General features: G+C 45.1%; 3 protein-coding genes and 1 pseudogene across 3 annotated transcripts; 2 read left to right on the top strand and 2 right to left on the bottom strand.

Moving 5' to 3' along the window:
* The first annotated feature begins 6451 nt into the window (after positions 1 to 6451).
* On the top strand, positions 6452 to 11157 carry LOC115323693 (putative nuclease HARBI1). Its single transcript, XM_040215486.3, has 5 exons — positions 6452 to 6919; positions 7435 to 7704; positions 8321 to 8468; positions 9226 to 9350; positions 10202 to 11157. Exons 1-5 carry the CDS (start codon positions 6505 to 6507, stop codon positions 10324 to 10326), a joined length of 1083 nt encoding a protein of 360 aa, XP_040071420.1. The 5' UTR covers positions 6452 to 6504; the 3' UTR covers positions 10327 to 11157.
* Positions 11158 to 11217: 60 nt separating this feature from the next.
* Positions 11218 to 14037, bottom strand: LOC115320330 (nuclear apoptosis-inducing factor 1-like). Its single transcript, XM_029980426.4, has 6 exons — positions 13541 to 14037; positions 12843 to 13034; positions 12645 to 12689; positions 12444 to 12488; positions 11844 to 11930; positions 11218 to 11378 (listed from the first exon to the last, which is right to left on the bottom strand). The coding sequence occupies exons 1-6, from the start codon at positions 13794 to 13796 to the stop codon at positions 11218 to 11220; spliced, it is 786 nt and encodes a 261-aa protein (XP_029836286.2). The 5' UTR covers positions 13797 to 14037.
* Positions 14038 to 27774: 13737 nt separating this feature from the next.
* LOC120843953 lies at positions 27775 to 33989 on the top strand (annotated as a pseudogene).
* Positions 33990 to 38933: 4944 nt separating this feature from the next.
* On the bottom strand, positions 38934 to 52608 carry LOC120843964. Its single transcript, XM_040215485.3, has 9 exons — positions 52476 to 52608; positions 52088 to 52208; positions 50191 to 50330; positions 47528 to 47651; positions 46248 to 46372; positions 44890 to 45007; positions 42596 to 42735; positions 41228 to 41306; positions 38934 to 39168 (listed from the first exon to the last, which is right to left on the bottom strand). Exons 1-9 carry the CDS (start codon positions 52540 to 52542, stop codon positions 38952 to 38954), a joined length of 1131 nt encoding a protein of 376 aa, XP_040071419.1. The 5' UTR covers positions 52543 to 52608; the 3' UTR covers positions 38934 to 38951.
* Between the last annotated feature and the right edge of the window lie 18827 nt (positions 52609 to 71435).

Raw genomic sequence — 71435 nt, 5'->3', positions numbered from 1 at the left:
TGACCTCGTCCAATTCAGTTGCCCCGCTAAATTTAGCGGAGAAAATGACGTCACTTGAATTGATGTAACATGACCTACACACAAATTGAATTGGCCCTCTAAATTTACCAGGGAAATTGACACGTGGCAGGTATGCCTTTTTTATTAATGTCTCTAGGATGTTTTCAGATAATATCCAACAGCCATGTCCGGTGACCATTTTTAATTTTGATGAAACAAATATTCTTCTGGCTCCATGAACAGAAAAATAAAAATAAACCTTGCTCTAGAAAAAAGAAATCTTTGCGAAACAAATTTGTGATCACCCTCTCAGTCACGCGTGCGCGTTTTGCGTATCGCCCGATGTTGGCATTTTGGGAGGCTTCCCCCAAACAACTTGTCTGGCTACAGGTCTAGACATATTTACTGACAGATTAGGCAGAGTAAGGGTTGACAAAAAGTACTTATCACCGAGTATTCGGGTTGTTATTTTAAGAACCAAAATCGCAAACACGGCACATTGCGCAATATCTCTCTGGATTAAAGAATTATTTTCTCCGTATAATTAAAAGCTATCGTCTTCAAACTTTGCCAGTGTGTTGCTCTGTATCGGAATTAACGTTTATGATATGTACTAACAGACTCTGCAGAAACATAATGCAATATTTGTGTGGTTTTAAAGTTATAAATTGAGAAATATGGCCAAATTGACGCTAACGCGGTTGCCATAAAAGGGGCGTGCGCATTCCCGTTCTTCACAATTTAATAATTATTAAAGAACGTATAAATGAAACGGGGTGGTCAGGAAGAGGCTAGTGGAAAGCACAGAGGTGGACGGTAGTTTTGAAGGGAAAATTCCGTGTACATTTTGGCACAACCGACCCAAACATGGCAATGGGCCGGAGCGAAAGAGTGCTGCTATCCTGTAACTAGCTTTGCGGTGCCTGGCATCGCAAAGCATGTTACAGGTTGGCACCTCAAACAGGCGCCGCGAAGAACGTTACGTTTATAAATTTATGTTTTTCTTTTAGGGGCGAAGCTCCTTAGGGTCTAGCCTTGTCCGTCCGGTGTCCGTGCTCACATCGATCTTGCTGGTGCTCGTGCTCGTGCTCGTGAGCTCACGTGCTCACGAGCTTGTGAGCACGTGCTCACGTGCTTGTGTAGGGCAAAAAAAAAAGTGATGAAAAAAACATGTTTGCGCAGTCGACATGATTCGAACCGGTGCGGGGAGACCCCAATGGTTTCTAGTCCATCGCCTTAACCACTCGGCTACGACTGCGGGATGAGTAGGGGGCTCTGAGACGTGGTAGTAACTCAAGAGCTGGGGATGTCATGGATGAAACTTTGCATGTAGCCGCTCAACGTCTGTACAGGAGCGGGCGCTACGGTCAAATGCGTATATAATCGCGTTCGACTTTGCATGCATTGACTCAATGTTTATAGACGAGAGGGCGCTGCGGTCAAATGCTGAAATGCGTATATAACCACGTTTTATACCACACAATCTCTTTCTGACATGGACGAAAACGAACGAAAGGCTCGGCATGCTGCGGCTCAGCGTCTACGCAGACAAGCATCACCAGAGCTTTGCCCCAATCAACATCATTCACCACGTGGAGATGCGGTCATTTGTTTTTTACTTTTTAAGTTTATTTTTTTAGGTTTTGGTTTATTCTTGTTCACCGCGTATTTCTTACAGCTTACCTATTGATAAAAAAAAATCAGTTGCGCTTTAATGCTACAGTTTGTGTCGTTCGCTGTTGTTATTTCGATTTCACTTCTCGTGGGGTTTGAACAATGGTTACAGTTGGAATTTTCCGTCAAGCCCTTGGAGATTCCGAATGTTGCAATTGCCTACGTAATTCTTCCGAATTCTTTCGCATTAAAGGGTTTATGACAGGTCAAAAATGAAATATGAGATGACTATACTGCTAGGACCCAATGTATTTTCCTATAGCCTCGCTAAATTCGTTCTGAAAATGGCGCAATAGTTTCGTGAATAAATAGATTTATATCCGGGTCCGTCGGATCAGAAATGTACAAGTTCCTTTGCAAAGTAATTAAGTAAAGTTACTGAGTATTGGCCTCAAATGTAACTTGAGTAGTGTAGAAATTACTCAAATGGAAAGTAATTCAGTAAATTACTAACTACCGTAAAAAGTAGCGAATGACTTTTGACGTTCCTGTAAGATATATATATATATATATATATATATATATATATATATATATATATATATATATATATATATAAACAGGGTGTTTCACGAAAGGTGGACAAATTCGATATTGCAAAAACTACGCGTCGCAAAAAAAAAAAAAAAAAGCTTGTGTCGTTTTGGTTTTGGGCCAGGGGCCTATTTAGAAATATTATTAAAGTCCGGCATAATTAGATTGATTATTCTTGCGTAAATAGCTTTTTAAATATTGATTTTAGGGGCGGGGTTTTCATTAGAAAATTAATTAGTACATCAAAAATACCTAAATCAACAAATTGCAGAACGATAGAACGCACGTGAAGCATTTCACGGCTTTCTGAAAAACCGCACAAATTCGCCGGGTTTTAAAGTTTCTGTTTTCTATCGGAGCGCATCTCGGCCCCGACGGCACCGCGCCCCGTGGAGAAATAGTGCAACCAGCCTCTGCTGCGTCACGCGATGACAGCGCAGCAGAGGCTGGTTGCACTATTTCTCTTTTTGCTTCAAAACTTCTAGCATTTTTTTTTTATTTTTTTTATGTTTTAATGTTTTAACCAAACTTTGTTTTTTTGCGCTTTTTTGTTGTGCGAGCGTGGATAACCTCTCCGCCAACCGTCTTTTTTTGTTCGTTTTAGCATTTGCAAGTTTTGGCTTTCTTTCCCCTCTGTGTGAACTCCTATCTGATTTGACAACGCCATTTCCATTTCCTGTTGTACTTTACCCCCTCTGATTTCTTCTTAGGGGTAGATAAACATTCACGGGCTGTACACTCGTTACCTGATAAAAAGCGGTCCCCTCTCGAAACGTCGTAATAAACTTCGTATTATTAACTCCGTCAGTACGCCTCGTTGACATATATATATATATATATATATTTATATATATATATATATATATATATATATATATATATATATATATATATATATATATATATATATATATATATATATATATATATATATATATATATATATATATATATATATACGCCAGAAAACGCACTTGAGATGGTTGTTGGAGTTTTGAAACATATTCGTTCGTCGACGTTTCGGCCCGAGCCAGACCTTTTTCGAGACTGGTTACATTTGATGATGACACACCTTGGTTCATCCCGGCATTATGTCTTCAATTCAGACGGTGAACATACACAATCCCCCTGTATTAGCGTCAGCGTACACATTCCACAGGCTATAGGCCATCCACGATTTATTTTATATGGAGGTCAATCTAATAATATTTTTAACGGAAAAGGCAGCTGAGATCGTGTTTTCCCCAATGCTGTTTTTTGGTTGTTTTTTTTCGGAATTGGCGCTTGCAGTTTTGTGGCTGCCTCTCCGTTTTCGTTCAATCAAACATTCCAATGTCGTATTTTTTATTTTTGGCGGGGGGAGGAGGTTTACGTTGAGGTCTTATCCTTCGGGCTAGGCTCCAAATAATCGACTTTTGTGGCGAAAGCTGTGGCGAATCTATCCTGGGGCTCTGAAGGAGCCAGGTGTTTAGAATTAGAATAATCCCTTGACGGTCATGGGCCACATGATGTAACCAAGGTGTGTCAATATTTCTTCAGATGTAACCAGTCTCGAAAAAGGTCTGGCTCAGGCCGAAACGTCGACGAACGAATAATATATTTCAAAAACTCCAACAACCGTCTCAAGTGCATTTTTCGCCGTATACTTTTCGTCATCCTGCGCTACGTTTTTTTTCTCTCTCACTTTCCATATATATATATATATATTTATGGTAACAAGAAAATGTATAGCTTTTGATAAGTTAGCGAAATCCTGCTAGCCAAATATCATGTGGCTTGTTTTGTACTTTTTTTTTTTCGTCAATGATGTATTATTTATAGTTTGAAGTTACCATTGCTTGAGTTTGATTTTGCAGGCAGTGTTTGCCCGTTTACTGTGTTGTGTTAAGTTCATCTAAAAAGGTCTTGAAGTACAAAGTAAATTAAAGGTTATATACTTCAAATAAAGTAGTAAGCACACCGAGTGCAATGTAACGTCAAATACTATAAATAGAGTGTATTTTCAAAGTAAAGTACACGTACTTTTTAACACAATCTTTCGTGATGCCCTTTCATCACCTATACAGTGTTTCCTTAACTGGTATGCATTGCTCGAGGAATTATCGGAGGTGCATCAGTATTTTCGAAATGGCTGCAAATATTGGGCAAAGCCAAATCGCCACAGAGCAGTTGTTTTACTCTCGCTCTCAAACTATTTAACATAATTATATTATAAGGCACTTATTTGTATCGGTCTTATAGGCTCCATTACTTCACTCAGAGAAATTACCAGATTAACTTTCGAAAGACGATAGCGCGTTTTCACAGGACGGTACGCCATTTTGTGTTTTCAAATTTGGGGAATGTACTGTGAAGTCCAAAAAGTATAAAACAAAAATAATTTAGCACACGCTCAGAGAATGTACTTCAAGTAAAGTGCAAGTTTTCTAAACCTACATAAAGTAGTTGTCACTGACCACACGAACAAAAACTGAGGGTGAGGAAGAAACAAGAGTTCGCGGCGACGTCGAAGGGCCGAACTCTGACGGTACAACGTAGAAGACAAGGCCCGCTCATGACGTCGAGGGTACATCAAGGCTATCTGTTATACTCCAACGTCGAACGTAACGAGATTGATCGCAGATATCCAGTCCCTGATCACCGGCCAATCAAAGGCCCATATTATGCGCAACGCTTCGTTCTCTGAGTTAAAATTTCGAAGTATAACGTAGTATTCAGATATGTACACGTTCGGGCAACAAATATTTTGAAACCGGAAGTAAAACGTAGCCTTGGTAGTATCTAATTTATTTGGTGAGCTCTTTTACCGTTCACAAGTTGACCGAACAAACGCAGCTGCACTTTGCAATTGTGTATTGTCGTTTTTTTTTTGTTTCTTTTTTTACTTCTATTTTATTTCTTGAGAGGTTTTAACAATGATCACAGTTGACAGTTTTCGTCATGACGGCGGAAATGAAGAAAGTTACAATTGCCCACGTGATTCTTACGCTATGTGTCGAAGGTATAAAATCACCAATTCGCTCAAATGCGAAGCAGTTTGCGCAGAAACTTCATTCCATAAAGAACGTCAAGAGAAGCAATGAAGCTCCTGTTAATTGCCGTAGTTATTTCTATTCACACAACAGGTACGTAGTACATCTTGTATCATTTCGTAGATGCTTCGGTTGTACTGGGCCTTAATTCTGAACTGGAATGGGTGACAAATAATCGGTACAACCTTGCAATTTTTTTGTGAGCCATTACTCTTGTAACATTTGATATAGAATCAAAGTAGCGAGCTGGATGAGTAGGCTCTTGGAACTTGATTTGTTTACTTTCCGTCTTCCTCTTGTTTTCTATTTTTTATATTTAATTTGTCACCCTAATACTAAAGCGTATGAACATTTCTAGTTCATAAACATAATTTTTTGTCATTAATTTATTCGGTGGGTTTATTTGAAATCAAATACCTGTGTTGGTATGGGTATGATGATTTCCGTGGCTATTTTCATCCCCGTGTTTCGGTTGTGCTGGGCATTATTTTGAATGTACAATGGCTGTCAAATGAAAGGCAGAACTTTGCAATTTTTTGTCAACCATTACCCTTGTAATATTTGATTTTCAATCAAAGCAGCGATGAGGATTCGTTGGTTCTTGTAACTGGTTTTGTTTTTTGATATCCAGTTTTTCCTCGGCGTGTTTTCTTTTCTATGTACTTCACCAGTATGATATTAATGCGTGTGGTCATTTCTAGTTCAGGACATAATATCCTGTGACTTAATTAACATATGTTATAACTGAAACATTTATGTTGTCAAACATTCTAACTAAATGTGGTAGCATTACAGTGACATACACATATCTCTGTCAGAACAAATGTCGTTTCTTGCTTAGTTTCTGCACTTTTACGTTGACAGACAGACACAATCACATTTACAACTTTATAATTTATGGAAAATCACCCTGCCACTAAACGAACAATTTGACTTTGCATAAAAGTTGTTTAATTCATTTTTATTGCCATGCAGATGAATAGAGTTTGTTAAAACATTAAAATTGGAGTGCGGATCTACCCCAGAATTGCAAAGAAAAATGGCACCTCTATACTCTCCTCGGCACAAATCGTCATAAGATTCAGAGGCCAGATTCCCGAAACTTTCTTACGACAAAAAAGTTCGTAAATTTATCTTACGACAAAGTTACGAACTTTTGAGTATTCCCGAAGCAAAATGTTCGCAAGTTTTGCGTAAGTTAAGACGAAATCCTACGACAGGGGTCCGATCGATCTTACGAACATTTTGGCGACTTTCAACCAAAATGGCTGCCGCGTACGTCGTCTACCTACTTCAGCAGCAGCGCGACGCGGAGCGGAATCTACGGCAGCAACGTGTGTTCCGCACTCCTCGGACACTCGACACCATCGCCGATAACCATCTGGCGAGGTACTACCGTCTCCCGAGGCCTGCCATGGAGAGACTCTGCGAGGCGCTCGCACCTGCGCTCCGCCGTCCGACGGCTCGGAACTGTGCGCTCCCCGTGGACGCCCAAGTACTACTGGCGCTTCGCTTCTATGCGAGCGGCAGTTTTCAGTCGGTCGTGGGCGACGTGGGGAATATGAGCCAGACGAGTGCTTCGCGCATTATAAACTCGGTGAGCAGCGCGCTCTGCAACTTTGCTGAAAAAGGGATCAAGTTCCCCGTGACCCCGCAGGCAGCAATGCGTACTGCACGCGGTAAGTGTTTTCCCAATGTCGTGCTCGTTAGTTACCCCTGTTATTTTATTTCAGTGCGAATTGTTAGCGCGTTTACTCAGCCTGATCAGCTTTAATCGGGGGGAACGTGAGCGTTCGCTAAAACGTCATTCGATCAAGTGAGTGCATCCCGCATGACCCTAATGAGTGTAACTTTCATTGACGCGAACGAAGTTGTATAGATTGACGTGAGCAACGGCATTGTGTGGAATGGTCGCCGAGACTCTCAGTCAGCAATGCATTGTTCATGCAATGCCCATGACAACTAACAAAAGCACTCTTTGCCCCCCCCCCCCCCCCCCCCAAAACCCTTCTTTTTTTTTTTGGTAATAGTGTTTAAATGGGTGCGATAGTGCTTTAATTGAGGTATGAATGAGTATTTAGAGGTCATCTCTTTGATAGACCAATTTTTGTATATATTGTAATGTGGTAAATAAAATATCCAAGATGTCCACTGCTTCACAGAATGTTGAACACTTCGTTGTTTTAATCTGTAGGCTTTGCGGAAATCAATGGATTCCCCAAGGTGCTGGGGTGCATCGACGGCACGCACATCGCCCTCAAGATTGCGAAGAAGGACCAAAACATCTACCGAAACAGGAAAGGATACGACTCCCTGAATGTGCAAGCAGTCTGCAATGCGTCGAACGAAATCACACAGCTCACAGTGAAGTGGCCGGGGAGCACGCATGACAGTTTTATGTGGCGCAACTGCGACTTGTCGGAGAAGTTCGAGGCTGGGGTCATGCCCGATGGCTGGTTGCTGGGTAGGTATATTTTAATTTGGATTTCATATATTTAATAGTTGACAGGCTGAACGACCATATGCTTCGTAGCCTCTTGGTATCCAGCCTTTTTTGCATTTGGATCTTGGCAAAGGTTTGAGCCAGCTTGCACATTTTAGTGTAACTCCTAGATAATTATTAGTTAAATATATAATAAGTTAAACCAGGACAAAGGGAGCCAGTCATTTCCTTTGTGCTACTTGCGTGTCCACTAACAAGTTAGGAAGGAATTAAGCTTAAACCGATGCAGCTTTCTTCCATGAATCTCTTCTCGTTATCTACTGTAGTGAGCTTCCATGTGTTCAAGTCTGGAAATGTACTACAGCTGTAGTGGGGAATTTCGGGCGAGCGCTGCAGGTCTGCCGTCCTGGAAGTTGTAGGGTGCCCCTCGTAGTAGTGATCTACAAATCCACGCAAACAGAATGCCCGTTCATGTCGAAACCGGCAGAGCTTGGGAGACGAACTTGCAACCCTTTGGTTACCAATTCAGGTATTGCTGGAGCGCTTTGTTTGCAAGCCCAAACCCCAAGCAGTCATATCTATTGTATTACTTATGCATGGTTTTACGTGATATCTCATATTATTTTTAATATTTTAGGGGATGCAGGCTACCCCCTGCAGCCATGGCTGATGACGCCATTTCGCAAGCCGAAGGAGGAAGAGGGCGAAGAAGCCTACAACATGTGCCTCACCAAGACGCGTCAAGTTATAGAGAGGACATTCGGGATATTGAAGTCCCGCTTCCGGTCATTAGCGTCAGCAGAGTCTTAGTTTGGGAGTTAAAACTTGTTCTGAAATTTCCTCAGAACTACCTTCTCTCCTTTCTGCATGTGCGGCGTAAAACAAAAACAGTTCTTTTTTTTTTTCTCCCTATTTTATTTCTCTACCCTCATGCTAAAAGGGTGCAGTTAACACTGTTCCCACTTGGAGACCAAAAAACTAGTTGGAGCTAGGCACATATCCAGGGAGAAGGCCCAGGTAGCCTGATCTGGGTCCTCTTCAAAGTCCTCCAGTTTTGCTGGCACCTCCCCTTTCCCCTCCTTTACCCGCCTGGCTATGTGCCTGGCTGTAGCAGACTCCCCATAAAGGCTATCTTGGAAGAGAAGTTTGGTTTCCAGCATCGTGCAGTACTAGCTGGAATCCGAGAACATATAGTGTTGCTTCAGCATGTTAGACAGCCATACTTATGATTGCTCCTCTTCGTCTGATAGTTCAGTGAAAGTTGCATAATGACTGAGCCTGACCTGTTCTTTACTTTGGTGCCTTTGGATTGCACCTCAGCACAACATATACGCTGAAAGTGGGATCACACAAAGTATGAACTACGGTATAGTCAAATCGGAAATGCAGGCAATGGGGGGAACGCATATAAAAGCAGGGACTTCGAGGAGCAGTAAATAGACAGGAGTGCAAAAGGGTTCTGGGGGCTGCATAAACTTCATATAGTCATCACTAACAGTAAATACTGAATTAACAAAATTCCTTACTACGCCGCTGCTTCAGGTGTCTCGACAGGTCCGGAGGGGTCCTACAGTACACCCCAAGCGTGTGCTGCCGTATTATCGTGGCGTGTGTGGTCCTCCACAATTACTGCATCCGGCACCATGTCTCCCTCACAGATCCACCAGGTAAGAAAGACATGTTCTCTGAAGAGTTTATGCATTAATCACCTGGTCATATCACATGAATGAGGCTGGTGAAAGCATTGTTTGCTGTAACTCTGGACTTGGGTTCTGCAGAAGGTTCGCCCACTTTTCTTGTCACAGGATTGCAGAGGGGCAGCTAAGCTGAGCCGACTACAGCTTTGACTATAATCTCTTTTAGAAGCTCTCCACTGGCAGAATAGTTTTAGGTTTAGTAACCCATTAAGTGCCACGTTATAAGATTTGTTACGTGACGCTTAACAGGTTACCAAAGAAACGGCCGTAGCTGCGGAGTAGTGCGTACGCTGTGCTTTTTTGCAAAACTGACACTGCTGGATAAGGCTCATTTAACCCATATGAGTGATGTTTTCCAGGACAAAATTGTCAGTCATCTGGAGACTCGCCGAACTCGGATAGCAATGTATTTTCTAGACTTTGGGGGCAGTTCCAGTGGGATGAAAATGATTCTCAATGCCTCTGCAGAGGATGTCCGTGAATTACAATGTTGGAACACTTTCTGAACAGTAGCGGGTGGTGAATGATTGGGGGCCGATTGGGCTAAGTGCACACCAGCTCGTAGCATGTGGAGCGAAAGCTTGTGCAGCAGAACACAGAAATCTTGGCTCAAATACCCACCCCTTTCGTTGTGGTTGCGGCTCGTACTGGGGTGTGGTCATGTATCACTACTGCGTGGTGCACGCTGAAGATGCCATGCAAGCAGTTTTACTAAACTGACTAAATTGCTGGATCTATAGCGTAAGCCAGTGTTGCCCTTCAATGGCAGATCAAACTTACGCCGTATAAGCACCAACATCAAATTCACTTTTTTTTTACAGTTGTGGAATCCGATGAGGAGGAGGAGGAGGAGGAAGAAGACGAAGAAGACAGGCCGAGCACCGCCAGGGACACGCCTGCTGGCATTGTTGTAAGGAGAAACCTTGTTAACGAAGTATTCAAGTGAAAGCTTATGAAAGCACAAAAGCGATCACTGGGTGTAGATGACACCCACTGATCTCCGACGATTTTCTGGATCACGCATCACCACTTCGGGGGTGAAGCCACTGGAAGTTCTCAATAGACCCTTTTCAAAAAGCCCGCGCGTGCGAGAAATAATGGGAGTTTTTGGTATGCCACTCCTCCCGCTACCACGTGACCATGTGGCATACGCGAGCAGGCGCAGGTTACCACGGCAACAACTTTTGAGCAGTTGAGTCGGGTGAGCGACGAGCCAACGGCTTCCCCATTCTTATCCCTCCCCTTTGTGCTGGCTCTGTCGTCTGCTGCACCAACGCTTTGTCGAACCTGCCACGGTTGCGGTGCAAAATAATTGGATTCGGTGACACTGCAATACGTGAAGGTAAATTACGACGAATAGCATATTCAAATAAGTTTACCTGTCGCAATGCCTTTAGGCTGCCGCAGATACGGTACACTGCCAACAACGTTCAACTCGGCAGATGGGCGAGATGGCAGATGGCTGCTGCCGGGACATGCACGCAGTTGTGGAGGCTCATCGAGAAAGCATGTTTGTGCAGCCTATAATTTATTAGCAATTCTTGGAAACTAGCCACTGGAAATGCAGTGGCTAGTTTCCAAGAACATCATGAAACTTTTCAATCATGACGGTGATGAAGCTCAAAATGGGTTTTTCCATGGATGTACTAGTCTTCACGGCACTACGCTCGGCTGACTTTTGCATGGCATAAGACGGCCGATTGAGAACTTCCGGTGGATTCACCTGCGCTACAAGGAGGAAGAAGCGATCCAGAAAATCATTGTAGAGATCAGCGGTGACACCAGAAACTTTGTGTAATAAAGAAACAATGTATTGCTGTTCTATACAAGTGCCCTTTTATTCATATTTTGGAACAATTTTTCCATTTTGAAAACATACATTAAGTTTGTAAGCTTTTAGAGCCACCATCTGCTCGTGCAGCTCCACAAGCCTATCCAAGCGGGCTGTGATAGCCTGTTGACCCTCGATGATCTTTTGTGTGGGGTCTTCCTTGATCCCTGCAGACGACGGAAAAGATGTTTGCACGGTTCAAAGCGGTCACACCACTGCATTGTCACATTTCCATTATATAGCTATGAAACCAGCGCCACGCACAAATCACATAGCTGCTGTTGGAGATTTGTGTTTGTCCCTTGTCCCCTTCAGGGAATATTTATTGGTTCTCATTATCCAGCTTGCCTGCATTTATTGCATTAACTATGCAGGCCATATCTAACTACAGGAAGCATGCACGAATCATCATCACAAGTTGCTAATGAGAGAACTTGCACCTTAATAGTTATAAGCAGCACAAATTTCTACTCTGTTCCTTTTGACAGTGGAGATTTTTTTTTTTTTATGGACTTGAACGCTTGTTTTGATCAGATGCTGCAACATATCTATTTTGGTTCTGCATTAAGTGTTATGTTCGTATTGCTGCATGGTGTGGTCTGCATCTAGCAGCATTTAGGATTGCTACTCACTTTCTTGGCGTGACTTTGGATTTCCCGAAGAGTGGGCCAACATATCATCCACTTCTGGTTGGCCACTTGTGCTCGCTTCTTGGCTATCTAAATAGAAAAGCCAACAGCCTTGAGTACCGAAATATTTGCTGTTAGGAAATACAGGCTCTGCATGGAAAAAATGCTAACACAGGACTGAGAGATTGCAGGAAGTTGTACCAACTAAGCTTGATTGCTCAACCAGCAACACCTGCACCTGGCGGCCACCGTATTCGTTGACTACCAACCAGGTTGAATGACCGAAAAGGTTGTGATTAGGTAATGTAATTATAATCATTATAAGTAATGTTATGATTTCTATGGTAAAAACCGTGGACCTGCCTGCCGTTATGGTGGTGCCTTAAACAAGATCCAGAAATGCACTGTACGGATCCAGCAAACAGTGTTTGGGAAGACAGTAACATACTGCTTGTCCATACAATGTGGGTCCCAGTCCAAATCACTTGGATAATCAGCTACCCGATTGATAATTCAAAACTGGAGGTTACGGGGATTGTTTGAAGAGCAGTAATGAAGAGGAACATTAACCATGCAACTAATCAGCCCACATTATTAACTCACCAAGTGAGGGAACTGGCCTTGCTGAGCTCGGCCTGGCAGGAGTACCTTAAAAATTTTTTATTTAAAGATTAGTTTGACCAACAAAAGCAACAAACGTGACAGGTACATACTAGGCGGGTACATACAAATTAACTGGTAGTTTGCTTGGACGGCACTATTATTTTATATTTTGCAATGGAAGTAGAACCCTTGCTAACTCACCAGCTGAGGGAACTGGCCTTGCTGAGCTCGGCCTGGCAGGAGTACCTTGAAAATTTGTATTTAAAAATTAGTTTGACCAAGAAAAGCAACAAACGCGACACGCACATGGTAGGCTGCTAATAATGTTTTAACTACATAATTCTGGGCCAACCATTAATGAAGAAAGGTAGTGTTTAATCCAGGCTTGTGCAAACCTACCCGAGAGTGGCAGGGAGAAGGGCACACCCACAAACACCTCTTGAATTGGGGCAACGCCAATGTCAAAGGCGCCTGGAATGCCCTCCACCGACTCCACGTTGAGCAGCCCCACGATTCTCTCCTCCATCTCGTTGAGGGGCTCGTCGCCTACGCCGCCTCCAGTGGCACACTGACTTTTTTTCACGGCTGCACCTGCGTATTGTGTCAGTATTAAATAACGTAGCAGACAAAGGAGGCTGCTGTAAGCGCGACTGCTCGATCACCGGTTTTCATTGCCTAGCCAAGGCTTTTGGGCAACAGGTATGCCTTTCGAACGTGCATAAGGATGACCTCAAACTTCGCGACATTTTTCTGTGTCGGACACCAGCTAATATCTCGAGCAAAATTGAACTGGTTTAACACTGTTAGTTGTCACTACACGCTTGCTAAAACCTCCCTCGTAGCTAACAGAAGGCGGGAACCTTCCACAGTGTATGACAGCATAAAACAAATGTTCTCAAAAGAATGATGCATCTAGCTAAGTCATCTCCGCTAGCGCGTCTAATGTCAACAACATTATTAAAAGCACTATTGTGAAGGAGTAAAATGTGCTCGTGCGTTGACTCAGCGCTAGCGCCGAACATTTTGCCTCTTACATTAGTACAAAGCATATCGTATCATTTAAGTTCGCGAACTCCAAAACTTGAGGATTGACTTACCCCGCTTCTTGTTGATGCTCTTGACATCGGCCCATTTCTTTTTTATGTCGGCCACTTCCCTTCGGATGCCGGAAACTGCGAACACATCGCGAGTAATTTGTTCCCAAGCCCGCTGCTTGGCAATCGAGCCATGCGCGGTGTTCCCTTTTCCCTCAATCGCCACTTTGCGCTGCTCGTATCCGTCTACCAGAGCCGACAGCTCGTTGTCCGAAAAATTGGCCTTTCGGCTCTTTTTGACGGGTGGTGGAGACGCCATCAGATCTCAACTACACGTGGTACTATCAAACCAAAAGTGTTATTGTCGTCAGAATCGCCATAGCAACACACCCCTCTCGCTTGTTCTCGTCGGTTACGAGACACCGGAAGCTTCTCTTTCTCTCGCTCCTCTCGCGCCTTCTGTCGTTCCCTGGTCGTTCCCTAGTTCGCAGCTAAGAACACGCTAAGAAGCCTTTCGAGCATACCGATTTCGGCTGATCTTACGAACTTCTTAAGTTACGAACTTCTTGGCTAAGATTTCGTAAGATAAGATGTTTTTTGAGAATCCGGCCTCAGATGTAAAAAAACGCATGGTACGGCGCCAAACATGTTAAAATTCTTTATTGAGAATTTTTTTTATGTCTCTGTACTATCGATGTCTCATAATTTCACATAAGACACATATAAAACAATATAAATCAAGGTGTTGCTTAAATTACTTTACAATCTGGACGATTGCACACAGTTATCCTATACTATACACATACTATGCGCAACAGTCAAATAAATGTCGGCTGAAGTGCGCCAGATTTATAAACTTCAGATATGACTCTGCGGCAAAAGACATTCAAGGTATGGCAAACGAGCATGGCCAAAAATCAAATTGACTTGTACATTGTTAATTGAAAAAGAAAATTATAAATGATGCCGTACGATCCTTTCATATGGTGATCTAGAGATATGATGGGCACAAAATATAAAATTAAAATAAAGCTCAGATTTAAATGTGCACAAGACATTGAGTGGAGAGTACCTTTTTTGGGGTGGTGCCTCTTTCGCAGATCTTATCCTGCAACAGACTATCTGCAAAAGCAAAAGTTTTTAATGATGTAAGAAAGTAATTTTATGTTTGCACAAACTCCCGGTTCCTCGCTTTTCAACTATACGCGTAGCATGTTTCTTCTATAAAGGACAATGCATTTTTGATCCCCAAGTTTACCAAATATATCCCGATATTTACTTTATCTTGATAACTTTCTCCCTTCTTCTAATTTTAATTCCGTATAATTGTTGGTTTTCATTTTCTTCATTTGAGTTAGACTTTTAAATTGTGTGCCTGTCCGAAATGCGACACTTATTTTTGCATTAACTCTGTAAAGACTTAGTCATGTACACTTTATATACTGGGAGCATTCACTTCTTCGCTATAATTGCTAAAATATTAAACGTGAGGTCGCTGTTGATTTTATCAAGCTTGTTAAAGCCCAGGGGCCCTAAACTTGTCAAAGTCAAAGTCAGGGCCGAAGTTCACGGATGATTAGCATATCATGACGACGTGGTACATTTTCTCCGTCGTACGTATCAGTGCTCCAAAACGCGTCATGCGGAGGGCTATGCGTCGGATGCGTCGGAGAGTTATGCGTAGAGAAGTTGAGGGAGTAGGGGAGACGAGAGCACGTGAAGACGTCAGAACGCCGACGTCTGACTGGAAGGATTAGGGGGTAGACGTAACGCTAGCTTCCTTTGTGCATATATTTTTTTCGAACATGTTGGAACGCGAACGCGGAACGGAAGACGCCGGCGTTCGGCAATCCAACGCGTTCAGAGTATGAGTAGAAATGAAGGCAGCTAGTTTTGCGTCTACCCACTAATCATTCCAGCCAGAGCTCGGCGCTGTCACGTCCCCGCACGCTCTCGCCCTTTCCTCTCCATCAGCTTCTCGGCGCAGAATCAGACAGCTCAAGAAACGCCGAATGTGGCATATTATGTTATAAGTAACACAACCCTGAGAATGCAGAAATCAAAAAACCACACGCACACACAACACACAATCACACACATACACACGCATGCACGCACGCACGCACAGAAACACACACGCTCGCCCATGCAAACAAAGTCTCAGACTGGACTCGTGTTGTGTTTGGCTCGATGTCTAACCTTCATTAGCTTGTTTGCAGCCTGACTTTCTGCTCCATTATGTTCACGCTTTTTGCTTCGTGGTTTGTTCTTCGGTATATAATTCGCCGAATGCCGGAATCTCAATGGTTGCGGAGCGATAATCGGATGCTATAGGAATTTTCCACACCTTACTTTTCTGAACATGTCAGTTCCTATTACGTTAAGAACGACGGGGCTTATGACGGTTATTTGCAGTAATATGTTGTTCTATGTCTACGTGTATATAATTAAGGCTAGTTGATCTCATATATGGTTGATTTTACAGGGCTCTTGACAACAGCAGAAGCGAAATGTGAACCCCGGTACAATGGTGGTTATGGAAATGGCAGAGGAGGAAATGTTATACCAAAATGGACTTTTGATCCTCGATTCAAACTGTGCGAACAAGTTATGACGTCAGGGAGCTGTCGTTCTTCAGATAACTGCTTTGAATCTGCGGACGAGTGTGAAACGGAATGCGGTAAGCGTCCTCGCCGTTGCTTAAATGCTACAAGCAACTGGGGAACTGTGTCACAGAAGCTATATGAGCATCTTAAATAAACTCAATTTTTCAAAAGTGATAAAAAATGTGTGATACGTCGTAAATAGAAATATTATTCTAAAAATCAAACCGATGCTCTATAGTTCTTGCCCCGCTACAAAAAACCCTCAGACCCGTAGGGTTATGAAACCGTGTGGGTCCCACAGAAATTGTGTGGGTGTTCGGGACCCTATGGGTCACCGCACAGTTTGTTTGGCTGTGTGGGTCCCCACAGAGTTTGTGTGGGTGTATAGGTCCCCATGGGTCCCCATACAGTCTATGTGGTTCTACGGGAGCTGTGTGGGTCCTGCAGCGATCCTGCAGGAGCTGTGTAGGACCAGAGTCCTGGGGGAGCTGTGTGGGTAACCCATAGGGTTTCATAACCCCATGCTCTGTGGGCAATCTGTGTGGGAACCTGTGGGGGAATGCATGCTTGACACAGTATTTCACTGCAGACCATTGCCAAGAACCGGCTGGTTCTATATTTATTTACTGCTTGGCTCTTCATTTCTCTTGCTTTCGCCGGTCATTTATTTTCTGTCCCAGTATATGGTTCACTTTTGCTGTCGTCGACATTACAGCAATGACATCTGCGGTGTATTGTGTGCGTGCCGTGTATCGTGTGCGTGTTCGCCACGCACAACGAACACGACCTTTGGTCCATGCAACGGCGCGCGGGCTGGTGCAACCGGAGACGCCGGCGAGGGAGCGCGAGCCCCGGTGAAGAACGTGACGCCTGCGCGAAAGAACAGACTGGGCGCGGTCGCAGACCGAAGAAGACGTTGTCAACCGAATGTAATCTATCAGTTGAATAAATATATATCCTGACTTACCCTAAAATTACCGGTACACTACAATGGCGACGAGGATGGGATCTATGCAACAAAGACGGATATAAACAACTGAGCGACATCGGAACAAAGGAGACAGCGGTAACGTGAGTGACGCCCCATCTCAAACCTAAAGAATGCCTCGCATCGGGAAAATTGAAGAATTCGATCAGAAATCGGAACCATGCTCTTCGTACATCGAAAGGATCGAGGTGTTCTCTGCGAACGACATTCCGGAATCAAAGCGAGCCGATGTTCTTCTCTCTATCGTCGGACGAGAAATGTACGGACTGATACGGAACTTGGCAGCACCTGCTAAACCAAGCACCAAGACGTACGTACAGATCGTTCAACTAGTACAGAACCACATCGACCTGACGCCCAATGAAACGGTCGAACGCTACAAATTTCATCACCGGAAGCAGCTGGAATCCGAAACCATCGCAGAATACGTAGCTGCGCTCAAACAGCTTTCACTGCAATGCAACTTCGGTGTTTCCCTCAACGACCGCCTTCGAGACAAGCTCGTTGACGGCATTAAGATTCTCGAAAAGCTGCTGGCTGAACCGACGCTGACATTCAAGGCAGTGGTGGATCTTGCCACTTCGATGGAGGTAGCCATGAAGGATGCGAAGGAAATAAGGAGCGAGACCGAAATCCAACGAGATATCAGTCGCTTGGTGCAAGGGCGGACACACAAGACGTCACTTCCGAAAAAGGCCAGCGAAGAAAAAGGGAAATCTCGCACGAGCAGGACCCCATGTCATCGCTGCGGCAAAACCAATCACGACCCTGAAAACTGCTTTGCAAGGAACAAGACTTCTAAACAATGCGGAAGAACAGGACACTTCCAATTGGTCTGTCGCGACAGGAAACAAGATCCACAAGACTCAAGAAGAAAGGACAAGCCAAACTTCACCAACCATGTCACTACACAGAACTCAGGAGACGAAACTCCGTTTTATTTCATCGATTCAAGCTACCCGAAACCCATCACAGTAACTGTGGAGATTTGCAACAAACCTCTTCAGATGGAGATTGACACAGGCTCACCCGTGACTGTGATCAACCTGGAGACGTTTCAAGAAATTCTTCCAAACATCCAGTTGAGACCTTCATGAATAACGCTGAAGCCGTACACCGGCAAGCGCATCGTTCCAGAGGGAATGGTTCAAGTGGAGATGCGGTACAACGGGCAAGTCAAGCGTCATGAAATCCAAGTGGTGAAGAATGGGGGACCTCCCATACTGGAAAGAGAATGGCTTCAGGATTTTCAAGTGAACTGGAAGGAAGTGCGCAACGTGCGTGCAGAAACCTTAACTCTCGCAGGTGTGCTACAGAAGCACAGTTCCATCTTTGAAGGTCTGGGAGAACTGAAGGACTACGCCTTGAAACTCTGCGTGAATGATGATGCTCAGCCAAAGTTTCTCAGACCAAGGTCAGTTCCATATGCCCTCCGACAAAAGATCGAAGAGGAGCTGGATCGTCTTGAGAAAGAGCACATAATCACTCCTGTGATGAGGATTCAGTGGGCGACTCCAATCGTTCCAGTGATTAAGGCAAACTGACAAGTGCGCATATGCGGGGATTACAAGGTTACACTCAGCCCGGCCTTGAAGCCAGATAGGTACCCACTACCGAAGACTGAAGACCTCTTTGTGAAGATTGCTCATGGGGAGAAGTTCACCAAGCTGTATTGTAAACAAGCCTACTTCCAGATCCCCTTAGCGGAAGAATCCAGAGACCTCACTGTGATCAACACACACAAAGGGCTCTATCAGGTGAACAGAGTGCCATTTGGAATAACTCCAGCATCAGCTATCTTCCAACGCGTCATAGAAGAACTCGTTGGAAAGTTGCCGTACACAGGTGCATTTCAGGATGACATCGTGGTAACTGGCAAGAACGATCAACATCACCTGCGGAACCTGGACATCGTGCTGCAAAAACTCAAGGAAAGTGGCCTTCACTTGGGAAAAGAAAAATGCTGCTTCATGCAGAACTCCATCGAGTACCTAGGACATGTTGTAGACAAACAAGGAATCCACCCAAATCCCAAGAAGGTGGATGCGATCCTACAAGCGAAGACGCCCAAATACCAAAAAGAACTTGGAGCATTTCTAGGACTCCTGAATTACTACGGGAAGTTCATCGGCAACGCCGCCGACATCCTACATCCACTACACGAACTGCTGCGAAAAGATAAAAAGTGGGAGTGGTCGAGATCGTGCCAGAGAGCCTTCAACGAAGCGAAGAAGCAACTCACCAAGCAGAGTCTGCTAGTGCACTATGACCCTGCGCTTCCTCTGGAACTGCACTGTGACGCATCGAGCCATGGCATTGGTGCAGTACTTCAACACGTACTACCCAACAAGCAACGGAGGCCGATCGCCTTCATGTCAAGAACGCTTTCTAAAGGTGAGCGAAACTACTCTCAGATTGACAAAGAAGCGTTGAGTGTAGTTGAGGGCGTAAAGAAATTTCACCAGTATTTGTTTGGACAACACTTCACGCTGTGGACGGACCACAAACCCCTGGTATCGATTTTCAATCCCAGTAAGGGAATCCCAGGCACGGTTGCAGCAAGAATGCAGCGATGGGCAATCATCTTGTCAGGATATGACTTCGACATAAAGTACGTGTCGACTGATAAGAACGTAGTCGCAGACACGCTGTCGAGACTCCCAATGACTGGCAAGGGCACTATAAAATCAGAAACTACAAGAATGTACGAAATCAAGTGTCTCCATCTAGAAAAGTTTCAAGCACTACCACTGACACATAAGCAGATCAGCAGAGAGACACGAAAGGACACTGTGTTGTCTAAAGTTTTAAAACTCACCATGGATGGATGGCCGGAACAAGTGAATTCCGAAGACCTCAGACCTTACTTCCATCGCAGAACAGAACTAACTGTGGAGCTCGACTGCTTAATGTGGGGAACACGCGTCATCGTACCCTCGAGGTACCGAAAACACGTTTTGAACGACTTGCATCAAGGTCATGCGGGAATGACCAAGATGAAGGGACTGGCGCGACACTACGTGTGGTGGCCACTTTTGGATCATGACATCGAAACGATGGTCCGAAGTTGTCGGCCGTGCCAGGAAGTGAGCAACGAGGCACCCAAAGTTCCCATACACCCGTGGGAATACCCAAAAAAGAAATGGCAACGCCTGCATGCAGACTTCGCAGGACCCTTTCAAGAAAGGAATTTCTTGCTGATCATTGATGCATATTCAAAATGGCCCGAAGTAGTGCCCATGACGTCGACGACTTCGGCAGCCACCATAAGAGTGTTTCTAACTCTCTTTGCAAGATATGGACCGCCAGAAAGGATTGTGACAGACAACGGCCCGCAATTCCGATCAAGCGAATTCCGGGATTTCATGACAAGAAACGGAGTTCAGCAGTCATTCTCACCCCCGAACCATCCCGCAACAAACGGTGCGGCAGAAAACTTCGTGGGAACATTCAAGAAGTCTGTCAACGCAAGCCTGAAGTCGGGGCTGACCATGGAAGAGGCATGCCATAACTTCTTGGTGGCATACCGGACAACCCCGCACACGACAACTGGCTCAACTCCTGCCAAAATGATGACAGGAGACGAATTTCGCACAAGGTTCGATCTTCTTAGACCATCAATGACGGATGTCGTGCCATCAAAACAGGCGACGCAGCACGCCTCGCGCAACTCGAAAGAACGACACCTACATCTGAACGACCACGTGTGGGCAAGAGACTACAGGAATGGCAAGAAATGGTCGAAAGGAGTCGTCGTACGAGTTCTGGGAAATCGAACATATGAGATTTGCACGAACGACGGAAATACCTGGAAACGGCACATTGAACAGCTGCGACATGTACCCAAGGAGGAGGAGGGAATATCTCCGAATCAAGACGATATCTTCAAGGGCGCAAAAACATCGAAAAAGTTCGCCCCTCCCCGCGGCATCAGCCAGCGAAACGGTTCATCGTCTCCGAATCCCAGTGACGACTTCCCAACCACGCAGAACGATCCTGCAATGCCGGAGGCAGGCGCTCCAAGCTCGCCAGCCAGACCGCTTAATGGCACACGTGGCCAGAGCACGGAGGGCAGCTCTCCTCTTCTCAGAAGATCAACGCGGAGGCGCAAGCCACCAACGCGGCTGGGGCTGTGAAAAAGTGAACTTTTTTTAAGGGGGAGATATCGCCGTGTATTGTGTGTGTGCCGTGTGTTGTGTGCGTGTTCGCCACGCACAGCGAACACGACCTTTGGTCCAGGCAACGGCGCGCGGGCTGGTGCAACCGGAGACGCCGGCGAGGGAGAGCGAGCCCCAGTGAAGAACGTGACGCCTGCGCGAAAGAACAGACTGGGCGCGGTCGCAGACCGAAGAAGACGTTGTCAACCGAATGTAATCTATCAGTTGAATAAATATATATCCTACATTACCCTAAAATTACCGGTACACTACAACATCCGCATGATGTCTTTGGCCACAGAGCTTCATCATTAGACATTCTGAAAAATATGCGATTACTAAATATTTAAAGGAGCACAGTTTGTAGCCGTAAGGCTTAAATAAATGTTCATTTAGATGACATGCCACATCACTGTCATGAACAGTTTCATTTTTAGTAGCCTTTAATAATGACGCACTTGAAAATTGCATTTGTGACATGCCCTATAAAATCAATAATTAAAAAGTTAATTAACAAATCTTGGTTAATTAGTCAAAATATTGTGAGAGTTACCCCCTTATATATGTACGCCGAGCCCCACAAATACACAGTGAAAAAGGCATCCACGTAACTCTCGCCCCCTTTTCTAAAAAAAATATGTTCGAATTAAAATGGCACACCCTGTATAATGTTAAACCCGACTATATAGAACTATCCCTTCTATCAAACTCTTTGAGAACAGACTAGTAGCTGCAATATAAATGCATAGCAAAAAATGTGGTTACATTGAACGAACATTGCAGCGTCTCCCGATAGATCGAACTGCCAAGAGCGCCGTTATCTCTGGAAGCTGGCTTTCCCCCAATGCGGGCAACCCACTGATGGGAAGGCAGCTTGCAGAGAAAGCTGGCTTTTTTATTTTTTGGGGGCAACCGCGGTGACGGCCGGGAAGGGGGGGGGGGGGGGGGGAGGATGAGCCGGTGAGTCCTTGAAAAACGAAGAAGCGGCCACTGAATATCCACGTGGAGCGTCCCTCATAACGTACAGACGCTCCTTCGAGAGTAAACAACTTTTCTAAATATGTCGTGTTTCTTTGTTGTCAGATTCATTCAAACTTTCATGTAGAATTACCCTCTATATCGAACTGGTAGACGTTTTTTTGCGAGTTCGATATAAGCGGGTTTGACTGTATAGCAATTAACAATCATCGCCATTTGAAAGCTTTTTACGTCCAGTTCCTGCTTTCGACAAGTATCGGGCTCATGAAAAATACCGTCACCACGTCACCGTTTTCCACAACCAAAAAGAAGGTCCTTGGCCCTTTCCCTAGAAAAAAGTGCTAAATGCAATTTGTTTTTCACTTATGCCTGACTGCGCGGGCCGCTAGCAAACGCCAGGCGGGCTGCGTGCATCAGACCCGACATATTGTGCACCTCTCCTGTCTAGTGTTTGAGCAAGCCAAGATCAAACCATTAAAAAATAAGTACACTGCTGATGCTGAATTCAGTTTAGAGAAAGTGATTAAGAGTGTTCAATCATTCTACCAGTCATTGAGAGTAGTAATATGCATCACATAATATAACCCTTCTTTTGTTTGCCACAGCATGACAAGCACTTAGAGCTACCGTAAAATATCGGGCAAGCGCCCACTCAAACTTCAGAGATAATCCCAAAAAATGGGGGATGGGCGCTTGTCCGGTCATCAATTTTACATATAAATGTACTGTGCGTATTTTCTTAGATCTTACAAAATTGGGGATGGGCGCTTAATGTGGAATGGGCGAATGCGCGGTATTCTACGGTACAGTAATGTTTCACAGTACGTACTGGGAGTTCACATTGTTCCATGGGCACATCGAAGAGACCAGATAAATGGGCATATTGCGCTATGATTTATTTATTACAAGGGCATGCCTGAAAGCGGTGGCTTCAGCATATCAAAGATCAGGACATAAAGAAAAAGAAAAAAGAGAATTTGTTTTACAACAAAAAAAAATTTCGCAGAGCCTTTTTTTTTTTTTTGATGAAGACATCAGTTATCTTTTAGGGTCACTGTGGCATGTACTGCAACTGCAAATGACCGGAATAAAAAGGGTATGCCCTACGCATTTCTCATTTCATACAGCCAAAATAAAGGCCAGTGGCACAAAAAAATTGGTGTTTGCAAGTAAAGTATAAAAAATAAAGCTTTTGCGTTTTACTGAGGTTACCTAATCTTCCCATAATTTTACTGAAAACTTTCACCATTATGTAACACCTGTGTGCTTAATCCAGTCAGTTTTATGCGGTCCTTCCAAAGACCACCGAAACATTGCGAACTCCCAGTATCATACCAACTAGCCGCGAAGATAATGACTTGATTGAGAAGATTTTTCAAATAACTGCTTAGGTTACGATTACCTGAAGTAATTTTCACTCGCCTCTTAGGACACCTTCTTGGGACTCCTTCTTCAATAAACCCTTCTTGGGAGTCAAAGCCGGCCTGCTGTCCTTGTGGAGGCTGACATTCGACACCACTTCGGTCAAAGTTCTCTGCAGAAGGACACTGCACACCCACAGAGCAATGACCAGGTTATGTCCTGGTTCACTATGCTGTCACCCCAGGCTTTCCATGTCACCTTGACGTCAATGTCGTAGAAATGCATCTATAAAAAAATTAAAAGAGGAGGCAAAACTGATGTATTTATTGGTGAGATCCTCTTTTCGTGGAATGCTGCTTCGTGCATATTGATTAAAGTAAGCTTTCGTTAGTTTGACCCCTTTTTTAATCGGATCATTTTCAAACGTCCTGGGAATAACCCATACAACAGTACTACGCTGCTCGAGCTATCGGGCTCTTTTGTTAGTCTCCTGATTATGCCGCTGTCGAACTGCAAGGGGCACTGGGTGGCAAGCCCTCTTGTAGCGTCGGCTGCTGGCGAAGATTATTTGGCCAGCCCAGAAAACACTGGCTGACCGTACGCCTTGTGATTTCGCTCTTCCCTTTCCAGCCCTCTTTGCCTCCTAGCCCAGCTCCTTAGATGGTGTTCCATGATCCCCCTCCCGTCCCCACCCCCTGAACTTTTCGGTCGGTGCGATGGATTGAGAACATGAGGAAATGCGCCCACTGGTTTCGGTTGCCGGTTTGACGCGTGCCACTTTTTCACCTGTGCTTATGCAACCTCAAGCGTGGCTGAGACTATAAAACTAACTGCTGAAAAGAAAAAAAGGCTACTTTATGCTCCAAGATTACTGGAATTTCATTCCCATGTACCTGGTGAACATAGGAAGAACAGACCCTTTTCAAAACCTAAGCAAGCGACGTTGATGGCCGCCATTTCTTGGACACGAAAGCTGTGATTGGATCGAAGTCCACGTGGAACGCTGTCGTTGCACTCACGTCTATCCACACCAATCACTGACGCGGCGCTTGTTTGCAATGCGTGCTCGGGATCCGCGTTTAAGAAATGGCGGCCTTGGACATGCACACATTTATGAAAAGGGTTTATTGTATGGGCCATAGGTAATTAATGGGGAATGTGACGCTTCAAGTCTTTCTGCCCTATGCACTCAGAATGTTGAACAGAATGTTATAGATGCAGGTCTAAACCTTCTACAAAGGGATGTCGCCTTAGATATGTTTTTCAAGACATTATAAGCTTGGTTCTTACACCCCTGCTGGGGAAGTGATGCAACACCAAAAAACAATAATTTTTGGCGATGGTGCTGAGAGATCTTATTTGAGCAACATTTATCAAGATCTACATGGTCAATGGCAAATCGCCAAGGCCTTTTCATCATGAAGACATTGTGCAAGCATAGAAATGCTTTCTATCCAGAGGTATCTTCTATAAAGCCAACAATTAAAAATCAACTTACCATATCACAATGTAGGAAGTTTAGGAGCTGCAAAGGATCCATCTCAGCGGGTGCTTTGGCAGCTGCCTCGGCGGATGCATGTCCGACTGTACCAGCTGCTCCCTCCAAAGTTGCAGGTAATGCAGCTGCAGCACCCAAGGTTGCACCTGCGTGGCACACGCTCTGCATCACAGGAGCTGGTGCTGCTGCCACTTGTGCTGTGAAAGATATAAAAAAAACAATATATGACATGTGTCAAAACAGTGTGCAGCACTGTCACAAGATGTGCATGGTGCTACACAAATAGCTGAGAGTGGGGTGGCAAGTATATGCCTATTCAATCAACCTCCCCCCACCTTTGAGCAATGCGGCTGCACTCCTGCTCCTCTGTATACAGGGAGAGCAGTGCCACATAACACAATGCTGACTGCAGTTTGGTCCAGCCCATACACAGCTTCTATGACACCGTCAGCCAAAAACTTCACAGGTGTAGTAAGGGTCGTGGCCGTGACATTTATGATGCATGCTGCAGCTTGTCAAAGAGAGTATGTCGAATGCATACCATGCTCCTGCAGTCACGTATTCGTGGTTAAGAAATAGCACGGAATATTTTTCATGAAGAACTACCGCAAAGCTTCGGAACTCAGGAGTGTTCTGGAGAGTTTTACAGATCATAGCTTCTTGACTACACGGCTTGATAGACCATGGAATATGTTTTCGCACTTATGTGATGGGGAGATGCACTAGAATCTATGCAAAAAGTTCGCAGTTCGTGGAGATCAGAGTTCAGAACAGGTGTGACAGAATTCGGCACGACAAATATGCCAATGTCATTATTTATTTTTGCAACATTAAAATGACACTGAAAGTGTGACCAGTTACAGGGTGTATTCACGCAAGTTTTGCGAGTGTTAAATAAAGGTACAGAGCCTTGGTTGTGTCCATGTGCGATATATGACAAAATATCATAGAGACCAATACTGGAATCTTCTCTGAAAACCGGTGGGCACGGTGGCGATAGGACGAGAGTGGCACTGTTCACCACTCTCACCGTTTGTTCGTGTTTGTGTGTTCTACTGACAAGCGCACCAATGGGAAGGCTTTAGCCATTACTGGGAACATTAAATAAACAAATACAAAATACATATATAACACACACAACAACACTGCATGCAAAAAGTGATGCACTTCTGTTGTCAATTCTGCATTCCGCTTACGAATGAAATGCGCAATTTCCCTACAGGCCTTCATTCCAAGCGAGTGGCATCAGAATTGCTAAAGGCGAGCCTATAAACACAGTCTGTGTTAAAAACAATTTTAGCACCAATAAGTTGCTATTATATTGCCCAATATGCAGAGCACCTTACCATAAACAGCCTTGGTAGTCTTCCATGAAGCCTGGACTTCAGCAGAGGAGACTGTCATCCTGTGTCGTCTCAGGACACTCACATCAGAATGATGAAAGTGAATGCCAACTTCTGCTTGGGAAGGGCTGCAGTTAGTATAAAGGTGAAAACATAGATTAGAATATACAATAAAAATATCGTAGACCACCTTGAAAAAGTGCACAAAAAGACAAGGACAAAAGGACAGGAACACGTAGCATACAGACAGGTGCACACTAGCAACTCAATCTATTGAACACAAAAGAAAATAAGAGAGGATCAGAGAAATCAGAAAGGCTGTGCTCGGAGAACTGAGCACAGCCTGACGAATGTGCGGACACATTGGTTGCCCATACTATGAATAATAAAGGCCTCAAATAATCCTTTTGTACGTTTTTCATGGTATATGCCAATTATTCACGTTTTTTGTAAGGATGACATACACGAGGAGTTGGGCTGATTGCGAAAAGCCTCTGGGTCCAGAGGCCCAGAGGCTTTTTCGGCGAAAAGCAGCCCAAATTAATAGCCAACGCATCGACCGGTGTGGGTGGCCCAAACCTGAAGCTAACCGAACACAACCAAACTAAAAAAAAGCAGCTATCGAACCTTCCCATTCACTTGACTGCAACATTGGTGTTCCCTCCAGTGAAATGCCTCGTCTGTCGTCCTCAGTCCACTGTTGTACATCCTTATAAAGAAACCACTTATCCGTTACCAAGCAGTTGTCACTTTGAATGTGATTCGAGACAGAAAAGAAATCAAAACGTGTTTACGTGATTCCTCCCATCCAAGAAATCGAAAGCACGCCACCGTGTGTTGTGGAGTAAACGAGCTTTCAAGCACGTGATGGAGGGAAACAATCTACTGAGGGACTTCACCACACTAATGAACACTCGGGCAAACATAAGAAATTTTCCGACCTCCGTGAAATTACACTGTTCACCACCGCGCCTACAGCACGTGTCCGCGAAAGCCACCAGAGACGCGGATGGGCGCAGAGCGACCTGGTCCGGCAGGTTCCCGGTTTTCCCGCTTTGTGGCGTCCGTTTTGCTGGAGTCGCGAATAAAACAAAGTTGAAAAGACTCGTATCAACTATAAAAGCCGGAGTTCAGTAAAAATGCGCTTTTTCTCTTCACTTATTCTTCACCCCACTTATCTTGTGCTTTACGCACTAATGCCCTTAATCCACGTTTTGCGAAAATATGCAGTGCGCATGCGCGGTATCTCTGCGCGCCGGACGCCCGGGTTCGAGAGTATGTTGGGAGAGACGACAAACTAGCGAAGCGTGAGACCATAGTGAGACTACGCGACTACGCTACGATTTCGCTGTCGCGTTCCGCGGGATGCCGACGAGCTGCGTGGCCTTTGGCTGCCTGAGTTGGCACCGGCCAGGAGACAAGAAAAGCTATTTTCGATTCCCTTCGAAGAAACTGTTCCCTCATCGAAGAGCTGCCTGGATCCGAGCAGTGAAGCGAGTGCTCCCGTCAGACCCAAACAAGGCTTGGGAGCCAAATAAGGAGTCGCGAATATGCGAGGATCACTTCGTAACATGTAAGTCACCTTCATCGTACTTTCGAGAAGCACCGGAACTGTAACACGGCCACTTTATCAAACAGGGGAACAGTTAAGTATTTAGGAGTCATGCTTATTAATTAAGGTGATTTTCTTTTGGTTAGGAAAGTTTATCTTTCCAGAGCTGCGTTGGCATTGTGTTTTTTTAGCTTTCTACGTTTGGGTCGGCGGGGCCAGAGCGGCCGCGACGCGGGAGCGGTCCCCCCCGCCGGTCGTTAAGAAGCGTCTCGGGTTTCGGGGGTCTGCTCGGACCGGGACCGAAAGAGCCCGCGCTGGAAGATGCTTGTGGCTTATAGCCGAATGTTCGTGTATGCAGAGGGTTTTGCCGCTTTGTATAAAATTGTCGCTTTTTGCCCGATGCAATAACTTAGCGGTTGGCGCCAGTCAGGCTGGGAAAATTGCAGAGAACAACTCTACGAGGAATTTAGGTTTGACCGTTAGGGCGCCAGGATGACAGCTCGCCGACCATTGGAGAACAGTGTACCACGTGTGAGTGGCGGAATTTGAAGAGATTGGTCGGTTCCTGAGGGGAAAGGAGGCCCCTACGGACCTACAAAAAGAGCGCGGAGAGGATTTTGAGGGATTGGGACTTTGGATTTGATGGAGAGAAATTGGGGACGGGGGTCGAGACTTTAGACGAGGCAGGATGATTTCCCAAGTTGGGACTTGTAACTAGAGTGTAAATAAATGCACATAGTTCTTTCTGCAAGCAGTGAGTCGACCAGTCACTCAGCGACGTTCGTGCCACCACGCTCCAGACCATCGGAGCGGAACCTGCCTCCCACACCACCGGGAGGACTTTAACTGGCGCAGTCGACAGGATGGTGGCGCGATTTCCGGTGAGACGACGTGGCGGCGACCTGCGGGCAAGAACGTGAGCTTCGGCTCAACGACGGACGAGGCAGCATCCCCGTGAGAAGCCTCGTGGGCTCCGGCCCGAAGTGACCAAGACGGCATCTACGTGAGAGGTCTTGGGGGTTTCGACCCGACGTCAACGGTGGACGAGGCAACATCCACGTGAGAAGCCTCGTGGGCTCCGGCCCGAAGTAACCAGGACGACATCCACGTGAGAGGTCCTGGTGGGTTTCGACCCGAAGAGAAGAAGGCGACATCCCCGTGAGAGGCCTCGTGGGTTTCGACCCGATGTGAACAAGGCGACATCCTCGTGAGAGGCCTTGTGGGTTACGACCCGAAGAGAACGAGTGGACGGAGTAACATCCACGCGAGAAGCTTCGTGGGTTACGGCCCAAAATACAGCGACGACGCAGCATCGTCTACGTGAGAGGCTGCGTGGTGTTGCGACCCGAAGAGCGGATCAGCCGGGCCCGAACCCAAGACCGACTCCGGTGGGTGACGTCCAGCGACACCGGAGAGGCATCGCCTCAGGAGCGGCGCACTGACACAGGTGGGACTCGTTTCTGTTTCCTCCGGGTTTCGCATGTCAGTGGTGTCGCGGTCGATGACTAAAAGAGCTCGACGTACAATGAGTTAGAACGGTGATAAGAGCCCGGCAATGTTGGATGACGTATCAAAAGGGGGAGGGAGTGAAAGGGAGAACGCTCTCCAGCTAAAAATTGCATCTTTAAGACTCAAACTCGAGATATCCAAATTTTACGCTAATCAGGACGAGGAGGATTGGCGCCGCGGTGGGAAAGATAAGGGCCAGGTTGGAGCGAATGGGAAAGTCGAGGTGGTCGTCAAGACGGCCGAACAACTCCTAGTGGAGTGGGAAAGTATCCTGCTGCCGTGGACGACATGCCCGGAACAGGTGAACATCGAGGCCCGCTGCGAAAGCGTGAGCGATGGTGACAGCGGCGAAGGGAGTGAGGGCGATAACGCGTTTGAGCTAAAAATTGCAGCTCTGAAAGCCAGGCTCGAGATCGCCCAATTTAATCTGAAGCAGGCAGAAGAGAAGTCGCGCCGCGGTAGGAAAGATGAGGGCCGGGTCGGAGCGGGCGGCGCATCCGATGCGGTTGTCAAAACGGACAACGTACATTCCAAACCCACCGAGAAGATAGACGCGGACAGCGATGACTGCGGCGACATCGAGGTCGAGCCGGCGGTCCGGACGGGCAAAGGGCACCAGAAGCCCACCGGGAAAACGGACGACGACGACGGGTTACCCGAAATCTTGAACGAGCGGCAGAAGCTTGAAAATCCGGAAGAAGACCGCGAGGAGAACGCATACGGCGATGACTGCGGCGGCCGCGATGTGAAGCCCGTTAATAGGGGAGCTGACGCGGACGAGGCAGATGCACCCGCCGGTGATCCGGTGACGCAAGGAGGCGAGAACGAGAGCGGGAGCGATGGTGACGGCGGCGACGAGGGGACGAACCCGGTTGGCGACATCGAGCGCCGGGATCCAGGGAACCCCGGCGCACCGGTCACCGCAGCACTGGGCAGGCAAGGGCCGTCCCAGGCTGGGAGGAAACGGCTGCGCCAGAAGCGCATCGCCAGGTCGGAGTCGGCGGTCAACAAGGACTCCGGGTCCAACCCTACATCGGCTCCGGGCTACGACAAGGACGGTCATGCAGAGGATGTGAACGACGGCGAGAGGACGGCGAAGAGAGCCTTGATTCCTCCGATCCAGGCGTCGAGACGGAAGCTCCGACTGCGGAGAGGCGCCGACTTCGGGACCAGGGCCGTGTCGTCGCCGAAGGTCAGGCCGGTGGTGCATCGCAGGGCGACGCCCAGGGACAAGGTTGCGTCGCGCTACTCCAGAAGGGGGAGTCTGGACGCAAAGTGCTGCGGGGGCGGCAAACGCCAAATGAACACGGAGGAGACGAGGAAGCCACACCGGTCGATGCCCAGAGCTCGCACGCGTGAACAGCAGACTTCAGGTTTGCGCTCGGGATCGGCGGGTGTTGCGGAAGCGACTGACTGCGAGCCGCCTCAGGTAGTCCTCAGAACGTCTTTAACGGCGACGAGATGGATGACCAAACGGCCACGATTAGGGGGGTAGCTAGCCAGGGTACTAGGTTTTTATTTCACTTTTAGTATACATTTATGTCACGGCCCCCCTGATTCATTGTTCTTTTGGCCTTCGGTTGGCCCCTCGATATATTATATTCTACGAAATATATGTTTTTTGTGTTCGGTTTTTATTCTCTGCGGGGAAGTTTGAGTGTCCCTACGTAATTGAAACGTGTTTGGTAGCTTTAGCGTTGGTAAGCATGTTGCGGCTAGACCTGCAGGCGTGATTAGGGCGTGGTCATTATGCCACAGTTTTGAGAGCTCCCACCACTGATTTTGCGGGACCCTGGAATGTACAGGAGTGGGTCCAACTTGTGTGTGATCGTGAGTGGCAGTTTGACTTTGAACATTACAGCTATCACGGCAATTTTTCTTTTGTGTGCCCAGTCTGGTGTGTGTTGGACGTTTTGCCTGCGGCAGCCGTTTTAGTGTTTCTGGTTTTGAAATTGTAATCATTTTTTTTTTATTGGTGCCGTTTGATTGTGTTCACATTTACGGATGATCAGTTGGTGAACTTTTAGAGCGTGATGTTGAGGTTGTTGCTTTTGGTTAACTGTGGGCCAAGTAGTTGGTTCGAATATTTGCCAGTGCGATATTCGGGGAAGGAATTTATGTTGCGCTTACATCAAGTGTCAACGCAACAGTCTTGGTGGGGAGGAGTTAAGTATTTAGGAGTCATGCTTATTAATTAAGGTGATTTTCTTTTGGTTAGGAAAGTTTATCTTTCCAGAGTTGCGTTGGCATTGTGTTTTTTTAGCTTTCTACGTTTGGGTCGGCGGGGCCAGAGCGGCCGCGACGCGGGAGCGGTCCCCCCCGCCGGTCGTTAAGAAGCGTCTCGGGTTTCGGGGGTCTGCTCGGACCGGGACCGAAAGAGCCCGCGCTGGAAGATGCTTGTGGCTTATAGCCGAATGTTCGTGTATGCAGAGGGTTTTGCCGCTTTGTATAAAATTGTCGCTTTTTGCCCGATGCAATAACTTAGCGGTTGGCGCCAGTCAGGCTGGGAAAATTGCAGAGAACAACTCTACGAGGAATTTAGGTTTGACCGTTAGGGCGCCAGGATGACAGCTCGCCGACCATTGGAGAACAGTGTACCACGTGTGAGTGGCGGAATTCGAAGAGATTGGTCGGTTCCTGAGGGGAAAGGAGGCCCCTACGGACCTACAAAAAGAGCGCGGAGAGGATTTTGAGGGATTGGGACTTTGGATTTGATGGAGAGAAATTGGGGACGGGGGTCGAGACTTTAGACGAGGCAGGATGATTCCCCAAGTTGGGACTTGTAACTAGAGTGTAAATAAATGCACATAGTTCTTTCTGCAAGCAGTGAGTCGACCCGTCACTCAGCGACGTTCGTGCCAACACGCTCCAGACCATCGGAGCGGAACCTGCCTCCCACACCACCGGGAGGACTTTAACTGGAACCATCACTGGACAACAGCCACCCTGACTACGTGCCGACTGTATTCACTTACGTGAAGAACCGGCCGTCGGTCCTCGGCCGCTACGAACGGTGCATGGAAACATCGCTTGTCGACGGGGGGTACGTACTACGTCGTGTTTAGTAATCTCGTGCTGCCTCTTCAGCATGCTCGCACAATTTGACTTGTTAACCGGGCTACGGGTACTGGTTTCGTAGCATCCGCTGTTGATGGGGACGGCGTTGGTAGCTGCCAGCGTCCGCGCCGGCGGCAGTGCATACATCGTGAGCTCAGCTTATCACCACGCTGCGCGACGACCATGTCAGATCGCCGTCAAGTTTCGAGCGTAATGCAGTTGATGCGTGTGTATATGAGCCTGCTGGTGCTTCCCCAGGTTTCTTGTTTCCTATGCATTTTTTTCACTGCCCTAGAGATGTAGCTCATGCAGACCAGTTTGCCACTGCCTTCCCTCTTTCCATTGCATGATGTCTAAGCGTTATGATTAGAGAGGAAAAATCATGACACTGTGTAGAGTCGTCAGATTTATAAATGGTCATAGCTAGGTGGAGATGTTTAGTGCACGTCATAAGATTTTCAAGTAGTGGAAATTATTCTCGTCCACCGCTGAGACGTGCCAGATGCCCTACGTTTGTTTGGCATCTACAACCCCGAGATTTACATTTGCAGGTTTCAATAATAGTATGCATTGGTTATGCAGCACCAATATTGTGTGTTGTGATTGTAACCCTGCAGCTGCTGTCAAAAAAAGGATTGTGGCCCAAATAACCGATCCAGTTCCTGCAAGCGCTCAACATGGGGCACCTCAGCCAGCAGCCGGTTCTTCTCCAGCTGCAGCCCGACCTTCCGCAGCTGCAGCCAGACCTTCCACAGCTGCGGCCGGACCTTCCACAGCTGCAGCCAGACCTTCCGCAGCTGCAGCCAGACCTTCTGCGGCTGCAGCCAGACCCTCTGCGTCTGCAGCCGGACCTTCCGCGTCTGCAGCCGGACCTTCCGCAGCTGCAGCACGACCTTCTGCGGCTGCAGCCAGACCTTCCGCAGCTGCAGTCAGACCTTCTGCGGCTGCAGCCAAACCATCCGCAGCTGCAGCCAGACATTCCGCGTCTGCAGCCAGACATTCTGCGTCTGCAGCCATACATTCCACGTCTGCAGCCAGACCTTCCGCAGCTGCAGCTAGACCGTCCGCAGCTGCAGTCAGACCTTTTGCGGCTGCAGCCAGACCTTCCGCAGCTGCAGCTAGACCTTCTGCGGCTGCTGTCGGACCTTCCGCGGCTGCAGCCAGACCTTGCGTAGCTGCGGCTCGACCTTCCACAGCTACAGCCGGGCCTTCGACAGCAGCAGCAGCTGTGCCTTCCAGAGCAGCCATCCCACTTGTGGCACGAGCAAGAGCATCCCTGGTCGTTGGTCCCCTTACAGGAGAAAGCAGCATCCCGGAACATTGCCCGCCCCTCCTGGACAATGGCCATGGAGCCCAGACAAGCACTCCATGTGTCCAGCAAACCATCGAAGGTGCTCATGCTTGCTGTTACTTGTGCAGCAGGCAGCTGTCACAGTTCATGTCGCTAAATCATTCAGCATAACTGCTAATATACATACCTGCATGGTTTGTAGTTTTGAACGAAGGAACCTGCTTTATGGTGTCTAAACAGCATACAAATGGGCTGTTACGCAAGATAGACAACCTTTTCAGAACTTTCATCATAAGCAGTTAGAGTAAAGCTGAGCAAAATGGTACGCAAGTTCTATTTAATCTATGACTTCACTATTTTATTTATCTACATGCATTTATCGTTTCGACATTTGGATGAGTATAATATAATATTGCTGGCAAGCAGAAAATGGCCAGTAATTGGAGCCAAAATTCCTCTGTGCTTGAGTGCAAGGGGCTTATTTCAGAAATCTACAGGAATAGCACATATATAATTATTCAGCATAAGAAATAGAGACAAAAACTGTATAATTATGAATTCATTTATGCATATTTCTATTTTACAGAGATCGAGCACGAGGACAATCTTGGTCAGTCCGTGATGTCTGGGACGCATGACGGGTGCAGACTCAAGATTGCACAGATGCAGCAGCGGATCTTCATTTTGGAAGCTGACAACATGCGCCTCCAAGTGGAGCTACAGCACCACGAGACACGGCGGCTATCGGTTGACTTCATCAGACATGACCCCAAGCAGTGCATTTATTACACTGCTTGGGGTCATGGAAATGTTGTCAAGCTTTATGGAAATGTTGCAATTCTACCTGCAATCCATGATAATTACGTGGAAGGGGAATAGCTACAGGCAAAAGTCGGGGGTGTGTACTGGGTCATGTGTTGCCCCCGTTTTAAGTGACATTTATCTGGGTGAAGTGGACTGTGCTATCGCGAGTGAGTTAGGCGACACTTTTGTTAGTAAGGTGTTCCGCTACGTAGACGACTTTCTAGTGATTCTTAAAAAAGGAGTACTACTGGACACGGTAACGGAACAAGTGATGAGTGTCTTTAAAACGTGTGGGGGAGGCCTGAGCTTAACATTCGAGATCCCAAGAGAAAATGTGCTTCAGTACCTTGACATTTCACTGTGCCTAGAAGACGACCATGTATGCTGGACTTATAAGCCAAGGTCGAAGAAGGCCATTCTGGACTACAATTCGGCCCATTCAAAAATCATAAAAAGGGGCATTGCTCTGTCTAGTCTACAATCAGCATTGAACAAATCTTGCCTCCACACTATAGGAGAGAACTTCAAATTGCAAACAGCGAGACTGCAAAAAGCCGGCTATCCATCCGCCCTACTGTCAGGTATTGCGAGCACCATAATTAGGAAAGTAAAAGGGATCCAGAATACAAAACGTAGTGTGGAAAGAAAGAGACCAGTTGTCATCCCGTATGTGCACAAGATTTCCCATAAACTAAAAAATGTTGGAAACCGCTATGGAGTTCCTGTGGTCTTTTCAGCTCCCCAAAAGATGAGTCAGATTTGTCTAAGAGTCAACGCCAAGGTAGAGGGAAGTCTAAAAAACAGATGTTCCAAAAAGCACGCCAAGCCGTTTGTGCCTGGTGCCACGGGTATTGTTTACAACATACCACTATCCTGCGGCCGCTCCTACATTGGACAAACAGGACGCTGTCTAAATAACGGGCTCCGTGAGCACGACTACTCCCTCAGAGTCAAGGTGGGTGGGAGTTTTTCACTTCACTGTAAAGAATGCCTATGTGAACCGTCTTTTGATGCCACCACAGTTATGGGAAGACACCGGGACAAAACAACCCGAGAGGTTCTGGAGGCTTTTTACATCCACAGTGGAGGAGGAAGTTGCATCAGCACACCATCTGTCTCGTTGCCTAACAAAGAGTTAAAGTTCATGAAACTGACTATGAAGGCCCAGCGCGTGCCATAGCGACCACATATCATGGCAAAGGTTACACGTGCGAGTTATGTTTTTTTTTAATTTGATGTAGAGAAAGGAAATCAGAAATGTGACCAAAATATTCTTCTTTCTCTTTTTCTTCTATTAAAATATCTAGTTGCGAGTCAGCGCTCTGTTCTATCCGGTGTGTCGCTTCCCTTTTTGTCCTTTTGCGCTGTGTATTTGTCATTATGTATAAAGAATCTGGTACCTTGCAGTCTGACCACCTCTTTGAGTCACTCTGAGGAACAATAGGTTAAGGTACGTGCTTATTTATTCAAATCGCCCTGCTCTCGGAAACTAGCAATAAGAATGCCGTACTTTTGTAGGGAATCACATTTCCTCCTGCGGGAGGCATGAATCTAAGTGAAGTTTTGGCAGTGGGATCAGCTTACATGCTGCTTTTCTTGTTGAGCACTATATATGTGCACGGGAAGACGAGCCACGGATCTTCTAGCGCGCGAGGGGACGGAAGAGAAATGCACGCCACGTCAAACAGTCTCAACATGTTTGCATGGCCAGCAAAACGAACGGTGTGACCAGGTTGACTTCAAGAACTAAGAAACGTACCTATGATACGAGATCTCCAAGTCCTGGCTACCCCTGTTGGCACAACCAATATCGGCGCAGGTATTCGCATGGTCTTGATTTTAGGGTCATTTGATTATTTTTCTCGGTTAGCAAAGTGGCGGAGCAAGACGAGCTGTCGAAATCTGAACCGAAAAGACGCGCGCCAAAAGTCGTCTGCAACGTTTACGGACCGTAAATACAACGGTGATCAAATGGTTTCAAGAGTTCAGATTATTTGTAAAAATCCATTTTTACCGCAGAAAAAACACAATTCAAGGGTATTGGGGATTGTAAACGATATACAGAAGGCGCGGAAGCGACGTCGTTCAGCGTCCTCGCTGAGCGTGCTTCAGCGCTACAAAACATTTGAGCGCGCATAAAAATTGTCTGCTCTTTCTCCGTCCCTTTGGCGCCTTCTGAATTTCGTTTACAATCCCCAATTCCTTTGAATTGTGTTTTTTCTGCGGTAAAAATGAATTTTCATAAGTTATATGCATATTTGACGACACTACGGTAGTACGGCGGTGTTTTAACTACCTCTCACGTATTCCTTTGGATATATTTTCTTAGAAAACTCCCCCACGGGGCATAATTTAGACAAGTTTAGCTTAGTTCCGTTTTCGAAACGCCCAGCTAGTGCAGCATGTCGGCCAGTTAGCGCTCGGCCCATACACCTTTTCCGCTTACTCTCGTCCCCGACCGCCAAGTAGGCATATCCGGTATGGGCGACGAAAAAATATCAGAAGGTTTCAACCTGCAAATAGTAAAAAAAATAGATGTGAGGCAAAACGAGAATGTGTGACGGTTACGTTTTGTCTTAAATGCCTCCTATTGGCGTGGCGACGGCATTGCAATGTTTTCGCCCATACTGGAAGTGACGACAATTCAAGATGGCGGCGCCCTTGCGAAAAAGTTCTATATCGGACAATACCGGGAAGTTGACGGCGGAGCATGGCCAGTGGCGGCCTGGATCCGCCGGTCAGTTCTCGGTACTGTCCGACGTAGGCTCAGTGCTAGTAGAGATGCTGCGCTAGCTGGGCGGAAGCCATGTTTAAGACGGAGATTTGTGAAAAAGATTTGTCGGTAGTTGACGTATTTTTGGAAAGGGGTCCCTTTTTCTCCAGATAGAACCCCTGTCTTCTACAATAAAAATCTAACAAAGTTAAAAAAAAAAAGATTTGCACACATATAAAGAGACGTTCCTGTAACTATGTTTGGTACAAATGTTTATGATACATTTTCAATGCCTCGTGCAATGAATTTCCTCTTTCATGGCGGTCTAAATGTTTTTCTTTGTACTGTACATATAATCTGGTTAAAAATGAGGTCCTCTTTTTAAGTATCTCCTGTTCCCGTTCACCAATATCTGCGAAGAATTAAGACTTCTCAATATTCATGACGGGTAAATATATCTTTTCCGCTTTGCGAAGCCACTACTCGCCAAAAGTATCTCCCTGAAATGTTTTCTCAACTAACCCAAGTCGATGAGGCAGTCCTTGCAGGCCAATTTTGAAAAGTTTTTTTTTATCAATCAAGTACTTACTTCCTAAAACTTCATTTCTTTGTTTACCTGTCTTTTGTTTCTATTGCCCTATAGTATGCCTATAGTTCATAATTAGCCGAACTCTTACCAGGAAACCTTCATCATTGAAGTGTTTTTATTGTATGCACCGACAACCTAAAAAAACCTAGGACGTGACGAGTTTCGATTTTTTCATCCTGGTCATCGCTTTTCAGCCAATAGGATTGGAACCACAGCCGATCATAACGACAAAGACCCAATTACAAAGCGAGAAGCATGACCTTAATAGGCCCCGCCCTTCATCTCTTCAGTCGTTTCTCAAGTCGTCAGTCACAATACAGGGCCCGATCGGGAAATCGAAACGCGTTTTTCTTGTTTTTTGTTTCCAGCAAAAATTTATTACTTATCGCAGTAAGCTGAAACTCCGTGAGGGTGTTTCAGTATGTGAATGTGATTAAATACGAAAGTTTAAGAACATGATGTTACCCGTTGATCAAGATATACGGGAGAAAATCTACATTTTCTGAACGAGCCGACATCCACCTTAGACTTATATTCATCATGCCAAAATATGACAATATGTTCGCCTGTAACGTTAAATGAAAAAAGAAAAGATATATAACAGCGAGAAAAAGGATATTGTTTCCTTTCTGTTTGACAAGCTTTTTTTGAGGAAACCAAATGCTGCGGTCGCCCCCAATATCATTTCTTGCTTTGATGAATATTAGGCTTAGGTGAACCTCGGCTCATCCAGAAATTTTGTTTTCCTCCCGTATCCTTCGATCCAGGTAACGTCACGTTCTCAAATTCCCGTATTTTGTCCCCACGACCATAGCGTCACATTCTCACAGACTTTCATATTTCTGCGGTTCACAGTTCATTTTTACAGCCCCCCCTCCCCCCCCCCCCTTCCCCCCCCCCTTCCCCCCTCCCCCCCAAAAAAAGGGATTTTGGTCGATTGGGCCCTGTAGAAGATTATGACATATTTGGATCGCACAAGAAATATTTGTAGGGACGAAATAGGCCGGAGGCAAGCCGTCTGGAGCATTTATTTTCTTAAAGGAAAGAGTGAAATGCATAAGGCAGCCAATGTCAGCAAAATCTTCGGGCTCGTGGTGATGCCGCCGTTCCCGTCGTTGCTGTCGATTCTGCTGCAATTCTTCAAGTTAAGATGAGTGTTGAACAAGTCGTGCACGGCTTTCATCGCAGGACTGTCTCGAGTACACTTTGTTGTCGCATTCAGGAAGCAATTGTAGTGGTCATGGCTGCGAGAAATTAAAGGAATACGGGATCAAAAAATTACCGTGGTAAAGCTTCCACGTATTTATGAATATAACCACTTTTAACATCGTGAATGTTTCATCCAAGATCTGATGCTCTCAGTTAACGTTGCCTCAAACAGCATTTCGTATTAGGGTGACGTAAGTTAAAGCTTACAACATAAAGTTCTATCCGTCCATATTAAAACGGCTAAGGATATGATCCTCAAGTAAACATTTATTTATTTTGTTTTAGAGCGCAGCTCTTAGGCGCCCGTTCCCGGCTTGAGCGGCGTCGGCGTCGCCGTTGGCGTCGCCGTCGGCGTCGGCGTAACCGCGCGGTGCATTATGGGTAAATTTCCCCGCTAAATCTAGCGGAAAAATTTCCCCGCTAAATTTAGCGGAAAAATTTCTCCGCTAGATCTAGCGGAAAAACTTCCCCGCTAAATCTAGCGGAAAACTTTCCCCGCTAGATCTAGTGGAAAAACTTCTCCGCTAAATTTAGCGGAAAAAATTTCCCCGCTAAATCTAGCGGAAAATATTTCCCCGCTAAATCTAGCGGAAAAAACCCCCGCTAAATTGAGCGGAAAAAATTTCCCCGCTAAATCTAGCGGAAAAAAGTTCCCCGCTAAATCTAGCGGAAAAAATTTCCCCGCTAAATTTAGCGGAAAAAATTTCCCCGCTAAATCTAGCGGAAAAAATTTCCACGCTAAATTTAGCGGAAAAACTTTCCCCGCTAAATCTAGCGGAAATTTTTTTCTGGGGGTCACGTGACCCCCTGAGGTCACGTGACCCCGTGGTCACGTGACACCCCCACGTCACGTGACCCCCACGTGACCTTGGGGAGGGGATGTGACCCCACTGTCACGTGACCACCCCCCTCGAGGTCACTTGACCTCGAGGGGGGTGGCCCCTGAAAACACGTGAACCTCAGTACCCTTCCCTCCTCCTCCTCAAGAGCTGCGCTCTAATTCGGCGTTACAGGGAGTTGTAAACGGCTTTCATTTTTTTTTATTCTTTCATAACTATTTTGTATTAAAGCATGTATGACTTTTTAACGGAATCTCCTATCCCAAACATTTGCCAATCCGTCCTTTCATTCGCTTGTTTAGGCATTTTCCCTCTATATTCACCTGGAAAAGTGACGTCACAAAACATTTTGATGTCACTGGGCATCACGACATGACTTCGTGACTTTGCGTGACGTGAGATCACGGGACTCAAGGTCAGTGATAACAATTTCTCCGTTAAATCTAAAGGGGAAATTTATGTCACGCGACCTGACATTACGTGACATAAAGTCACGTACATTACGTCAACTTTTACGCTAAATTCGGTTAAGAAATTAATAAACAATACTTTTTCACTTTCCGAGACGTCTTCTTAGTATCTCAGCAAATTCAAAAAATCCCTTCTTATATAAAGCATGCCATGCATTGCAGGACTTTAGAGATAAAGGTCAAAGGTAATAAGTAATATTTAGTGCAGGCAATAATTACTTCTCAATATATATGTCAAAGATATCCTGCCAAAGTCCATAGTCAAGTCATCTCAAAGCAAACTTCTACTGGTTTGAAAAATATCGGTCTAAAAAATTTGACTAACTTTTCCTCATCTCATATTCACCTAAGAATGGTAAGCGTCTTTAACAAAAGAGTGCCACGGATGCACCCTTCTGTTAAATAATTTTATCCTCCCTGAAAAAAAAAACAATTTAGCTTACAAAAAGAATTGAAAAAAAACTTCTCCTAAGCATTCTTTCTTTACAGCCCGAAATAGCGTTTGACAGAATAAAAATAGTTATCATTTATGTATTCGTTAAATTAACACCAACCGGTCCAGCGCATTACCAAATTGGTTTTCTCAATGTCTTTCTCTACCACATAGGTATGATTCTGGTATTTTGCTTAAATATTATGACTAAACGACTTTTTTAAATATTTGTACAACAGGTCCATGCTTACGTAGTTTTTAGTCATTAAAACTAAACTCAGTTTAGCGTACTACAACGGCCCACCGTACAGCAGCCACCTTAAATGACCCCATCTCTTTTAGTTGTCGTTACCTGCAGAGGTCGTATGACGCAAGCTTGACGCAGGATTCCATGGCATTTTTGTCCAGGCACTGATTCAGCTCAAGCGCACCTAGAAATGCGAAAGGTTGTTCAAGCTAATTACGCACATCTTTTATTTTATTTTCTACTAAACATTCTAGCGCGAATAAGCTCCGCGTGTAGCATGACTTCTTTTATTGTTTTTGTAATACACTCGTAGGGCGCTTTAACTTATGAGTTAGAGTTTTATGCGTACACAGCGTGGGAGCACGAGCATGCGATTGCCGACTTTCAATTTTTTCTTGGCAACAATTGAATCGCTTTTGACAAAACTGGTCATCTTGTTTAGATTGCTTATATGGAGCTCCAACCTAAGTGATAAAAGATTCGCGCACGTCGATACCCTGTATCGGTAAATTACTGAAAGCGTCGAAGCCGTGTTCACGCTGCGTCGTGTAACGCATACAGTGCTCGCGTAGCTTTTATGTCGCTTGCACGCGCCGCCATTTCACCCTTACCTGCCTTAGTTTTACCTTGTTCTTTCTGAGATTAACGAATTCGGAGCTGCAAACTGTATGCTGCAATGCACGTGGTCAGCAGCAAGGCCACCACAATGAGCCCCCGATCTGCCATCGATGCAAGTAATGTGTACCGAACACACTAAAGCCGCTGGAGGCCGAATAAACGCGGAGGACCCGGTCCACCTTATTAGCGCCCCTCAGCCAATCACGCAGCACCAGTATCCTATACGAATGCCTAAAGAAGGATTCCGCAACGTAAAGCTTTTACACAACAAGCCATGCCCTCAATGTCTTAAGCTGCCTGTTTCTATAAGTGTGGATGATCTCAAGGTAGGTTCTTTTCGCGGCAGCCGAGAACCGAGCGGAGACCACAGAAATTTTTCGGGTCAAGCCATCAACACTTAGATTAATCAAAACCTGCGCGATGGGATTTTGACGTCATCGCAGTGAGATCGAGCGAAGGCCCTGATTGGACACGAGAGCCGTGTCAGCGTTCGGCTGTGACTCGTCTCCAATCAACGCGTCGAAGGATGCTCGGCATCGAGCTCTGGCCCAATTGCAAAGTCGGCGCCATAATGGTGCGATGAAGTTGCAAGAAAGTAGAGGAGGCTTTTCACAGGTATTGATTATTCTACACTTCGTTTCGCTCTAAGTCCTACCGCATCTGACGCTACAGCCTGATGAAGTCAATGAAGGAAGCAGAAAAAGTTCACATTTAACGCGGATTTCAGACTTTGAATAAATACCTTTCAATAATCACAAAGTTTTGATTCTAACAATTTAACACGAGTGTTAACCACGGGCTGATCTCAAAACGAAACGTACGGACCCTTATACACATCGAGTAAGATGAACTCACTTGTATGGAGGTTTGGGTCGCAGATGTGGGTACGAAGGGAAGCAAAGTCACTTTTCAGATATTGGAGCCTTTGCTTGGATTCGTCCGAGCATCCTCCAGTCTCCATGTATTTAGTGCAAAAATCAACAGACTCCAAAACGCTGAAAGCGAAGGTCAAATTAGTCACAATATATGAGAGCAAGCGCAACTTGCTTCTTTATGTTCTCACGAGCGTAATGACAAAGTTATCATTTGTTTCAAACCAAAGTTTAATTTAAGTTTTAAGAAGTTAAGCTGTGGCACGTTAAAATGGATAATGCGGGGTCTTGAACACGAGATATTAGTGAGGCATATAACCCCCCCCCCCCCAAAAAAAAAAAAAAACACACAATATCACTTGCAAAAGTACCTACACACGCAGTTCTATAAATAGGGGGCAATGAGCAGTCCTATGTTTCTTTTTGTTTCACAGTGTGTTTTGTCATTGCTTATGGAGGTTTTATATGCGTGTAAACTGCGAGATGTGCGCAGCAGAAATTTTTTTTAGCAGTTGTGTTTTCAGTTATTGATTTAAACACTTGCTCATGTCATATCAAGAGCTGTTAACTCCGTCTCCGAGAATACTACTTTATTTGCATTCCGTCACATCAGTGAAATATTGCAAAAAAGAGATACCAACACGATTCAAAACACTAAAGAATTTTACACCCTATATACAATTCCTTGAGAACACAAACGCAAGTATACAGATGATTTTGTCCATGGAGTAGTCAACAGGGTGTGAAATTGTTAGGATTCCATGCAATTTGTTACATTCGACAACGAATAGGGAGAAAACGAATACATGAACTGGATACTCAAGTAATGAACGCACGTAAGAGGAACGGGCGTTTAGGCGGCCTGAAGAACTAATATACTTCGTGATATCAACGTTTCAGGTTTTCGAGAATAATTTTGAATAAAACCTTCAAGCCATGTTCCCGCGCTCTTTCCCTCACTGTCACGTACGTAATTCCAAGGCAATGTAAGTATGCACGAGCCAGTAGGTATGGCCCCACACGAATTAGAGGCCAGACGGACGAGCTGGTAACCTTTCACCATGTTGAAACAGACTGAAGGTGTTTTTATTGCTGAAGCAACGTACCAAGCTAAGATCAGAAGGTGAAGAGGAATTGCAACGGCCAGGGTCTATATGAGGTTACAACCGCCACAAAGTCCAGTGTGGACGGAGTTAGCAGTGCCGGGCATCACGCTCCCTATATGGCGGACTTTGCCCTTTGTCAGGCACCTGTCTCTACCTCGAGGTGTGCGAAACCGAAAGAGAGCTGGGCAGGACAGCCAGTCAAGCAGTAGCGAAAGAGGTCGTGGGGGGGGTACATGGGCTGATTCAGCTTTGACGACAGGGAGGCCCGAAACTGAGCTGGGCTTTGAGTGAAGTCTCAGCGGGACGCTGAGGCTTCACCTAAACAGAAGCTCAAACCGCCTGTCTAGACAAGACTTTTTAAATATTTGTGGCAAAAATGTGTCTAATGGAAACTCTTGAGCTGCACCAGGTAGAATTTGGGACGTAATATTTCCTTAAAATGAACTTCGTCACTGTTCATGATCCCGGGTGTTGCTGCAGCATCGGGAAATTACAGCCCCGGTACCTTCCTTTGCGAGTCTGCCCAAAACGCGGCAAAAATCGCGGTAAAAAAAGAAGAAAAGAACTAACTGCCTAAGTGCGGCCCACAGCTTCAATGCCAAATGCCCCAAATTGCACTAAGAATGCATGGGAGAGGCTTATACTTCATTCACGTCGTTCATGTGTTCTATCTTGAGCGGAAAAGCGGCGAATCCTTGTGGTGATATCTGGCAACAATTGTCTGAGCAGGCATTATAAATATACAAGAGGCAATGGCGGAGGGCAAAGTCAGCGTGTCGTATTTGCAGTGAATAAACAATATCGCTTTTCGCTGCACATTTCCCAACATATTGGCGTTGAATTTCGCGAATGAGTTTTCCGCTCTTTATTTTGAAGAATGAGAATCTATTGATAACAAGTCATAAGGAATACATAGGTGTAATGACTTCTTAAAGTGTTTGATTATCTTATCAATTGACTAGACCCTCAATTCCAAGTATGCCATAAAAATATATATTTCTTATATTTTAATATTTCCGATCAGTTGCACGATTCTGAGCAGATGGGCGGGCGTATAATATTGCTTGATGGCCTTTCTGAGGGCATGTTATCTTCTGCCCTCTTTTCCGCCCTGTCTTTCTCCGAGACGATGCTTGCATCTTGACGATAAAATTTAAGAAACTGTACTCACTTGCAGTCGTTAGCGAGCGATTCGTCGTCATGAGTGTTTAGAAATTGGACTTTTTCCACGGCCCTCGCGAAACATCCCAAAAATCGTTCGGCATCGCAGCGTTGTTTGCCCGAAGAACCTTTAAAAAAAGAAGTTAAATCAACTAATTGTGAAACTTTTGAAAAGGTAAATTTTCCCCTCTCTAGTTTTTCTGAAGTTGAAGCAGGTGGAATACTACTTTAAACATGCGTATTGACGCGACGAATAATCTTAAGCCTATGGTCACTGTCAACTAAATAAACGCAGAGTATGGCTCAACATATTCTCGTCTCTTGCTTCGTCATTGGTTCTTCGGCGTTCTTGTAAGCTAATACCGCAATCGAATTGGCTGATAAGTGATCAGGAAGTATCGGGTAATCGCCACACCCTGCAATTCTTACGTTGTCAGGGACTAGAGTTAGAAATAAATGGTATTTCAGAAGTGTTGTCCCAAAACATGAGAGAGCTCAGATCAGCGTTCTATTACTCTACTTATTCTCATAAAAAAATACATTTTTTTATAAGGAATAATAGCTTTAATGGCTCCCATTACACCCCTTAGCCGCGATTCGTGTCCGCTATTGAGCAGCACACTCCTTGCAGGAGAGAAACGGAGTGCTTTATTAAAATGTTAATTATTTTTCCTATTTTTTTAAATATTTCGGCTTATTAAGAGGCAGGCATTTTTTTTTTATAGATATCCTCTAAAATTTTTACGTTTCCTGCCATGTCCAGATCAAGTAATGTGAGAGTCAAAATATAACTTATTGATGCATTCATTTATTTATTAATTAATTTATTAATTCATTTTTTGGTAGTTTTATGTGCTCACGAACTAATATTTCAGTGAATATAATGGGAAATAAGCGGGTTAGGATAGTTTTTAGAGTATATTAATTAGAACTGAAACACCATCTGCAAAAGGATATAATATATAAGACATTAGTCTAGATTACAGATTATATAAAATAAATATTAAATTTTATTACGTATATTGTTTTATTAGACTAAGCTCTCCCGCTCGTTTGAGAAGTACAGGCGATGCATTTCACATTGCTTCATTTCTCAAAGTCGTCATTTTATTCCATATTCATATTTTATAGCGGAAGGTGGAACATCTTGTCCTTCATCTCTGTGCAATTACAAGCTTGCATTTTATACTCATTGTTTGTGTCTCATTTTGCGACGCTATAACCTCCTGAAGTTGCCGCCGCAGGCTTGTTCTCTGTCAACTCTCCTCAAAAGACAAAAGTAAGGGATCTCTCTTTTTCTTTTTTTTTTTTTGCTAATATTCTTTGTTCTGTTATTATTACGCAATGATTTCACGCATTTGTACTCACCGTCAAAACGTGGGCAGTTGTACAGGTCAAGATTGGTGTTGTAAACGTCCTTCACCGCCTTCGTGGCAGGACTCGTGGATAGACAGCCTTCGCCGGACTTTAAATAACACGCATATCCTCCATATCTGACAAAAGCAAAGATGACGTCTCTACCTACTTCCGTTCATAGGTTCTATATAATTTGTCAAAGCAAAGGCCATTACGGTTATTGAAGAATTTTATTTTTGTTCTTATCAAAACTTGCTTTTCAGGTGTTCCTCGTTACGGGGAACTTTCGTAACTTTATTATATATCAACCTTTTTCACTTAAAAATTCTCTGCATCTTCTTTACACTTTAAGCTTTGCAATAAACTGGGCTCAATAAAAAAATTCGAATACGTTGATGTTATGATGCTTCAAGCGACCTTCTTAAAAAGTCGACGGCTGATCGCCATTGCTTGCTCGCATACCCTGAGCATGGATTAGACACGAGTTTGAGGTGACCGTTCGGCAAGGACTCGGGTCCAATCACGCTCTTTGTTTCCAAGTAATGGCGACTGCCGATGTTGTTCGGTGGACTTTTGAAAAGGCGTGTATTAAAACACGACCATCAATAATGACAAGAATTGTTTTTTTTTTTGCTATAATAGGATTCACACCAAAAATAACGCAACGATACTGGTTCATTGCACAGCCTGCTCATACAGCTGCATTACTACTCACTCATCCTCCATTCGCCTGCTCGAATCCAGAGATCTGATTGCGCGCGAAGAACCCAGATGAAGTATATATATATATATATATATATATATATATATATATATATATATATTATGAATTGTTTAGCCCGCTTAAATGACCTATGAAAATATCCTTCAGATCGCAACCATGGTGTAATAATTTTAACATAAAAAATCTAAAATAATATTCGAAGCGGTGGCGACACACCTTAAACTTAGGTCTAAATGTTGCGAGTCATAACGACATTAAGCTTCAGAAGTAATCAGAGAAGAAACCTTTACCTTATGAAGAATAGGTCAATTACGATCTCTCGCACAAAATCAAGCAATCTAATTAAATACTTTTTTTACCTGGAGTACGTGTAATTAATTGTAATGGAGAAATATTTTTGTAAACAGTTTAAGATTGAAATAGTTCATAAGAAAGCGCAAAAGATAGTTACAACTCATTACGCGTGAACATCAAAAGCACTCCCTTCGTTTCATGCGCTGTCACTGGTTGAATGTGAGGGTCTGTGTCTTCACAATAATGATCGCAGATGAATTCGTGCTCACATTACCTGCATTCTCTTTCATCTCGGGTAAGACGGCCAGTTTCTTCAAGTGTTTTCTGTTCATAATTGTATTCACGAAGGCACACATCAAGCATCGTCTTGTTGAGACAGCGGTTCCATTCATTCATGCCTGTAAAGATCGCATTCATTGAGCACATATTGCTGCATTGCACTCCAGTGAGGTAAACGACAAGCCATAGTACGTGGTTCCAAAGGCGTTCGCAAAGACCGTCGAAACGTGACACTCTTTGTGCATATTTGCCTCCAAGATGCGACGTTTCCGGTGCTGGCAAGCACCCAAAACTTTTTAGCTATAGGAATAATTTAAGGCTTCTATTACTTGTACAGGGTGTGTCCGAAAAACCTCTACAGTGTTCTCTTCGCCTTAGAAATTTACTACAAATCGTCGAACGCTCAATCTCCCCGCAAGAGTAGCGCTAGTGGTCCAGACCAGATACCATAGTTTTCAGAAGTAACCATTTCCTTATTCAAAAGTTATGAAGAATCTTTTTTTTTTTTTTTTTTACTTTTACCAGGAATCGCGGGCCCGTTGCCGGCAGTCGACGCCTCTAACCCCATGCTTTTACGCGCTTCGCAAGGTCTCACTTTTCAAGTCCCGCTTGAGGAAGAAGGGTCCCCCTTCGAAACGTCGCGGTTTCTGTATAACTTACACATGTTTAATTAAACCTTCCAAGTTTGTTTGACCCTCGGTGCTTCTACTTTTATAAAAAATACGCCTACAGCCTACTTAGCCCCAAGATGTCATTATATATATATATATATATATATATATATATATATATAACGGGCATGGTGGCGGGAGGCCGAAGGCGTGGGTATAAAACTGAGAAGAAAAGACGAAGGCCGGACTCCGGCCGAAACGTCGAAGATTAAATCGTCCGTTGTTGCTGTTTTTCACTAAGGGTTTTTTTCTTCTCAGTTTTATATATATATATATATATATATATGTATATATTGTTTGGGGGGGGGGGGGGGGGGCATCATGCTGCATTTGAAGTAAAGTCACGGAGTGTTGATTTATGCTTCATATAATGTGTGCTTTCCAAGAAAAGTACAACTCTCGATTTCCCAATGTCCGTTTTTCTAGACTTGTGTCACAAAAATATCCTCGCAAAAATAGGAAATTTTTACAGCGGAGCTGTTAAGGGGTAGTTTCATCAGGATCGCGTCCCCCGCAAAGAAATGAAGACACCGAACTCTGGACACATACCGCCATCTATGAGCGACGGCGGCAAGCCACGTATCTGGTTGCCGCCGTCGCTCAAAGATGGCGGCAGCTTTTCCACTCTGACTTGCCGACTTGCGGCCGGCTATTACTTTCCATTGTCAGCTTCGCTGATCTTCCTTCTTCACCTGAATGGAAAGCCTGAATGTTTTTTTTTCTTTTGTTCCGGAACCACGTGCTTTTGTACTTCGTTTTCCCAGTACGTTGTCGGGGATGCGTGTCAGAATTTTGTGTTTAGAGTTTAGCGTCCTATTCTGCCCGTGCATAGAAAGTTTCCCAGACTGGCAACAAACGACGCCACACAAGCCGCAGCGTCACACTGTCGCATGTTGCAATTCTGGCGTCTTGGTCGTAAAATTTCCGGCGACAAGTACGAGCCAATTCGAGTGTCGCTGCGGTCACGGCGTCCCAACTCCTGGCCGCCGAAGCTTCCGTGTGTTGGTGAGCTGGAGAGCGAACTGCAGCTAATCAGGTGCCGGCCACGTACACAACCGCTGCCGTGACACCGCCAGGATCGCGGTCGGCAGCAGGGTGACACTTCGAAGGACCACCTTTTTCTTTTTATGACGGTGTCAACACATCCGTCGGAGAAGCGTTCCAGGCACCATACAGCTGTTCGCGACTATAGCAACAAAACGGCTGATGGCGTTTATGTGAAAACGCTCTATTGTTTTTAAAACAACATCTGGCCACCTTTTACTGAGAGAAGCGATGTCTGCCGTGAACAGGGTGTCCCCCAAAACAATTTACGAGGTTTTATTTACCGCAAACTTGAACTGGTCATCATGGGAGGCTCATCTTCCGGCCAAATGTAGCGATAGTGGTCCGAAACAGATGCGAAATATTTCAGAATTAACCGTTATCATCTTCAGAAGTTATAAGTGATTTTCTAAATATTTTATGGGAAAATCGGGCCCATTTTTTGCCCGTTTTCGGGAATAAGTACCAAAAACCTCAATGTATTCGACAGCTCTGTCGACCACCATTTTATCATTGAAAATTTCAGAAAACCACAAATGACTTTTGAATTAGGCAATGGTTATTGCAGAAACGTCGGCCTCTAGTTCGAACCTCTAGCGCTAGATTTTGGGCGGAGAATGAACGAACAGCGATGCGTAGCTTTTTTGTTTGATTTTTGTTTTTCCTAAAAACAAATCTTTAAAACTAAAATTGGGACGCCCTGTATATAAGGTCAAAGCAAATCGGTGTTTACAACTTTACTCTGGCTGGGACATAATCTTTAGTACAAGAAATTTGTAAAGAGAACTTGTGTTAAATAAATTGTGAGCAAAAAAAAGACCGAAAAAACTACGATGTGGCTTGTTGGACACTTCCGGTATACGCCGCCACCATGATAAATAATTTATATACTTTTCTTTACCAAATATTAGTTTATGAATGAATGAGTAGAGCACATGCTTACTCTGGAAGAGATTTTCGTGACATAAAGAGTCTCTTGTTGAACGAAGCCCGTCTTTAAGGAGTTGGAGCTCGCGTCTTTCTTCTTCTGGGCAGCCGTCGATCTTTAGATCATTTACGCATGCAGATATGGCGTCCGCATTCCTGGGAACAAGATTTTCACAGAGTTACTGAGACCAGTGAAACAGTGGTTAGCGCATATGAATCTGGCTTGAGGACCGAGGCAGGAATGAGAATCAGAAAACATTACGTCTGCAGCGAGAGCTTTGTGCTGGTAGCTCCCCGGTCGTTTCTTGCTAGTATTGGTGTGAACGCAAGACGTCGCAATATCACGTGACATTAATTTTGCCGCTGAACTTCGAGAAAAATTTATCTCGCGGGACATGGTGTCACACGAGGTTATGTCATGTGGCCCCAGTTTGCACGCTAAACTAGACAAATGACGTTAAAGCTTGAAGTCGTTTTGACGTGTGACGCCACCTGGCGTCAATTTCACCGCTAAATATAGCATAAAAATTGACGTCACGTTATCCGAGGTGTCATTACGTGGTCGCGAGCGCAACCACGTAATGACCTCAACCTGAGCGAATCATGGTTCCACCTGACGCGATGTCATTGTTTCGTGTGACGTCATATGTTACGCAACGTCACAATGTCACGTGATGCCCCAATGGCGAGGCGTAATAAATTACGGTTAAATTTAGAAGGAAAATGTCCCCGCTCAATTACAATAGCAAGGGCTGCTTGATGAAAAAACCCACCAAGTTTAATCGAAGCTTCACTGTGTTTGGCGGAATGTCTAAGCCAGGCAATTCTTCGTTGAAAGTAATCCATAATTGTGTTACAGTGACTTATTCGTCAAGCAGCTAAAGAAGATTTCACTATCTGTGTTCGAAACGAAGAATCCTGTATGGTAGGCTAATCCTGTGCAGGAGTATATACGTGCACAGTACACTAAGTATACGCGCAATCAAGTTACTTGTGGCCGCTCACTTTATGAACTAATTTCTAATATGTAGATTACATTTATTAGGAAGTTGCCACAACAGTAATTTTATTACTTTTGGAAGCTCTACAACTGCTCGTAACTGTTACTATTTTCCTTCCCACCTCTAATGTCGCCCTCTGTACAAGTTTCCTGCCAAGAAATCCTCGACCCAAATCTCTGGCTGGAGGGTGGTTTACCAGAACCGGTGGTTAAAGAAGTATACAAGTTGTTTATAAATCGGTGATTATAATTCAATGATGGACAGTGCGAAAGACCCGTTTTAAAACGGCAGAAAATTCAGCTATTTTTTTAAATTCCGAAGAAATAGAAGTAGTGGTTACTATTTCAAGTAACGACCAATTACTTCTATTTTCAAGTAATGAAGTAATATAATGGAATACTTCTTAACCAGTGGTAATTGTAATCGTAATCCTTCAGTTTTTTTCTTTTTTGGAGCTGAGCTCTTAGGCGCCTGTTTCCGGCTTGAGCGGCGTCGCCGTCGGCGTCGGCGGCGGCGTAACCGTGCGGTGCATTATGGGACGCGTGACGTCACTGGTGACGTCACTGATGAACGTCGTCAGAGACTTAATCGCGGTGACGTCATCACGATGACGTCATCCTCATCGTCATTATCACGATGACGTCACTTATAGCGTCATCACGATGACGTCACGTGACCTCACGGTAGTCAAGTGAACTCACGGTTACGCCGACGGCGACGCCGACGTCGCTAGGAGGGAGGAGTAGTACGCAGGATGAGGAGGTGAGGAGGAGGGGTATACGCTCCCCTCAGTACCCTTCTCTCCTCCTCCTCAAGAGCTGCGCTCCAATTCGGTGTTACATGGGGTTGTAAGCGACCCTCATTTTTTTCTCACTAACTTGCACAACACCGTGTAGGATTAAAGACACTTACGTGCAATCCCTTTTGAGAGAATTCACCGTGAAGGATGTAATCTCGAACGTCACTTTATCCGCACCCTCAGGGAGGCAGGGACTTGATGCAAACTTTTCACATGTTGGAGCGTCGCAGGCACCTTCAAATAAAATAAAAATTGCGATAATTTTACTTCTTACTTACGCTCATGTGATAGAATAATTAATAAACGCGTGATCGAAATAATTCCAAGAATGTGATAGGTGACTATCTTTCGTAAATAGGGCGTAGATTCGTTCTCGCAAATACCGACACACTAGCTCCCTGTCTCCTAGGGAACATCATATGCCGTGCAGGCGTCCACAAACCAAAGATTCGGCATACTTAGCCGTGGTGACAAACACCAAAAAGGTGTGCAAGAACTTACCATGTTCGACGAGGAAGGCGCACAAGCAGGTCATCCATACTGCGCAGTTCCAGAATCGGGAGGCCATTTTGCGGTGTGAGCGGATATCTCTCTCTGACCTGGTTGTAAGCTCGCCGACGCTTAATATCGGCGTTCGCCGTCAGGCACCTCTCCCTGATAAGAACGATAAGGGCCGTTCTTTTTTTTTTTCTCTGTAACTGCGTTTTTTTTTATGTGTACGCGTGTGATTGCATACCAAGTATTATATCAGAGGAATGCCTAGATAGGATCCTGAGTCACAAAGAAGCGCTGCGAGGTAAAATAATCGCTGGCTTGCGCTGAGGGACGTAACACCTCCGCTTGCCAATCATCTGCCTGGTCGAAATTGCAATTTCGTAGCGGTGCCAAGTTAACCTCCGTTCTTCTCTAAATTCCAGCGGAACGCTTTTTCCGACGGAGCCGATCAAAAGCAGCGCCGAAAGTTCATCCTCACGGTGCTTCTTGCCTTGTCGCGTTTGAAATTTTGAGATGAACCGATCGCGCACACAAAAAAAGAGCGCAGGATCACACGGAGCCTTCTGTCTGCGTAATTTGAATGGCCGTTGAACGCAGAAAGACGACGATATCGCCCAGGAGATGCGCTTTTGCCCTCCTTGATTGGCTCCCTGAGATTGTCGGCTGCGTTTCGACTTGAACCGTAGTAGAAGTTAGCTTCGCTGCATCCATTAGTTACGTATATAGCGCACCAACTCTTAGAAAACGGCAATGTGCGTACAAAAAAGTATCTTTAATAGTATGTTTTTTTTTTTTTTTTTACTCGTTAAAGACAGTAGTGAAAACAACCATGACCGAGTCTGTATTGACGCGATAGTGTTAGGGAGCTCGCGTCGCAGAAGAACCGGCGTAGCTGGCGTTGTGACGGAAAAATCCTGATTGGTCAATAGGGTCATGACGTCACAGGCGCATGACGTAGCGCGGGAACTTCAAACAACGCTCACGTGAAACGGGACGTCACGCGTGGGATGAAAGTGATTACGAAAACGTTACATGTAATGCGAATTAAAGGTCGCCGCATGTCCTGAATGATGATCGCTTCATAAAGTAATCGAATTGCCTTAAAGACAACATTTTAAGAATTTTAGGTGGGATTCAAACCCGCGACTCTTCGAATGCGAGCCAGACGTGCTATATACTGGCGAGGCCACCGTGTCCGCCGCACTTCCTGCTCATTGGCAGCAGGAGCATGAGAAGGCAATGAGAACGCCAATGCAAACGGGGCGCGATAACGCTATCGTGTTCCACCCTTAAAGGCGAGGCTTAAGTATCCTCTAAGGTTTTTTTTTTTCTTTTTCGCAGGGTTCTCGTAACGTTCGTGGGCACATACAAAAGAAAAAAGAAATGGTAATTATAAATATTTTTTTTTTTGAAATCGACACTACTCTCTACTGAAGAAACGGATGGCGTCGATTAATTTGTTTCCACCCCCTGCTTCATTATCGGTTCTTCGGTGTTCTTACCGGCAAATGCAGCAATCTGATTGACTGAGGTGAGATAATGAGATGTTTGGAACCCGCCATGCCCAATCGTTTCTGGAGTTGTCGGCGACTCTGAAACTGGTTAATTTGAATCGGTGGATAGTTTGTAATTTTCTACAAACAGTCTAAATAGACTCGGGCAATTCACGATTAGAATGAACTCGCAAACAATATTGTCTTTTTACCGTCTTTTGGTGAATTTGTTACGGCAGCTGACATGCCTTTGTTTTTCTTTTTTACAGATTGTTGTACGGTTTGGACTGGCGTTTTGTTTTTCTAATTTATGTCGTCACCACTTCTACTATGGCTCATTGAGCGGAAAAGGTACCGTTCTACAAAAATAAATAAACGCGCGGTGTAAAGCCGTGGACAAGCTGCTACTACGTCGTGCAAAAGAATGTTCGCAGACAGGAGAGAGTTTTAGGGAACCTTTTTTTGCACATCCTAGATGGTACGTTGGTCTCTCTGGTACGCACTGCCCATGCACTACCACAAAAGACTCGCACGTGCACAGTTTGTACTGGAGGATCCATCGTATCATATCGGATGGGCCAACACGGTTGCCTAATACTATCTACTGTCTGACGTGAGTCTGTTCCTGGTATGACTCTCCTGCTACATTGATCCTACGAAAACGGTCTGCGGACGTGTTCGAAAAGTACAAAAATCTGCGAAGCCAGCGTGTTCCGAAGATTCTCGAAGTGCGCTCGCAGATGCCTCATCATGTCTGCAGCGAATGATGTGAGGAGTGTGACGAATTGATCGCTGATGAAACTTAAATTATTGCTCTCACGTTCAGAGATAAGTGAGTATGATCAACTTAATCTGCTAATGACGATCGCACGCTTGTATTTTGAACGAATGGCTATATTTTTTTTTCTTCATTCCAAAGGATCGATTCCAGCGAGAGCTCGAGGATCAGCCATCGGGGAGCGCGATGAATCATGGGAGACGTGACGTCAACTGGCCCAGCGCGGGCAAAGCTGCTTTGGGGGACTGGCGTGGTTATGAACTACGCCAGCTGGTGTCGTCGACGCGTTGCAACCTGACCGTTTAAGTTGTTCCTTATTTTGCCCCCCGCAGGAGTTGAATAGGCCGGCAGTGGAGGGAAACGTGGTTCGACAAGGCTTGCCCACGCGCACCTTGCCGTCGTACCTCTGCCAAGAGGCGCTGCTTTTTAGGTCAGAGTGACGTAACGGCATTGGGTTTTATTTCTTCTTTTTTTTCAATAACGTTTCTGCCTTTTCTTAAGAAAAAACAATGTTGTCCCCGTTGTGTGGCCAGAACGTGGATGACATTTAGACCGTGAAGTAGGCGCTAGAATTTCGTTGCAGTATTACTTTAGGGCAGGTTCCCACGGCAACGTTTCCTTACGTTTTCTTACGTTACGTAGTGCAGGAATTTTCAGTGTTTTTAGTTACACACTGTTGGCGCCCGACGGTGGCAAAAGGAGAAGTACGTTGAAAGCAGCACGCCCTCGAGGGGTGAAAAGAAGACAACAGCCTGTGTGTCAAACCAGTCCGTTTTATTTAAGAGGCGTTGAAACGGTTTTGTAATTGAGAAAACACACTTCAGTCATCCTCATTTGTACCATACAATCACTAATATCGAGATTATTTTTTTAATTTGGTACTCGGAGGCTGTAGGAAATAATTTTCGAAGTATCGCTGAAGCCCCCCTTCCCGGAGTGTTCCGTCATAAAAGGAGTTTCGGAATTTCCGCTCTCACGCCTCTCCCGCTCTTATCGAAGCTATCCGTGCGCACTCTGGCTATTTTAAAAAAGGCGAAAACAAGATGTCACGACTGGTGTCAGAGTGGGGCGTGATGGTAAGCTTGCAATTGTACTTGTTGCCCACAAGAGCGACACCCGCTTGGCGGTAGAAAAATCCTTTTATGACGTAACGACTGGTCGGAAGTTTTTTCTGTGTTTTCGTTTCGCATTTAGATACATCTTCGGGAAAAACAGCGTGATATTCACATTCACGGAATAAAAATACTCTAAAATTCATCTCAAACTCGATTTCTTTTTTTTTTTTCTTTTTTTAAGAACCTCTTTAGTTTTCTTTTAAAGTGGCGATGCAACGATTTTTGTGCTTAGCGTAAATACCGCTTAGAACGTATCCCTGGTGTTATTGACCTGTGAAACAGCCGTTCGTTTCTCCATACACAAACGAAGTCGCAGAAAAAATTAAAGAAAAAAAGCAGCCTACCCCCCCCCAAAAAAAAAAAAAAATTTGTTTTGTGTATGTTTACACAGCCGGAAGTTAGTCTGCCTCAGTGGGCGTCTGGTGTCTCAGCTGTAGATGAGCTATTCAGTTAGGTGCGGTACAACCGCAGCGTTCACCCCCTCAACCAACACCACCTGGACAGAAGGCCTCCACACGCGTCATCATAGTCAGATCGATCAAGGCGAGAGATTGGGCACGAGTGCTCCGTCAGTGTTCGGCTGCGGCTCGTGGCCAATCAGCGCGTCGAAGGTCGGGCTCGGGTCCAATAGCCGACCGAGCGCGATCCGACTGTGATGACGTTTCATAGAGGAAGATGAAACCATGCGGAGGCCTTCTGTCTAGGTGGTGTTGCCTCAACCCGCAGCCAGTACAAGCGGCTACGTGAAATGGGGCCGATTATGCGCCGCCAATGTTGATCATAGCCACGCGCTGGGGTTGGCAAAGCGCGGGACACGCCCTGACTTCCAGACATTGGCATGGTTCGGCTATTGCCGTCATTGCAGCGATTGGACACGAGCCACTACCCGAATGCTTCTCGAGCTATCGATTATCACGAGCCCAAATCGAGTGCCCACGCAATACTCGGGTCCAATCTATAAGCCGCATGCAAATATTGTCACTGGAGGACACTACGATCCTCCAGTTACGTCATCAAGTTTCGCGAAGGAGAGATTGAATGAAAACACTCGCGTTTGTCCTTGAAAGTCCACCGGAACAAAGGAGCTTCTTGGCCAGTGGCGTTGCGCGCGAGTATCTTTCAGTCCCACCACTAATGCCAGTAAGCTTGTGTAAAGTGAAAAAATTCCAATTCAATATCGTTGCGCCACCCCTTTAAATTTTTTATTTTATTTCCTATTTGTGACTTCAAGTGAATACTTTGAGCAGTCGACCGCAGGATAAAGAATGGGATAACAGTACAAGTCACCAAAATATTCCTGTCTCGAACGTCGCGTGCCGGGCTAGCCCCTTGAACTGGTATCCGCCGTTGGTAGCGACGCCTAATATGAAGCACAGATGTTCCAGATCTTGTGCGTAAGCCTTCGTAACATAAGGTAACGTAAGGAAACCGGGCTCTGTGAATCAGCCTTTAGGCGTCGGAGGGATCGGTGGCCGAGCGCGTTAGCGCAGCCCCGCTCGGAGCACGTAGAGCGAAAACTGGCGCTGCATAGCCAAAAGATCCTGGGCTCTCAAAACCCCATTGCTGAATGCCCTTTGACATCTGGATGAGCGTGGCATCGGCGTGCGGTCGCCTATCACTACTACACGATGCACGTTCAAGACCCCAAATTTGCGGTGTTTTTGCAGCTGACACTTTGGAAGCTCAATGGGGTTGACTGAGTTTCCGCCCTCTAAACATACACAAAATACCATTGTATAAACCAGAGTGTCGAACCAAAATGTTTATCGGTTTGGTTCGTGTTCGGGTTCGGGGCTTTCGGTTCAGTCCCTGTTTAGTTTCGGGAAGCAGAAATAACGGTTCAAACCGGTGTGAATTATTGAATTGAGAGTGTATTTTCCGCTTCGTTTTTTTCCATGGACGCTATTTCCGCCTTTAAACGAGTTAATTATATTGTTTTTTTATCGTCCGCACAATACACTTTCATTCTGAGACACAAAAAATAAGGAATGGTATTATTTAGTTTTGACGCAACATTAAACGCAAATCCAGATTAACATAAAAAAAAAAAGCATCGTGTTTATACGACTTAGCATCCATTTGTTTACGTCAGTCACACACATTTTGCCTGAATCGAAAGGTTGTTACAAAGTCCGGTAGATCGCGTGAACTGGACAGCGTTTGCAGTCCAATTTAGCGGTTTCCACCCTTGACACCACCGCAGACGAATTTAGCGAGCTCCAGATTTGACCCCAAAAAGTTTAACAACAATTTAATATTGAAAACAGACTAATCTGCAGCTAAACCAGAATTTGCGTGTGCCGTCCAAGCGTCCCTCCCTCGCCCAGCCGACGTCATGCGCCGCTTCTGAAAAGCCTGATGTTTTAGACGAGTGATGCGCGCGCCGGGAAGAAATCCCCGAGGTTTCTCCCTTATGTGAACACCACCTTACAGCACATTACATTTGAAAAAAACGACCCCCCCCCCCCCCCCCCCATTTCCTCCTTTTTTAAATTTTTTTTCGTTGCTTTTTTAGAGAATACTTATTATTTTGGGGGGACTCCCTCCTCCTTTTGGGGGGTGTTCATTCGAAAAATATATATGTGTCACTCGTTAACAGAAATACTCCATTGCTTTTATTTTTAGGAAGTGCTTTAGAACTTTAGGAAGTGCTTTAGAACGACACTTTTGTGAGACATAGAGCGATTTCCTTTAGATCTTGCTTTTAGGTAGCCCTCCTGTAGGCACTTGAAGTGCTATGTGGCGTCGAATTAATAACTCACATTTAGTCCTTCCAGCTCTCCTATTCTCGGGGACAACTTTCTAAAGGCAGTTCAGCAACAACGAAAACATGCGTGGGTGCCTCAATGATGTCTCCATGTAAAATGGATCGTGCAACAATTTTTGTACTTTCTGTAAATACCGCTAATCACTAATCCCTGATATTGATAACTTGCCAAAACGCCCGTTAGTTTTCCTTTCCGCACAATGGCAGACGCGGGGGAAAAAAAAGGGAGACACCGCTTTCCCCTCCCCAACTTACAATTAGAACAAACGGGCACGTGATCTGACGTTCAGTGTTCATCACATAGCTATGCGCTGAGGTAGGCAAAGCTTAGAGCATGGGCTGAGCTTTAGCCATTGTCCGAATAGGGCTTTTCTCCTCTTTGATGGAACACGAGTCATTACCTGAATGGTTGGAGATGGTGATTGTCATGAACCCGCGCACTCGACTCGTGCTCATGACAGCCGAGCATGTCAGGGTGTCATGTGACGTCACGGTGAGAAGTCGTGATGTCATGTGACGTCACGGTGAGAAGTCGTGATGTCATGTGACGTCACGGTGTTAACAACGCTAATAAATCTTGTGGCTTTCTTAATTTGAATCAACTTGACGCAGTAATTCTCGTAACTACGTCACGTGACATTACGGGGCCACGTGACATGACATTGTTTGACAAATTCAGATCATGCCGTCACGTGACCACGTGGCACACGATTAATCATAATGTCAATACAAAAGCGCCACGAAAGCCCACAATTTTTCCTACGTTGCAATCATGACTAAGAAGATTTGATCAATTAATAAATATTCGGCTTCAAGTTTTTATTATCAATTATTCATTTTGTGATACTAGAAAAAAAGAACAAGAATCCCCGTGAACCGTTTTGAACCGGTTACCGTTATATTTTGTTACGGTTCAGCCCCGGTTCAGTACCATGTTGGTGGTGAAGATTTCGGTTCGGTTCAGTTCCGGATCGGCTAAAAATAACGGTTCGGTTCGGTTCCGATTTGACACTCTGGTATAAAGATCAAGAAAGCACATCCGTCTACCAAGACAGCACACTGCATCTAATATCACGAATGACGCATTATAGTATCTGCGTCATTCGTGACGCGCTGAAATCCACGGCAGTTACCATTTCCCGTATCTGTGTAGTACGCGACGGCCGTTGTACTCACTGATATGTAGCCTACACCAGATCACGGCCAACGTCAACCGATAAGAGACTATCAAGAGAGAAATGCTCGGCATGCGAAGGCATTATCGCATCGCCGCGCCTTTGCTATTGTTACGTATACGGATACTAATGGGCTTGTTGCGCAACAATCCACACAAGACAGCCAACACCACTCAACGTTCAGCTCACTGAGTTCAACGATATTTGAACTTTGCTCAAATATTGCTTAGAATGAATCCATGACGTTGGTAGGCTGTGTTCAGATATGGACAGATATATAGGATGTCATGCCTATTTTTTTGTCGTCAATTATATTTTTATAGAAGCTAGCAAACCATGTTCATGCAACGAAATATACCTGACATTCGCACAAAAAAAAAGTTTTGTTTTCATAGTAACAGATTGCGTTTGAGAGGAGCTTTAGCTACGATTTTTCCAATTACGCGTAGACGCAACTTTGAGGGCCACAGGAATTTAAACAAAATTCTACAACGTGTTTTTTCTTACACAAAGCGCGCCAACTGGTCTGCCCGAAGCAGTTAAATCTAGTTTATTTGAGCTTATAATTCAAATAAAATGAAATGCTAAACTTGGCATCAGTGAGCAACTCTTTCATATTAGGCATTTTTCCGCATTCTTTGAACACATCTTAGAATAAGGCTTTTAGACTAAAACGGTTTGTACACAGGATTTCGTGGTTTGTTCACTCTTAACAATAAAAGCATCCCTCAAATATTGTAAGTGTATTTGCTCCAGGAATTTCTCGAAGTATCGAAATAGTCAAAATTCTGCACTTTGTGTGCTGCAATATATAAAAACAATCATGTTTAATTTTTTAATGTTTCCCCACCCCCCTCATAACGATCCCTTATAAATTAATAATTCAGAATCCGGAAAAATTATGTTGCAATATATTGCTTTAAATTAGGAAAAAAAAAATCTTTTTGCCAGGTCTATGTTGCAGTCCGTTAAAGGCTTCGTGCTTCAACGTACTCCTGCTACTCGAGCATTGGTCCCACGGTTGCCGTAGTTGCTGACACTATCTCCAAGACACCATAAAACAATGTACAGAAGAAAAAAAAAAGACCTGTTAGATTATTTTATTAGTCATGTGGCTGATATTGGAAATGAAAACTGAACTTTTCGGCGCAATCGGTCATTATAGGCGTGGTGCACGGTTGATTGTGCCGCACTGCACTACTTTCCCATGGTAGTACTTTAATGTGTGTGTTCAGTTGACACAATGACTGGATTCATTTATCTAGACGTCACTATACTGCATTTTCCATTAGGGTGGATTGTGGCGGAGGCTAAGAGCTATCTTAGCCAATTTACCATATCATGTGGCAAAACGCCAACGCACGCATCCTTAAGGTCCCGGGACAGCCACACGACAATGGATTGATTTGAATGGCTCGTAGCGGTGTCTGTGATCCTTCGTAAGGTAAAATGAAGCGCATGAACAGGAGACGTGAGGGATCTAATGCCCCAACCGATGGCTTGCGTACTGAGGACGAACCAATAGCTGGTTGCGGCTATACAAAGAAAGAGAAGAAAAAGCAAATACCATGTAAGCCAATACTGGCAACTCCTGCGAATTGCAGGCGAAAGTTGCACGGCGGAACCGCCCACTCAGCGGGCAGTTCCGCCGTGCCCGCTGAGCGGGAGAACCGGGGGACCCTCACTAGAGCGCTTCCCTTTTCCGCCGCGGGAGGGTGAGCGTCGAGCTGGAGCAACACCACCTAGATGAGAAGGCCAGAACACAGGGGGGGGAAGGTGCCGCCGCTTCCAATGCACCCTCCTCAGAATTTACGGCGCTCCGTGGGGGCCGCCATGTTAAAACTTGATACCAGTGTTGCTGCATCTGTAGGTCATCCTTAAGTTAGAGCTGACGGAGAAAATCTGGCCACGGCGCAACGCCGATGTACGCTGGAAGCTAGAGCCGGTTTGCTTTCGTTGTTTTTGTTTGGTCGGAGAAAATCTGGCAACAACGCACGTTCAACATGGCGCCAGGATTGCATCGGCACCTTCGGTTTGACTCCGTTTGACGCGGTTTACGAGCACATGTAGCGAAGACGTGACCGGAGAAGTGCCCCTGTGATTGTCCCGGAAGACGGAAAGTATCATTCGTAATCGTCGGGTGTGCTTTGAAAGCGAAGGGAGTCACAGGGTCCACGAGTGCGCAACCACAAGCCAAAGTTCACGACAGCGCTCCGTTGACTTCGGCGATCTCGTTCTGTTTGGTGCATAGAGATAGGTTTGGTGCAACACGGCGATGGCGACAAAGAGTTGAAACGTTCGTGGTGTGTGGTGCGGTGCTTGGAGGTAGAAGCCCATACTAGCACGAAGCGCAAATCGGTTATTGTGGGGTTGAAATTCAACGGGTTCAGTCTCGTCGTCGTCAGCTGATCCGGTCCAGCTGGTCCGGAAGGACGCAGCGAGCGCTTTTAAAAGTAAATCTTCCTTCGTTCCGTTTCAAAATGTGCAAGATTCTCGACGCATACCGTGAGTAAAAAGCTGCGGGCGTTTTCAACAAAATTACGTCGTTTTAATTGAACAACGGACTCCGGATTGTGTTCCGAGACCTCCCGTTTTTATGCTTCGTGTTGTTGGCGTTTGCACAGCGACGCACACCGCCCGAGTAGATGATTCGGTCCTGCAAACGACCGGTCATACAGAATTTTAGGGGAACTTAAGTCACCACCGATATTTTCTTGTAAATCTCGTGTGAGTTTGTTGCGCTGGTCATGCGATGTGAATAAATTAGGGCAACGTTTCCTACTTGCCTGCGGATGCATGAACTGAGAACATTTTTTACGTAGTGAACATAGCGTTTTTTCTTTATTTTGGAAAGAGGTGTTGGGGAATTTATCATGGTACAATCACTTGAGCGTTCAGAAATTGGAGACAGCGAGCATGCTTTCCGAACTTTGTCTCTTTTCTCTCTGGCATTGCCCCTAGTTTCAAGGTGCAGTTACTACTAGCAGGTACAAACTGCTCTAAAGCAGGTAAAAGACTGATAAGTCAGGGCGGTGCGGACTCCGTGTTTCGCGCTTTTCGCAAGGTGACTCGGTAAGTGCTTTTGCGAGGTATGCGGAATACGCAAACGATTTTGTTATGCCCGTCGGTTGGGTCTCTCCAGCAAAACGAATAAGATGATCTACAAAGGCGCAATCACAAGCCAAGATTTACGATAACAGTGCATATTTGATTCGGTGGCCCGTGTAGTTGTATTTTATCCTGCTTTCTGCAACGCCGTGTCATGGCGAAGAGCTGGAGCGTTCACGGATTGTGCTGGGCTACCGGTTGACCCAGTTGCAAATTCAGAACTCCGTTTTTTTTGTTGTTTTTTTTTTTTTGTTTGTTGGGGGGGGGGGGATGGAAAATTTAAAGCAAGATAAACAGGACTCGGGTTGCCCCTTTTGTTTTAACCGCCGTAGAACCACACTGCGCCGACGGCCCCTAAATGTGCGCCGCTGCGCCGACTTTTGGTTCTAAGCCGTGCTTTGAAACCGCCGCCGCGGGCTTAGTCTCGGTTGAAGCGACGGAGTGGTTCTCCAAGTTCAGAGTACAAGTGTGCCTGCTAGGGTGCGGCCTACCCTATTTCGAACCCTCGTCCTTGAGTACCGAGCCTCCTACCACCTGGCAGGCCGGTAGTTGGTTTTATTTCGGGGGATCCAGGCATGTCAAATCGGCCTTCGAGAAAAGGGCAGAGAAAAGGGTTGACTGTTTGGAGGGGGGGGGGGTGCCCCCCCCTTGGGTCCGCCCCTGGGTTGACAGAAGCCCGCGTCGGCCGCTTCGGCTCTGAGTGCACTTCGGCTGTTGAGGTGGCTCTAGGCTGTTGATGCTCAAGCCTTTCATCCGCGGCTTGCCTGCCGCCTCGGTGGCTCCGAGGCGAGAGCGTCGGCCTACGGATCCCCATGTGGCGTGTTCGAATCCCGGCCGAGGTGCCCGCAATCCGACGGATGCTTATTGCGGAGGAGGCGCCGGGTAACCGAGCTTTCGGTTGCACGTCAAAAGATCCCCAGGTGGTCGAAATAAATCTCAGTCCTCCACTGGGGCGTGCCAGATGCCCGTCGTTGGTTTGGCACGTAAAACCCCCAAATTTTTGGCCGCGGCTTGCCACCAGCTGATCCGGCTGCTCGACGGTGAGGAAGTGGCGAAAGTTACCTCTGAAGTAAATGTAAATCCTTGTTCATCCAGTTATCCGGTGGCAAAGTGTGGAAGGTGTCCAACGCGTATTGAGGGCGGGAACTACGAGCGTTTTGCATTGCTTTCGTAACCGAAACCAGAACAGCGAGATAACTGCCTTGCGTACTCCAAAATGATGGAAGCAATACGTCGTCAAAAATCCCTTTTTGGGGTTTCAAACCAAGTAAACAAGAAAAATATAATTAAATTTGGTTGTCTGTAAGCAGGAGGACTTATGTAACACATCAATACATTCTCGTTCTAAAACGAAAAAGAAAATAAAACTCAGTCTGCCGTATATGGCAGCAACTTCTCCGCTGCGAAACCTATGCTGGCAACGTAAGCGGTTTTAATATGGCAGCCTCCGCTTTGCGCCGCGTTCCCTTTCCCTCCTTCCCCCCCCTGCCAGAACACGCCTCCGGTGACGTCACGGCAGCACCTTTTCTGCAAGTGCGCCGCCATCTTGAATTGACGTCACTTCCAGTATGGGCGAAAACATTGTTTTGCCTTTGCCTCGCCAATAGAAGGCATTTAGGATATAAGCGCAAACGTCACACTTTGTCGTTTCGCTTCCCCTTTATATTTTTACTATTTGCAGGTTGAAACGCTGGATTATTTTTTCGTCGCCCATACCGGATACGCTATTAGATGGCTGGAGTCGAGAGTACAGAGAAAAGGTCTATAGAGCTGAGCTGAAGGCTTCGCGCGTAGCTTTTACGTCGTAGAAAAACGGGTTTTCGCTGTATTTATTTTTTATGAACTAACATGAGAGCTGTGAACGCCGAGTGATTTAAAGAACCAATTTTAGAACGCAGGAAAATTATTATAACCTACAATTATGGTAGTGAAATACAAGAAAGTTATATCTCGAGACAGATGTGTTATTTTTTTTAAGCGATAAACTGGGTGGTGTCATTATCTCTGAACGACATGGGAGTTGTATATAAAAAAATCCCTATGAAATGACAATAATCGAAGTAGTAGGACCAGATAAAATGACCTAAAGTAACAATTGGATAAATGATGCAGAGGCATTCATTTCATTTCATTTTATTCACCTCAGAGGCATCCAAAGACGCATTACATCGGGGGGATTCAAAAATAAAAGAGAAAAAAGTAATTAAACTTAAAAAATAGACACCAACAAAAAAAAATGTCACACACAAAAAACGCTTATTAGCATGTTATTTTTATGATGCAGTTTTACAAATCAAGGTTCAGTTACACAAATTGATACACTTCTTTTTAAATGAAATGGGATATCTCTCAGTTACAATATGGTCAGGTAGTTGGTTCTAGTCAGTGTTGCAAAGTACTAAGGAAGAAAAGAGAAAGTGTGAGTATGGCACTGAAATTATTCAATCTTGCAGGAATCATCTAAGATGGATAATATGAAATTGGCAGCCCAGCATTAAGTAGATTGAAAATTGTAATCTGAGTAATATACTGTACATCTTGAAAAAAAAAAAAAAACACAATCGGGCCATGTTTGTCTTCTTTGCAGTAGGCAAGCTTTTAAAACGGAGACACTAGTTTCGGATGAATAATCACTGCATATAAATCTGGCTGCTTTGTTCTGAAGATTCGAGCCTCGAAGATTAGGTAACTTAGGTGTGGATTCCAAATTATGCTTGCATATTCTAATGTTGGAAGGATAAATGTTTTGTATGCGAGTAGTTTCGTCTTAATGTCTTAATCCTTACTGAAATATCTCATTTGTATGAGAAACTTTTGTGTCCAATAAACACATATGAATCATACAAGATATATAAAAACATATAAGAGCCCTATAAGAACCACATAAGAACTAGATTACAACTATATAAGAAACTTGTAAGAAGTTTCTTATTTATCTTATATAGTTCTTATATGGTTATTATATATCTTGTATCATCCATGTGTTTATTGAACACAAACATTTTCTCATACAAATGGATTTTTCACAAATTGTTTTTAGTGCACTATTTACTATTTGCTCAATCCATGATAATGAGTCTGTAAAATACATGCCCAAATACTTTTACGACAATGAGTGTTCTAGTGGTTGGGAAAGTAACGACTACTGGGTTAGTGTTTTAGTGGAGGACTTAATTGTGCACATTTCTTTGCATTTACATGTGTTAATGTTCATCTGCCATAGGGAACACCATGATGATATTGTATCTAAATCGTCCTGGAGAATATTGTGATCACTATAGGTGTATTAATTTTCCGGTAAAAAACTCAAGCATCAGCGAAAAGTCTAATTTTCGAATTAATTGATGGTTGGTCATTGATATATATTAGAAACAATAGAGGCCCGAGTACACTACCCTTAGGGACCCCTGATGCGACAGCAATGGGACGCGAATTGCCAGACAAGTTTAAAAGTAATAACATTCTAAAATCGTGATGTGCTGGTTTGAAAAATGTATTGCACATAGTTTGAAAAATGTATTGCACATATTTTGACAAACTTTTCTTAGAACTTTGATAAATTTGCATAGGTTCAGCAATTCAATGCACTCTGCCTGTTCAAATATAGTACTTGTTTTGCAGCAAGCAACCTATCTGGTTACTACATCGAAAAAACTCCTGTGACCTATTTCTTGGCAAAGTCATATTGTGAAAACTTTATATTTGCAAAAAAAGTACCGTAATACCCGAGCGTTGCCCCATACGCTGATGTACTTCGACAGTACCGAGTCTGTGAAACGACACAGTTAGGGCGGCTAAAACCAAGTTTTGTACACAAACAGAAGTGGGCATGGGAGCTTCATATTCAAAGTTGCTTGAATTTACAATACAGAAGAGTCATAAATAAGAAATAGGTCACCATCGAACACTGCGAAACGAGGCTCCTGGTATCCATAAGTTCTGAAAATATCCGTCTTGAAAAACGTTTATACACATGCATCTTAGATGCTGTAGATTTTGTGACACCGAGACACACGTTATCTGTGCAGCATGTTGGCATTTACGCTGTAGCACCACAAGATACCCAAGAGACTGCTACAAGGACACCGACTATCTGCACATACACACACACACACACAGATTCACCGACTTCAGAAAGCAGTTGCCTTTGCATGAGGATGAAGCGCAAGCATGTTGCTGGCCGGACAGGAACTAATTTATTCAGCCTTGACCCCTTAGCTTTTTTTTTTGGATGCTGCACTGGCATTTATAATATTGTTGTCATCTTGCAACAAAGGTTTCTCAGTTGAATGTTTTCACTGCAGTAAAACGCATGCTTCAGCTCGAACTCACAATGGGATCCCAGGCGTCAGACATACTCTTCCTTGGTCTGAGTTCGCTTCTTGACATCCGTGACGGTTGGCAGCGAGTGTCTTTGATTGCGGAGTTTCAGCTTTTCATTTCTTTTGTTTGGCATTCTTGGCATTAATGCGAACATTCATTTTGCTGCAAACATGTCGCAAGAAAATGCTTGTGCATTTTCTTACGACAACACGTGTTTTAAAATGAGCTCACTCGTATGTTAATTTTCACAGTCGGAAGTCTTTTTTTTTTTTTTTTTGGCGAGTAGTTCCATTATGAGATATGTAACAAGTCGGCAATGGCTGGGCATCACCAATTGGTGAACAACATAGTTGTATTCTACAGCATTTACACCAGCTCAGTCTTCCTGTGCAAGCAAACTGTAGCCAACTTGTTTCGTGCTGTCGATGCGGCCTTACATTTTTCGCCCCTTAGGCTTTTCAAGGTGGTGTATACTGCACGGCTGGCCACATAGCCCAAGGCCGGGAGGCTGTGTCTTATTTTTTACAGCCCAGGGCCACATTGCAGGTATACCACGTTGCAGGTAGGGCGTAAAGTATCCGCTCCCTTGGGAAGATCTTTCTAGTTTCCATCCTTGCTAGCTGTAGTGACTGTTGACATTGTGCTCCACAGCAGTGTTTTGTTTTCATCTTCGTAAATATGCCTTGTAGACACGTGATATTAGAAGCGAGCCAGTTGCCTATACATTCCGAAGCACTCTTCTAAGGTGTCAGGTTTCAGCTTGTCCCATGGAGGCCGTACAGTAGCCCGAGTTCATCAAAGCAGTATCCGGGATGTGTATCTGAACGCTTCTGTGGGAAATAGAACATAAAAGGAGGAAGTCATATTCATCCAAAGAAAGGTAATGTAATCAAAAGTTATTATAAAAAGAAAAAAAAATTCTCTTCTTTAAAGGACACATGCAAAGGAAAAAAAACATTTTTTTTTTAAACGGCTTAGATGGAAAAAGGACGCCATAAAACGATTTTACAACGAAGAAAACAAATTTTTAGAGCTATATTTACGGCGCAAAACGAATTTGTAGTTGGCTATCGCGGGCACCGCGGAAAAGTGGTCTGTATTTATCACGTGACTGGTCTTTATTTATCACGTGGTACTTGCGTTCTTTCGGAAGCTTCCTATAGCCTCTAAAAGTAACTTATTCATCTGTGTTTGATGTATAACAAAAAACTAAGATGAATAAGTAACTTTTAGAGCTCAAAGGAAACTCCTGAAAAAGCGCAAGCAGACGTGATAGACCTGTGCGCCGGTCAGACGACGGCGGCGGCGCCCCGAAGCAGACAGACTTGTGCGGCGGCGGCGACGGCGGTGTGGAGAAACGCGTTGAAGCGGCGTTCGCACAACGCTCAGCGTGCGGCGGCGACGCAGCGCGGCGGCGCGCGGGCCTACCACGTGACCAGCGGCGGCTCCCGCGAGCGCCAACTACAAATTCGTATAGCGCCGTAAATATAGCTCTAAAAATTTTTTTTCTTCGTTGTAAAATCGTTTTATGACATCCTTTTTCCATCTAAGCTGTCTAAAAAATGTTTTTTTTCCTTTGCATGTGTCCTTTAAGCTGAAGTGGTTCCGTATTTGAGAAAAAAACACTGGCAGTGTTTCGATCTGGTATTTTGGATCACAAACATCAAAATTATTCTTTAATTTGATGTTCCGAATGCGCTATAATAATAATATTAATAAGAAGAAGAAGAAGAAGAAGAAGAAGAATGCTTATTGCACGAGCACATAAAACCAGGTACAGAAAATAATAAATAGTAATATTAACAATAATATGCTCCATAGAGCTTCCTGGTGTGTGGTGGGATTCCTTGGGGAGCCTGTAGGGGCTCCAGCTAAATATTTAGTATATGTATGGTGCCTGGAATGCGTCTCCGACTGGTGTGTTTACCGCGACCAAAAAAGTGGTCCTTCGATTTGCGCCTGATGACGTCATCGAAGTGTCATGCTGTCGCCGGTCGCGACCCTGGCGGCGTCCTAACAGTGGTGGTATATATGGCAGACGCCTGTTCTGTTGTAGGACGCTCTCCACTGTGACAGTTCACGGAAGCTAGGGCAGCCGGAAGTTGGGACGCCTGGGACACCGTGACGACAGCGACACTCGCGCTCGCTGGTGCTTTTCGCCAGCATTTCTACGGCCAACCGCCAGGATCACGACAGGCAACAGCATGATACTCCGGCTTCTGTGACGTCATTTGTTGCCACTTGGGGACCACTTTTGATGTATGGGCGGGATAGGACGCTAAACACACCAGTCGAAGACGCGATCCAGGCACCATAGTATATGGCTCTGGTGTATGGATAAGTAAACTGGTCAATGAACCATATTCCGGCTTGCGTGCACTCCAAACTACAGCTAAGAGACCCGCTAAAATATAGATCGTACTAGTTAGTTGTCGGGGGATAATTTCTGCGCTCCGATAAGGATACGCAGAAACGACAAAATGTACTTGTTTTTTTGTTTTTTTTAATAGACCAATTTCATCAAGCGTAGGATGCATGCGCGAGGCAGCCATAACCTTAGTTCGCAGGAGGCAATCGGCAGTGCACGAGACTGATCGTGCCCTGCCAATATTGCCCTGCACGCGCGGAGCTCCAGGGAGGTTGTCGCACGCGCAGAAAGACTAAAGTTCCCTCGATGCATAGCGGCAGCGGTGGCGTAGTCAAACTGGCGGGTGAGATCGGTCCATTGATGTGTTGGTTGCAACCGCGAAAACCTATCACTAGGGTGTGTACTTTCCGGCGTTTATTTGTGAGAAAAATCGGCGGATGTTTTTCGGTGTTTATTTATTTTCGAAACACCGGTGTATTTCGGTGGAACGTCTCACAGCGAGGCTAAAATTGGTGATTATCGGTCGAAAAATATGCGATTCATCACAGGCAGAGAATTCCAATTTTATTCACATATTTCGTACACTTGTTCTCGAGGAAGCATCTATTTCTCACACTTGGTTATTATAGTAGATGCAAGCATGCATACTTCGAGAGGCTTGCATCCGTCATGGCAGCACGTTCCTTGCGATTCACAACCCGCAATCTTGAAAACGCTCGCTCAACATTTGCGCCGGACACAGGAAATCCCAAAATGTCCAGCGAGGCTTGGGACAGTAGTGGCCAGTCAGGTAAATTAAGTTTACAAAGTAAAACTGGATCAACGGTGCTAGCCACAGCATACTGGCGGTAACAAAGAAAACTCAGCTTGCGCTCGTCTCGGAGGACCAGCCGATAAATGCTCTCATAAGGCACGAATCCCTCTGGCAGCTCTACTTTTATGCACGGATTAACAATTTGCACGCGGAACCAGAACGGCGATTCATCCATGAAATCTAAGTCATCAAAGATGTTTCCGGAAACAGTCCTAAGCCACTTGCTTTGAATCATCTGATAGTAGGCAGAGAAGGAATCAACAAGCTTTAACCTTAGAGCCTCTTCAGTCATGTTCAAAAGTAGGTCAACACTGCCATAGCTTTCTGTTGGCATGCTATTCCATCTTTTCAACAAAGCTGCAAGTTTTACTCCGAGAAGAGAATACACGTCGTGCACCAAGGTTTTCTCGGACTCAAGAACCTTCATGATAGCGAGTAACGAACTCGATGTCTCGTGAATGGAAGTCATCTTGATGAGAAGTTCCTGTAAAGACTCGGGATCTGAGACAAGCATTCTGAGTTTCCTGCACTTCTCGCCAACTGCGTCACTACTTTTCAGAAAGGATAAAATTGGGCGCCAGTAATGCAACACATCAGCGAGTGCCTCGTAAAAAGAAAACCACCGTGAGGGGCTCACAGTGGAGAGGCACTTCGGCTCAAGATTTATCGACTGACAAAGCACGTTGAACTTACGCCGTATCTCTCGCGAACTTTTCAGGAGGGCAGGGAAGTGGACGACAAAGTCCTGAACCAACCCCGAACTCAACCAGTTTCATGCCTTAGTTTAGAGTGACGTTGAGAAGGTGACAAGGGTCCTTAAAGTGCAGTGCTATAAAGTCAGGTTGAGAGAGCTGAAGGTCTCTGTACAGCTTATGCATGGACGATGCCGAGTCTGAGGAAAGGGTGCACACATTGCGAAAACTCTTCCCAAGCTTCCCCAGAACTTCTTGAACGAGCACCCCAACGGCAACGGCGTTGCACTGCTGGAGCACTTGGAGATCTGCCATAAAAGTCTTTCGTTGGAG

The sequence above is a fragment of the Ixodes scapularis genome, unplaced genomic scaffold (genome assembly GCF_016920785.2).
Source record: "Ixodes scapularis isolate PalLabHiFi unplaced genomic scaffold, ASM1692078v2 PGA_scaffold10__122_contigs__length_95168666, whole genome shotgun sequence".
NCBI classification, from domain to species: domain Eukaryota; kingdom Metazoa; phylum Arthropoda; class Arachnida; order Ixodida; family Ixodidae; genus Ixodes; species Ixodes scapularis.
Note: the sequence above shows the minus strand (reverse complement) of the source record. Positions and strands in the feature narration are given on the sequence as shown.

Excerpts from the sequence above, each read along its gene's own strand:
- LOC115323693 (XM_040215486.3), top strand. The coding sequence starts at position 6,505 with ATGGCTGCCGCGTACGTCGTCTACCTACTTCAGCAGCAGCGCGACGCG. Across the intron at positions 6,920-7,434 it reads AGCAATGCGTACTGCACGCG|GCTTTGCGGAAATCAATGGA; the intron begins GTAAGTGTTTTC and ends TTTAATCTGTAG. Across the intron at positions 7,705-8,320 it reads GCCCGATGGCTGGTTGCTGG|GGGATGCAGGCTACCCCCTG; the intron begins GTAGGTATATTT and ends TTAATATTTTAG.
- LOC115320330 (XM_029980426.4), bottom strand. The coding sequence starts at position 13,796 with ATGGCGTCTCCACCACCCGTCAAAAAGAGCCGAAAGGCCAATTTTTCG. Across the intron at positions 13,035-13,540 it reads GAGCATCAACAAGAAGCGGG|GTGCAGCCGTGAAAAAAAGT; the intron begins GTAAGTCAATCC and ends CACAATACGCAG. Across the intron at positions 12,489-12,644 it reads AAGGCCAGTTCCCTCAGCTG|GTACTCCTGCCAGGCCGAGC; the intron begins GTGAGTTAGCAA and ends AAAATTTTTAAG.
- LOC120843964 (XM_040215485.3), bottom strand. The coding sequence starts at position 52,542 with ATGGCCTCCCGATTCTGGAACTGCGCAGTATGGATGACCTGCTTGTGC. Across the intron at positions 42,736-44,889 it reads TCGCTCGCTAACGACTGCAA|CGTTTTGGAGTCTGTTGATT; the intron begins GTGAGTACAGTT and ends CTTCGCTTTCAG. Across the intron at positions 39,169-41,227 it reads GCGTCATACGACCTCTGCAG|CCATGACCACTACAATTGCT; the intron begins GTAACGACAACT and ends AATTTCTCGCAG.